We start from the raw sequence: 50,677 nt of genomic DNA, 5'->3' as shown, positions 1-50,677 counted from the left end.
CATCTGCTTATGGGCACTGCTGGAAAAGGGTCCTGAAATAATGGGTGTTTGGTCTGAATTAGCACCGCTGTCATTTGTCATTATGACCTAATTATTTATTGGCATTAAACTGTTAGTATGACAGGATTCAATAATAACTCAGTGATTCCTCATATTATGTTTAAAACAAACCCCATTTCATGAGAATGTTTATACAAACCATCATTTCGTTTGTAAAATACATGTGATGAGATGCATTCAGTTCAGTGAGCATAGCAAAACAAATAAATCACTCTCGTTTATCAAATACTTACAGAATTGAGGATTTGCATTGCAAATTATATTGTGGTCTTCCACAATCCAGTGGAGCTAACGTGGCTTCACCTCTTGTTACAATAATGGATAACAATGTTAGAAGTTACAAGTCTCCTTTCAAAATCACTAGAAAATGAAAATGTGAGACTTTGCTTCTTATCATAGAATCATAGAATGGCCTGGGTTGAAAAGGACCTTGAAGATCATTTTGTTTCAAATCCCCTGCCATGGACAGGGTCGCCAGCCACCAGACCAGGCTGCCCAGACCCACATCCAGCCTTATGTTCCTCCAGTGTGGATATTTTGGGAACTAATGAAATGAACAAGTGATGTTCCAATTTGGGAAGAAGGCTGATGGTGTCCTGGGCTGTATTAGGCTGAGGAGGTGATCCTGCCCCTCTGCTCATCACTGCTGAGACCACATCTGAGCACTGAGTCCCATTTTGGGCTTCCTGTACAAGAGAGACCTGGAAGGAAGGGGAGGCCAAGAGAGCTGCTGCTGCTCAGAGGGATCCCATCCATGTCTGCAAACCCCTGATGGGAGGTACAGAGAGGACGGAGCCAGGATGAGAGGCAGTGGGCACAAACTGGAGCGCAGGAGGCCCCATCTGACCAGCAGGAAGCACTTCCATGTTGGGCAGGTGCCAGAGTGCTGGCATTGGGATGAGAGAGGCTGTGATCCACCCTAGGGATCTACAGAAGCCGCCAGGATGTGGTGCTGAGCACTGGGTGGCCCTCCTGGAGCAAAGTGGGACCTGATGGCCTCCAGCAGCCTGTGATCCTGTGAGCGTTACAACCCAGTGCAGGGACTGGCCTTCCAGTGTTTACACTAGTCTGGATGTAGTGCTCAGCCAGTGTGTTACACTAACACGGCTGTGACACAAAATGTTTAATGATATTTCTCTTGACAGCCTGTCACCCTGCTGATAGCGTGGGAGAGAAATATGGCAGCTACAGAGGAAACACTGGCTGGAGACCAGGTCTTGTGCTACCTTGGTTTGTTAGATGTTATCAGAGGAGCACCGGGAGCCAAGATCTCGGGTAAAGTGACAAATCTCATAAATCACATTTTCAGTGAAGCTATAACGACTGGGTATGTATAAAATTGAGCGTGTTTAGGTTTTAATCCTACAAATCTTTCCCATTTCGCAAATAGTTCAGACTCACTATTTCGGTAGCTAAATATACAATAGCTTTTAGCTCCACTGTACACATGCACAAGATATATCCACGTAGCACAGATGAGCGGCTGTGAGGAGCACCAAAACTGCTATAGCCTTCTCTTTCAGATTAGGGTGTACCCTTCCTTGTAAGGAACTTCCTTGTAAGAACCGCATGCTATCAGCTGGGTAACTCACTTGTTTATCTTGGGACCAGCATGGTGGCTGTCTAAAAACAAGATTTGTGTCCAGTGCTCTTGCTCTGTTAGGAAGTATGGGTGAAGACGTTTGAACTCTGACAAGCTGTCATGTCTATTTTGTTTTTAACATCACAGCCAGATGCCAACTTGTTTTATGCAGAAATACGTCAAGGGCTTTGCATGTCAGATCTCTTAGTCAAAGTTTTAGTATTTGTCATGCACTTTGAAAACTGCTCTGATCTTTCCTCCCCAGTTGTAGCTAGGATCATTAAACCCTATGAAAATCTGGTAGACAAGCAATCTAATAAAGCAGTTCTTTGTTTTGTGGCTGATGTGATAATTCAAACAGAAGGTCAGGCAAAGAAAACCACTCTTCTCTGAATGCAGTGGAGAAACAAGTGGAGGAGTATCCTGCCTCCTTTTAACCACCATGTCACAGCAATAAGAAGCAAATTTGCATTTAGTGCACGAGATGAAAGTGTAAAAAACTCCTTCACTGAATTACCACCAGGTTATTTCCACAGCAAGGCCCTTCTCCTGAGGGCTGGCACTTCCATAGGTTCCTGGGGACTGCAGGCCTACCAGCTGATTTTGCATGACCACCCTTCCTGCCTGACCCTGAAGGTATCGTGGTGCAATACATGCTAACCCCAGCCCAGATCCCCAACTGGAAGAAAACCTTCAAATGCATTCCATGTGGCAGCTTTGTCACCTGCTATCAATGTGACAATGTGCAGTTTTCCATCAGCTCAAATTCAGTGTCAGGAAAGTGTCCTGGCTACACAGGAGCTGCTCTGGGTTCAGGCTATGCACTTTTGTGAGGTTGTTTGTATTTTTCTTCTTTCTTTCTTCCTTTCCAAAAAACAAAAAGTGGAAAAATGGAATAGTCTGAGTAGGAGTCAGTATTTTTCTGCCTGGTTTGTCTTTGCTAACCGTTTCTATCACTATCTCTCAGCAGATACATAAAAAGCTCTTCTGCAGCTGAAGTTTTCGTGGTGTCTAATGTCAAATGATTCTTCAAACACCAAAGTACTCACTGATGGATGGTTTTCTTTTTTGTTTTCCTAAATACTCAGTCTACACTTTTGTCTTTGACAGAGAATGTGCTGCTTCAAAATAGAAGCAAAGATTGGCTTCCATTGCCGGGCAAAGCTTCTCAGATACAGATCATCTCAGCTTATCTGGTTCAAGCCCGTCTGCACATAACACTGTTTTCTTTGGAAGTTCAACATCTTTGTTCTGTGTTTCATTGTTCTCATTTCTTATAGTTGGAGCTGTGGCAAAAGAAAAAATCAGCTTTTTGTTTCTTTTCTCTCCAGCACCAGAGGGTAAATTACTGCTGATGCAGTTGGAAACATTTTTTCTTCACTATTGTTTGGAGTCAGCCTTCAGACTTCTTGACTCAAATCCACTGAAAAGAGCAATGATGTTGGATAGTGGAAGCAGACTGGTCAAGCAACAGGAAAGGTATGGAGCATATGGTGGCCTGAGCAGCTTTACCGACTGAGCAGTGGCACAACAGTATTTTTGCTGGTTGGCCATCTCATTTTTTCTGAGAGTAGAAATGGGAAAGAACATCTGCAGCTCTGCCTACCTGAAATTGCAGAGGGTTGCCAGAAGGGACCCATGTTTACCAATCTTCACAGCCACTTCTGTGCTGCAGCTTTGTGTGGTCAGGAAGGTGGAGCCCCACAGAGAGCTGGCTGTCATTCATCGGGATGCTGCGAAGCAATGGTAACATAAGGAGTTCACTATTATTATTCACAGATCAACCCTCCAGTCTTCACAAAGGACAGGAAGCCAGCATTTTGTACTGCATTATGAGAAATGGGTAGCAGGAAGCTTTTCGTCTCTAAGTCAAGATGAGTGTGATCAATCATAATCTCTGCTGAGCAGTGCTAACCATCTGACACAGCTTCTGTCTGCTTATCCCTCCTGGGCCAGTAACAATGCAGTCACAGCTTGAGTAACAGCCGTGCACAGACCTCTGGCCACAGAACATGTTGAATACTGAATAGCTGGAAGAGTAAGAGAGAGAAGCGAAGGCTGTAGTCTCTACTGCTTTCAAAGGATGCCTGTCTTGGGATAGCAAATCCCACTCAGCCCGACTTCAGCCAGCTCCTCCAAAAGACTTGAGAAGCACACAGATTGCAACACCCTAAGGTCCTAAACTGGCTTCCCCCTGCCTTATAATAAAGTGCAGCTGCTGCTGATGGTGTGTAACAGCAATGGTACGTGCAGTTCTGCCCATCATAGAGAGAAGAACGATGGCTTCAGACTCAGCACCGCTCCCTTAACATACCTGGGAGCACAGATGCAGCAATGGAGCTGCCTGTTACATTGTGGACATGCATGGGTGGAGGTCATCAGCTTCCTAAGATAGAATCATGAAATCAGAGTATCACAGATTGGCTTAACAGAGGCCTAGAAACTTGGGAAAACAAATATCAAGCGATACAACTGTTTGTTTTGGTGGTGCTGTTTAACAGAGAGGTGTGTCGCTCCTCCTAGTGTGAATAAAATGGAGGTCAAAACTGCACTACAGGAAGGAGGCAAGCAGTTCCCTGCATGGATGAAAGTAACTCATGGAATCAAAGAATGGCTTAGATTGGAGGAGAACTTAAAGATGGGGAGGAGTGGCTGAAAGCTGCCTAAGGGAAAGGGACCTCGGTGTGCTGATGGGCATTTGGCTGAATATGAGCCAGCAGTGTGCTCAGGTGGCCAAGAAGGCCAATGGCATCCTGGTTTGGATCAGGAATGGAGTGGTGAGCAGGACCAGGGAAGTCATCCTGCCCTGTGCTTGGCACTGGTGAGGCCTCACCTCAAGTTCTGTGTTGGCACCTCAGTACAGAAAGGACATGGAGGTGCTGGAGCAGGTCCAAAGAAGGGCAACAAGGCTGAGGGGAGACCTTACTGCTGTCTTCCAATACCTGAAAGGTGATTGCAGCAGAGTGGGGCTGGTTGCTTCTCACTGGTGACAGGAGGAGAGGAAATGGCCTCAAGTTGCACCAGGGGAGGTTTAGGTTGGATAGCAGGAAAAACTTCTTCACAGAAGGGTTGTTAAGCACTGGAATAGGCTCCCCAGGGAGGTGGTTGAGTCACCATCCCTGGATGTGTTGAAAAACCATTTGGATGTGGTGCTCAGGGACATGGTTTAGCAGAGGGCTGTTAGAGTTAGGGCAGTATGGTCTGGTTGTTATTGGACATGATGGTCTTTAAGGCCTTTTCCAACCTGATCAATCCTTTGACTCTATGATTCCAAACCCCTGCCATACTGCCATGCCCTGTCTCGAACCATGCTAGGACACAGTGAGAGCTTTTTGTACCTTATTTCCCCCTTTGCCTGACCCCCTCCCCTGTTTGCCCATTGGCTGGGTTCTCCAGCTTCACAATCAAAGTTTCTATTTGTTAATTGGTGTCTCTTCAGGCGCTTGCTTGGGCATGCCATGACACCAATATCCCGTGCAGGATATTCTTGCAATATATATGATAAAATACACGCATATATACTGAGCATGAGTTCCTGGAGAAGGTTCATTTAGAGGATAAGTAATGCAAATTATCAGAGACCCCCCCCCAGGTAAAGTAGAAAGACTCCCAAAAAGAACTGTGACAGCAGAGACCATGAAATAACAAAATATTATCCAATTCTAATGCAGAAACAACATTTGATGCCACTGTCAAATAGCAACAACACCACCGGGACAACATCCTGCTCCATCCCCCAACTGCTTCATCCCCAGACATTTCCGTCCCCCAACAGCTCCATTCCCTCAATAGCCCCATTCCCCCAACAGCCCCATCTCCAGCTCCATTCCCCAAACAGCTCCATCCTCTAACAGCTCCAGCTCCAGCTTCAATCCCCTACAGCTCCATCCCAACATCTCCATTTCCAGCTCCATCCCCCAACAGCTCCATCCCATCTCCAGCTCCACTTCCATTCCTCCCCCTCCATCCCGGCATGCTCTGCGCGCGGCCGCTCTACCCGCTCTGCCGCCGCCTCTATGGGCGGGGCGGGCCGCTCCGTGGCGGCGCAGCAGGCCTGGGGCGGGGGAAGGTGAGCTGCGGCCCGCGGGGCGCTGTCCTGCTTCGTCGTCCTCCGTCCCGCGTTGGGGACTGGAGAAGTGTCTGAAGGGGGAGGGAGGGTTGTGAGGGTATATTGCGTCCCGAGGGGGGGTGGAGAGACCCTGTGGTGGAGGGGTGGAGTGTGTGAATGGGGTGGGAGGGCTGGAAGGAAAGTTTGAGGGTGCGAGGAGGGACGGTGTAAGGATCCGCGAGGGGAGGAGGTGAGGAAGGTGGGGTGGGAGGCGCTGGGACACGGGGGGGTGTGTGTGTGTGTTTGAGCCTGGTGGACGCGGCAGCAGCTGGAGAAGGTGATCCTGCCTCTGCTGCGGTGCTGTGCACAGTCCTGGGCCTCCAGTATCACAAAGAGCTGGGAGATGCCAGCAAGTGCTGCTGTGATGCTGCAGGCGCTGGGGCTGCTGTGCCGGGAGGAGAGGCTGAGAGCTGTGGCTGCTTAACACAGAGATTCAGATCCTGCTCATGTCCATGAATCCCTGATAGGAGGTGCAGAGAGCGTGGAGCCTGGCTGCTGTCAGTGGTGCCCTGTACCAGGACAGAAGGCATAAACTGAGGCACAGGAGGCTCCATCTGACCATCAGGAAGCACTTGTGTGCTGGAGCATTGCTACAGGGACCCTGAGATTGCGGGTGTCTTCCTTGGGGATCTTAAGAAGCCGCCTGAATGTGGTGCTGGGTGTCTCTGCTGGAGCAAGAGTTTGAGCAGATGGACACAGAGGTCCTTTCCAGCCTCAACTTGTCCTTTTGTGACTGTTTGTTTGCTTGCACTTCAGGTGGTTTATATTTTTGAGAGATTAATTAAGGGAAAGAGCTTCAGACTCTTAGAGAGATGTTAAGGTGTGGTTTAGGCAACATGGGGCAGGAGATTTCAGAAGGAGCTGAATGTTGGGGTTTGAGTTCCACGTAATGTGCATTATGTGTGATAGTTGATAGGAGTATGTCTGGACATAATTTGTGATGGAAGGTTTTATATCGGCTTCCCCTTGATTATGAGTACAAAGCTTATAGGCTTCATTGAGGCCTATAGGCTCTGGATATTTGCAAACCTTGTTTTAAAGGTTGGCATCCATTGCTTTCAGGTGGGGTTTTTTATTCAGTGCTAAATCTGGAGAGATGTAAGCTAAATCTGACTTCTTCAGGGGTCTCCTGGGCTATGGTCGTGTTTACCACAGCTGCAGTAGGAAGATCAGAAATTGACAGAATGGTTGCACATCTCAACTGGCCTTTGTTTAGAGAAAAGGGAAATGTGATTCTGAACAGGGAGAGAAAATGAGTGCTAAAGAGAGGTACTGGTGGCAAGATGTGACCCGTTCATGCTGTGCCATTCTTAAAAGGAAACTTCTGCTCATGAGGGTTAGTTAAAATAACTTCTTAAAGAATATTATTTTAAAAATAATCCCCCTCTCCATCAGCTAATTACTGGCATGTGTTTGCTTTCAGAGCCTTTCACGTGGATTCCAAGTATGAAAATTAAGGCAGGAGTTTCTTTAGAAATGTGATGCTAGTGAGTTGAATCTAATCTTCTACGGAGGAGCTTGCATAACAGTAAGAGATCTGATTTGAGCTGCCTTAATAATCCCTAGGTAGTCACTGGGGAGAGTGAGCTGCTGCTTAGGGAGTGAGGGATGGAGGAGCTGCCTTCTGGAGAAGTTCAGTTAGGTGCCTGCTGTGGGAACGGCCTGAGGAGTCCTGTTTGCTGGAGGGCTGCTAAATAATACTGCTTGGGGGAGTACTGAACAGTTTCCTGCTGAAGTGTAGGATGTGCAGGTGCTTCACATCAAGAAAATAACAAGCAGTGTTTACTTAAGTTACAAATTACAGCTTGTTCTTTACTAGCTTTGTGCCAGTAAAATTGCTGGGCTCCGCTGGTTGTTAGTGATTCATATTCCGGAAGATTTGATACGTGCTTAATCAAAAGGCACAAAGACGTTGTCAGAGTTCAGGAGCTGAGTTCAAAGGCCTGCCACGTAAAGTCCAGTGCAGATACTTTGGGCAGCTAATCGTAGGCAAACAGAGAGGGGCCAGAGGAGGAAGTTAAGTCAGACTGGAATGACAGGATCACAGATTGACTCGGTTCTGGGTACACCTTGATCAGGATGGTACGTTATGAAGGTGTTTTCTTCACGGGGAGAGTGGTGAGGCGCTGGAATGGGCTGCCCAGAGATGTGATAGAATCCCCGTCCCTGGAGGGATTGAGGGGAGGTGTGGACGTGGCAGTGAGTGATGGATGTGGTGCAGTGACAGGACTTGGTGGGTTGGATTGGTGGTTGGACCTGGTGATTCTGAAAGCCTCTTCTAACGTAGGTGATCAGAGGACTGGGAGCAGCTCTCCTCTGAGGAAAGGTTGAGGGAACTGAGCTTGTTGAGCTTGGAGAAGAGAAGGCTGGGGGGAGACCTCATAGTGGCCTTCAGTGCTTGAGGGGAGCAGATAAACAGGAGGGGGAATGGCTGTTTGTGAGGGTGGATGGTGATAGGACAAGAAGAATGGTTTTAAAGTGAGCCAGGGGAGGTTGAGGTTGGATCTGAGGAGGAAGTTTTTGAGCCAGAGGGTGGTGAGGCACTGGAACAGGTTGCCCAAGGAGGCTGTGGATGCCCCATCCCTGCAGGCATTCAAGGCCAGGCTGGATGTGGCTCTGGGCAGCCTGGGCTGCTGGTTGGTGACCTGCACACAGCAGGGGGTTGGAGCTGGATGAACACTGTGGTTGTTCTGGCTCTGCTGTTTCAGCTATGCCTCCGTTGCAAGTAAACCCCTGAATCACTGGAAATCCTGTGTGTTCTGTTTATTTGTAAGCCTCTCAGAAGTCTCTCAAAGTGATACCTGGGAGTGGCACACAGCTTTGGTGTGGAGCAGGGTGTTAGCTGAGCAAACATGCCTTCAGGCCATGGAATGGCTGCCCAGGGAGGTGGTGGAGTCCCGTCCCTGGCAGTGTTCAAGAAGTGTGTGGACGACGTGCTGCATGATGTGGTTTGGTGCTGGTGGTGGCAATGGTGATGAGATGGTTGGACTGGATGATCTTACAGGTTGTTTCCAACCTTGTGACTCTATGATTCTATGAATGGGAGGTGTGGAATCAGAGGAGGCATCTCCAGCCATTTTGCTCTCAGATGTTTTAAGGTTCGAGCCTCCATATCTGTGCTGGGGTTGGTAGATATAGAATCACTGCATGTACTTCATTTCCTTAGGCAGCAAAGCTAAAACATTTGCAGGCAAGTAGATTAAAAATAATAATAATCCAACCTGCTGGAAGAATACAGTGATGATAGAAAGTTACAGCAGCTGCTCTGTCCTCTGGGGGAGCCTTGGCTCCTTTCTCTGCAGCAGTCTGGCATTTAGTTTGGAGGAGTGCCTGATGGTGAACTGATAGATCTCACAGCAGATCATGGAATCCCTGATTGCCAGCTTCCTGAGCACCTTGCACCCTGCTGCATGAGGCCTTGTGCACCCTGGGGAGCTGTGCAGTTAACTACAGGTGATGTTATCTGTAGTGGTGGACATACAGGTATATTTTTAAGCTTAAACTCTGGCTGCTGATGATACAGTGAGTTGGAAGACACCTGTTTAATAAATGTGTTGTCTTTCTGTTTTGTTGGTCATCTCCTGGCTGTATCTGAAAGATAAATGAGAATGTTCAGTGCAGTCCCCACGTGGTGTTTGCCAGATGGGACATTGCTGAGCTGTACATTGCCAACCATTAATCAATGGCTTCAAGCTCAGGAGGGGTAGATTTAGATTGGATGTAAGGAAGAAGCTTTTTACAGTGAGAGTGCTGAGGCACTGGCACAGGTTGCCCAGAGATGGGTTGATCCCTCATCCCTGGAGACTTTCAAGGCAAGGTTGGACCAGGCCTTGGGCAGTCTGGTCTATTTGTGGTGTCCCTGTGCATTGCAGGGGGGTTGGAAGGGACCTTTAAAGGCCATTCAGTCCAACTCTAAGGATTCTGTGATTGTATAAATTATAAAGCAGCTCTGGTCTGTGAGACTGTACTTAAAAGTGACTGTTAACATTAATACTTCCAAGTTGGCAATTTCCTTTTGTGTTCTGTGCTAAAGCTGAAGCAGTTTTCTGCAGAGCTCCATCCATGCTATAGCCACACGCTGGATGTGAGGTCTTGAGTCGACGTGCAATCATTCTGATTGCTGTTGAAATTCATTCCGCTGCACACTGAAGTGAAGTTGGCAAGCTTAGTTTGATTTTACAACTAAGATGAGTGGTGGAAAAGAGAGCTCAGCTCTTAGGAGACGATAGGAGCACTGCAGGCAAGGGGTTATGAAGGGAACATGCTTTGCTCTTTACCTCCTGAGACAGCAAAACCTCTGGAGAGGTGCCTTGTAAAGACACTTGGAGCATTGGAAAGGATTTTTTGATACAGGCTGCTTAAAGTTGTCATTCCCCCTAACAAAAATTTGACTTTGCAGTGATATTTCTGTTTTGTTTTGTTTTGTTTTTTTCCATCTAATGCTTTATTTATTTAGTTTGCCTGAAGCAGAGCAAAGGCCTTTTTTTGTTTCTCATGTTGTTTGTGGTAATCTCTTGATGTCTGCAGATTTAGAGGTGCTTTGCAGCAAGCTGGGGTAGCTTGAAATCAGTGGTTGTGGTATCGAAAGTACTTTGCTTGTCGTTTCATGGTAGGGGGTGTCTCTGAATGCATCTAGGATGTGTTGGTGAAGAAAATGAGCTTTGTTTTCCTTAAGGCAAACTGCTTTCGAGGATGTGTTCACCCCCTGCACAGCAGGTTTTGCATATATGAGGGCTGATTAGTGGGTTATCTTAAATTCTGCCTGTGATTCTCTTTCAGAGGCAATGGGAGCTGCCCTGTTGGTCTTCCAGCATCTTGTGCTGAGTGCTCATGGCGTGTGCAAAGGACAGATCTCCTGTGTGATCTGAATGTACCAGGTAATTTCCAGTAATAGCTTACGGTGGGAGATCGTGACCTGAAAAAGAACAAGAAGCCAAGAGAGGGCAACGTTTGTTCCATATTTAGCTGTAATTGCTTCTCTCAAAAGAGGCTGTAGCCATTTTTACAAATGTGTTGCACTGGAAAGTCAGGCCTTGCTGCAGCACTAACACAACTGCAGGCCTAATGAAGCTGCAGTGTCCTTAGGAGTGAGCTGGTTTGTGTGAATACAAAGAAGAACTCAGCATTTCTGATGCTTTAGGTGAAGTAGGAGGGAGAACAGTGAACATTTTCACTATTTAATCCCCACCTCTCCTGTTTGAGAGAGGCAACAGATGGCCGCAGCTCTGACCTTTGGGAATACTTTGATTGCCTTTCGGCAGCAGAGCTGTTGAAAGAGGATTTGTTGGGAGCAATGGTAAATAGCTCTTTGAGATGTGTCTGTAAAGATCTGAGGAGGCATCCGCTGCTGTATCTTTAACCTAAATCACGATTTGTTTTCAGGTTGTCCTCATGAGTGCTCCAGTGGAGAATGTCCATGATCTTCTTTGCCTGTGTGGTGCGGGTGAGAGACGGTCTTCCCCTCTCAGCCTCCACAGACTTTCATTTCAACCAGGACTTTTTGGAATGCAGAAAGAAATTGAAGGCATTATCCTCAGTTCTGGCACGCTATCCAAGTCGAGGCACAGCAAAAGGACGTCAGCTGAGCATACAGTGAGTCCCTACCTCAGCTGCCTTGTTTTCTGACTTCAGTTTAAGATGGTTGTGCTGGAGATTAGTTGAACTTTAAGGATGAGGTGTGTTCTCTGAAACCCTATGGTGTGTGTCTGGGTTGTAACCTCCTAGCTGTATTTGGAAACTGAGTTTCACAGTGCCAGAGCCGTGCAGCTCCTACTCAGTTTCGTAAGCATATGTTAAGAGTTGCTTAGTTTGGTTGTCATTTTTTGTAGCAAACCCATTCTGCTTGATGGGTGATACTTGTCACTATTGGCAACTGCAGTGGATTGGACTTGTGAGTCTTGGTGCCTAGGAATTAACTAGCTTTGTCTGAAACTGAGCCCAAACCCCATTCTTTGCAGACAGTCAGATCTTCCTGATGCCTTCTCAGTAGATGATCTGCTATGATGTGATCTGCTTGACCTGGAAATCCGTGGGTTCCTCCAGTTCTTATCCTGACTTGTACAGATCTGCCTACAATGGCCTGGAGCTGTATGGAGAAATGAGAAATCTCAGCCTGCTTCTGTCAGAGAAGGATCTGCTAGTCTTTATTTCAAGAAATCAAGGTTCTATTCAGAGAAATTTTGTTTCCTATTCAGTTTAGTTTTAAAAATGAGTTTTAGTTTGTGATTGCAGGAAAACCTACAGTGATCCTCAGCTAGAACTGTGTCTCTTTCAGAGGGAGTTACTGGGGAAACCAGGTACATGAGCTTGAGCTGAGTGAATTAGGAAATCAGAGATTCTTTTTCATTCCTTTTCCTTCAGGTTGTGTTGATGCTCTTCAGTAGTAATGTGTTCTGCTGATAAACAAGAATGTGATGAAACAGGAGGGGAAATGACTGTGTATATGGGTGGATGGTGATAGGACAAGGGGGAATGGTTGTAAGCTGAGCCAGGGGAGGTTTAGGTTGGGTATGAGGAGGAAGTTTTTCCCCCAGAGGGTGGTGAGGCACCGGCACAGGTTGCCCAAGGAGGCTGTGGATGCCCCATCCCTGCAGGCATTCAAGGCCAGGCTGGATGTGGCTCTGGGCAGCCTGGGCTGCTGGTTGGTGACCTGCACACAGCAGGGGTTGGAGCTGGATGAGCACTGTGCTCCTTTGCAACCCAGGCCATTCTATGATTAGTTTGGGGATTGTGGAAGTTTAGCTGGCTGCCCTGAGTGCTGACACCTGAACAAGGTACCCTGACTCCCATGTTTTATGAAGTCTAGATGGGAGTAATTAATTACATGTCCTTAATTACACAGCTGTGCCTTGCTCACATGAAATGCCAGTTCAGTGTCCTAGTAGGTTTGGGGGCATCTGTAAGTGGAAACTTGGATACATAAACTTCTATTCACAGCATCACAGAATGCCTTGGGAAGGGGCCTCAAGGATCATGAAGCTCCAACCCCCTGCTGCATGCAGGGCCACCAGCCTCCCCATTTCACAGCAGCCCAGGCTGCCCAGGGCCCCATCCAACCTGGCCTCCAACACCTGCAGGGATGGACGGGGCATCACAGCCTCTCTGGGCAGCTGTTCCAGCACCTCACCACTCTCACAGTAAACAACTTCCCCTGACATCCAACCTCAGTCTTCCTCAATTTCAAGCCATTTCCCCTTGTCCTGCAGTTATCAACCCTTTCCAAGAGTTGATTTCCCTCCTGTTTGTATTCTGGCCAATTCTGGATGAGGATTTTTATTTTTCTTACAGGAGATCATCTTGCTTTGTTATAGATCACTTAGCATTAATAGCATTCTTGGTTTTATGCAAGTGAACCGAATACCTCTTAATATGAAGTCCCTGCATTCAGGGGGTAGGAGGAATCCACCTGCTTGCCCCTGGTGAGCAAGCTTCCTTGTTTCTGTCTGTGGAAAGCTACTGTGCTTTCTTTCTAAATCTTCCCCATGGTGTTTTCTGGACTGTCCCAGCACTGTCCAGACCAGTGCATCCCTCACACTCTGCTCCCTCACTCACTGCAGTCTGTACATTTTGTTTTGATAGAAAGCACAGCTGACTTCTCACGTTCTGAATGACCCTTCTGCCTTTCTATGTTGATAATCCTTTTTTTTTTATTTTAATATTTCAGTTTCCTGTCTTCTGGGGAGATTGCCTGCATGGCCATCTGTTCGAGCAGTTACTCGACCATCATGGCATTTTGCTTCCTGGAAGAGCTTCAATGGGAATTTGCTGCTTCCTATGACACAACAAGCATCAGTTTAGCTTCCAGACCGTATGCTTTTCTTGAATTTGGTTTGTAGCTTTGTTCTCTACTAAGAATTTATTGTCTGATACTTTAATAATGTTAAATAATGTCTCCTGGCCAAAGCTTGGTCATCAAAATGAGTCTGTCTGTGTGTGTGTGTGTCTTGGTATGCATGTGTAGGAGGAGGGGGAGACTTTATAAGTGCACTGAACTATTAGATGATTGTTCTTCCCTGGTAATAGATGAGTAGAATGTGGTGCTGCTTAATAAGTAAGCACAGAAGAACGAGAAATCCACATCTCACACACTTCATAATGTAGTCACAAGGAATCTGATGGGTGAAGACAGATGGGTACAAGGAAAGAGGAAGACGAAGTAGATTGTTAGGGACACGTTCACTTCTGGCATGACTTAGATTCATGTAGTGCTTCATAATGGGCTTGTGTAGCCTGGAGAAGAGAAGCTGTGGGGTGACCTCAGTGCAGTCTGCAGTACCTGAAGAGCCTACAAACAGGAGGGGAATCAACTCTTGGAAAAGGGAGATGACAGCAGGACAAGGGGAAATGGGTTGAAGTTGAGGGAGGGCAGATGGAGGTTGGATGTCGGGGGAAGTTGTGTGCTGTGAGAGCAGTGAGGGGCTGGAACAGCTGCCCAGAGAGGCTGTGATGCCCTGTCCATCCCTGGAGGTGTTGGAGGCCAGGTTGGATGGGGCCCTGGGCAGCCTGGGCTGCTGTGAAATGTGGAGGTTGGTGGCCCTGCATTGGTGGGGGGTTGGAGCTTCGTGATCCTTGAGGTCCCTTCCAACCCTGGCCATTCTGTGATTCTGTTATAATCATGCCTAGTGTTTCTTTTTTACCCTGATATAAATGATTTTCTTGCTAAGTAACAGATGTTCTACTGAACCTCACACCTTTGAAAACACATTCCTTTGCAGCAATAAACTATTCTGGGAGAGGATACAGCAGTGCAGTGGGTTCATACAGTTCTACCTGGATTTCCGTGGTATCACTGTGCTTAGAAAAATTGAGAAATCCGTAATGAGAGCACATTATACAGCCATCATATGTTTTGTCTGTATTGCCTCTTTAAGTTGTGAGGTCCAGTTGCTTCATTCAGGCCTTGTAGGAGTACAGAATGAAAAACAAATCCTCAAAGAACAGAATGTCATGATTTGATGATAACTCTTTGTGAGGGTGGGTAGTGATAGGACAAGGGGGAATGGTTGTAAGCTGAGCCAGGGGAGGTTTAAGTTGGATATGAGGAGGAAGTTTTTCCTCCAGAGGGTGGTGAGGCACTGGCACAGGTTGCCCAAGGAGGCTGTGGATGCCCCATCCCTGCAGGCATTCAAGGCCAGGCTGGATGTGGCTCTGGGCAGCCTGGGCTGCTGGTTGGTGACCTGCACACAGCAGGGGTTGGAGCTGGATGAGCACTGTGCTCCTTTGCAACCCAGGCCACTATGAAGAACTGACTCCAGTTGTGCAGAGCTAAATCCATGCGTGTTTTTATGTTTCAGATGATGCCATTCAGAAAGTAAAACACCGCTTCAATTACATGAGTGGCTCTGCAATGAAGGTCAGCTGGGAGAAGGTGGAGGAGGAGCTGAGGTTGCAGCCCCCTGTTCAGCTGAAGCTGGAGGATGCAGAGCTGATGAATGGGATGGCTAATGGTGGGCACACAGGAGTGCATGTGGAGGTTGGTAAGTTACTGCTGTGCACAGGTGACAGTAGACTTGCTGAACCTCACCCTGCAAGTGGCAGCAAAGCGTGCATGAAAGCATGCAGCAGCAGTTGCTCATTTGCACTGGGCAATAGATGTAATGTGCATGAAATGTAGGAGAAAAGCCTGCCTTTGTGCCATGGGGAAGAGCTCATGGCCTTTGGGGCAGGTATGTGCTCAGGGTAGTGCTTTTATTTTTTTCCCAGCCTTCAATAAACTTTTCCTTATGGGCGAGTGCTTATAATTGAGTCGGGCATTTTGTGTGTTCAAGCATCCTGCTTTTAAAGCAGTTAATTGCTGAATTGCATTTGGTTAAAGAAGCTCCTCTCTTCCGTTGGTCAGTGCAAATTCAGTTAGAAGATAGTAATTACCATCTCATTAGGTGACTTCAGCCCCAAGGAAGCCCAAGCTCTGGGCAGCCTGGTCTGGCGGCTGGTGACCCTGCACATAGCAGGGGGGTTAAAACTAGATGAGCACTGTGGTCCTTTTCAACCTAGGCCACTCTGATTCTATGAAGGAGAAGATTTAGGAGAATGTGTTTGAGCTGAGGGTGAAATGCTGCCCTCTGTCTCGTGATTATAAAGTTAGCGTCGTCTTGTTTGTGGTTCAGTTCTGTGATCAAAGTCCTGCTTATTTCCTCTGCAAAATAAAATGATCCTAATCCCATTAGCGTTACGGTTGAATGCAGCTAGGGTACCATGAGCTTTTATTTCCTCTTTTTTGTTGTTATTCTTGGCTTACAAAACGCTAATAACATTAAATTCCAATTGCCCAGTCTTCATGTTTCCGATGGATGAACTGGAATCTGATTTGATGCAGGCATTTGTCATGGATCTGTGAGCAGGAGGAATTAAAAGCAAATTAAAACATTTGCTTTAGGAGTCAGACTTGTGGGTGTGCCTCCAAACCGTGCTTGGAGGTGAAATACATTCATGATGTGGCAGGGCTTAGAATTTGCACCACTGTGAACAGCGTCAGTGCCAGTAAACACATGCTAGCTGATCTGTGTCCACAGAGCAGAAATTTGTTCTCAGTTCCTCCATATTAATTGTTTTCTTTTGTTTTCCATCTGCCTTGTCTTGCTGGCTTTTTCTCTGTGGCCTAACCCGAATGCTCAAATTGTTTTATCCTTATTTTAAGGCTCGTGTTGGTGATCATCTGTTTCCATCAGCTGCAGTCAGCTTTCCTGGTTTATTTCTTTCTCTCCTCTCAGTGCTGAATCCCACTTAGCAGCTCTAAGTTTAGCTGTGTGCATGGTGTCTGTTTCCTTATTAGTGTTATTTATATTCAGGTTCTGCTAGACAAGGGACTTATTGAGCCTACACCAAAGTGTCCTGGTTATAAAGGAGAGCAGTATTAAACATTCTATACTGAAGATGAATCCCAGACTGATGAGAACATTGGCTGTAGCTCCTGCCTTCCTTTCAGCTGTACGATCGCATCCTCTGGCTTTTCTTCATCTTAGCCTGAAAGGAGTCTGAAGAGTCAGGGCAGTTTTGTCTTTGTCACTGTATAGACAGAATACAAAGGGTTTTTTTTTTGTCATTTTCCCTTTGTTTTATTCATTCCTTTGTTAACTAAACCCAGCCTGCTTCCTTCTGGAAAGACTTAACCTTGTATTGTTGGTCAAACAAACATCTGCACGACCTCAGCTTTTGTTGCAGCAGTCTAACCTGTGTCTCTGTATAGGTGTAACTCATCCCACTTTGCAGACAGGGGGTGTGGCTATAAAGGCAATGTGAAATGTAAGTTTTTTGGTAAAAACATGATAAAATCTGCATTCTGAATTGTAGGAACCTTGCCCTGGCAGAACCCATTTCACTCATTTTGTGCAATTCACGTTTGTGGATTAAACCTCAGAAGGGCTTAAAGCCCCACAGCAATTTAAAGATCAGTTTGCACAGACTGGCATCTCTAATCTGTGATGGCACTTCTTTCTATCCTGCTGAGCAAAATGTAACTTGTGTATCATGTTGCATGTTCTTGTCTGCAGCCTGCAGAAGCAATACATTGCACTGCTCTTCTCTGAGGTCTGAGAACTCTTGACGTGTGTATCTGCAAGATCCTGTACGAAGAATGGCACTTGTGCTTGATGGAAGATGCAATCTGCCTCTAAAGCAAATCTTAGCAGCTCAGGGAAGAGATACAGTAGTCTTTTATCTGGAGATTTCCACAAGATAAATTCATAGCTGCAACATTATTTAATGTATGGAAAGTGAGAGGAAACAGTGCTGCAGTCAGTGTAAGAACAAAACATGCTGGTACAGCTTCTGTTTTGCTTGGACTTCACATTTCACTGCATAGCAAAACAGCAAAATTGCCTTTAAATGATTGGATTTCTTGCATCATTTATTTAGATGAAAATGTGTGTGACTGTAATACACAGTAATACTAAATAATGTGACATATTGCAAGCAAGATTAATACATTTTCTTCTGTAGCAGTTTTGGGGATAAAATTATGGAGGTATGAATGTGTGTCGCACAAATTAATTTGGTAGGCATTTATAAGAGATCATTTGTATCCTTGTGTTAATTTGGCACTGAGATTTTTACAATCCATCAATCAAAATCTCCCTTAAAGGAGAAGACAGAAGTGTTTTCTATAAGCCTTGCAGCAGGGCAGTGCTTCAGCAGTTGAAGTATTTCATCTGCCACTGAAGCAGAGCCGGAATCGATCTCTGCTTTGTGATGTAGTTTATCTACAGTAGTCAGGAGCTGCCTGCTTCTGGATAGAAGGCAGAAGATCCTGAGACAGGGGAGGCTTCTTGAAGGCTCCTTCATTCTGTCCTTTATCTCGTGGATGTTGGTGCAGGAGAGCCTCTGGATTTGATACTTGAGGTGCAGATTGCCCTTGTTATGCTTGAAGTGTTCTTGTGGTGATGCAGAGACAGAACATAGCAAGATGTGGGTGTAGCCTAATGTTGGACTGGCAAGGATAGCTAGGTTGGGAAATAGAAGAGTTTTTGGTCAAACACAGCCCTTAATTAGAAGTGCCACGTTCCACAATTAAGTGCAAATCAATAGTAATTGCTTTGACCTAAATTAGGTATGAAGCAATTAGGTCACCCTGAATAAATAGTATTGGGTGCATGGGTGTTAGAGAACATAATAGTAGTGGAGGAGGTGAGAAGGGAGAGAGAGATAGATGGCTGCTTCTGGAATGTAGGCCAGTTGGGAGAGAGGGAAAGAAAGGAAATGCAATGCAGTGTAAAATAAGCAGCAGATGCCAAAATCTGCAGCATCCAGTCTGGTTCCTAACCCCTTTTTGGCTGTGTTCTGTCAGCCTGCCCTGTGGACTGGCACTGACAGGAGCAGAGGCAGTATTGTCTGGAGAACTGCCACAGGAACTGTTGTAGCAGCAGAGCATCTGAGTCCTGGGCTTCAGCAGTTGCATGTTACATTCAGGTAGGTGCTCAACTAGGGCACCAAATTCCATATTGCATCCAGGTCTGGGCCCCCAGTGCAAGAAAGACAGGGAGCTGCTGGAGAGGGTCCAGGGGAGGCCACAAAGATGATCAGAGCCCTGGAGCACCTCCCTACAAAGACAGGCTGAGGGAGCTGGGCTTGCTTAGCTTGGAGAAGAGAAGGCTGTGGGGTGACCTGAGTGCAGCCTGCAGTGCCTAAAGGGAGCCTGCAGACAGGAGGGGAGTCAGCTCTTGGAAAGGGGAGATGGCAGCAGGACGAGGGAAATGGTTTGGAGCTGAGGGAGGGCAGCTGGAGGTTGGATGTGAGGGGAAGTTGTGTGCTGTGAGAGCGGTGAGGGGCTGGAACAGCTGCCCAGAGAGGCTGTGATGCCCCGTCCATGCGTGGAGGTGTTGGAGGCCAGGTTGGATGGGGCCCTGGGCAGCCTGGGCTGCTGTGAAATGGGGAGGTTGGTGGCCCTGCATTGGTGGGGGGTTGGAGCTTCGTGATCCTTGAGGTCCCTTCCAACACAAGGCATTCTGTGATTCCATAGAGAAACTGGATCCATCAGGATGCTGGACTGAAGCATCGTGCTGTCAGTGGGAAGAAGAATGTGAATGCTGGTTGGGGAGAGGATGAAATGCTCTCCTGCTATTATAGACATCAGAAATCTCTCTAACTTATCTATTGACCAGAGAAGAGCAGTCAGTATGTTAATGTGCTGTAATAAACAGTTCAGAAATACGTATATGTAGCACAAAAGAAATCAGTGCCAAATGGCTCAGGAGCAAATTCTGTTGCTCAATTCGTTCTAGAATTCCAGAGCTGACACTGATTTCTAGGTGTCCAAAGAACTGAGCAGGGCAGTGCGACAGAGAAGTTGTTCCTATCCATTATTGGTCTTCTCTGGAGCAAGCATGGAAGGTTTTGAAACGTCCATGAAAGCTCATTTGAGCTGCTTTCTGTTAACAGATTCAAAGCAGTGCTGCTGACTTTCACTGTCTCTCTTTTTATTCTCTTTTGATGTGTTCTTTTTTTATATATTTTTTTTAGCCCCTGCCTACAGAATGGAGCGTGTGACCCCCCTGGGCATTCTGTCACTTGTTCTGAACATCATGTGTGCAGCTCTGAATCTCATCCGAGGAGTTCACCTAGCAGAGCATTCCTTTCAGGTAAAACTGACTTGAAAGCTGTCGATGAGATGAAGAGGGAGAGTTACTGGGGTAACCAGGTTAAGGGTGGCTGTTCTGCTTTGTAGCAGAACATGTATCTCTCCATAGGAAGTGTTTTGTTTCTCCTCTCCTGCTGGAACTCAAGTATGTTGTTGTCTGTCCAGCATGCTGTGCTTTATTCCTTTCTGCTGAGACTGAAATTTGGAGGAGTATTTTAGTCTTTCAGAACTGGGTTTGTGATGATCGTTTTCCTTCTTTGTTTTGTTCTAGATGCTTCTTTGCAATTTTTATTACACAAATGTGAAACAGCTTTAAAAAAGACCAAAAGAAGTGTCCTGAAGGTAGAGATGCAGAGTTTAACTTGGCAGGTGTTACCACATAAGCCTCAGCTTTTAGTGCCTTGTTCAACCCTATTGATCTTGTTGCTGTTTGGTACTGCTACAGTCAATCAAGTTAAACTAGGCTGAGAGCTGCTTCATGAAGGATAATATTCTAAAATATGAGGTAGTGCTTGCTAACAACTGTAGCTGATGTAATTCCTTGTTTGTTGCTTCTTTATCCAAACAGGAGGACTATGAAGGAATTGGAAATGTGGTAGCATTTTTTCTACCTTTTCTAGCCTGTGTTTTTCAGGTATGTTAAACAAGCTGCTTTCTCATTTTTGACATTACAGTTTACAATGCAAAATGGTTTCCAGCTAAGCAGAGGCACAGCTTGGTTTCTAGCATCTCATCTAGTTGATTCCACAAAGGTATTCCAGTGAAGTGTATATAATAATAGATAGGCAGCTGAATGTCTTTCAGCCTTCTTACACCTCTGTTTATGGCAGAGCTTCAAAATGGAGGTAATATTCCGGATCTAAAAGTAGATGCAGATCAGTCTTTACAAAGGGAGGCTCTGTCCTCCATTTCTCCTGTTAAATCTGAAGCTAAAGAAGCTTAAAAATAAACAAGTTCACTCTCTCCCTGTCTGCAGAGGTCATCTTCACAAAATACTCGTGCATAAATGGAGCTGCAATGTGAAGTGCTTTCTACTTCATGATCTTTATTTGTGTCATTGGCACAGTTGGAAGCTGTGACCAGAAGTGTGAAAGCCTGATCTGTTGCTGTCTGAGTTTAAAGTCAATCATTTGTCTGCCAGCAGTGGGTGAGATTTTTAGTTTTCTCCTGTAAGGCTTGTTGCTCTTTGTCCATAATTAGCAAGTGGGTTCTACCTGATTTTTGAATTAAAAAAGGAAAAAAAAAAGCCCTGAACACTTTTTGAGCCGCATGTTGACAGAAATGATGGTCTTGCTACCGAGTCAGCTTAGAGGATGAAGCCCTTCACTTATCCCAAGAGCAAACACAGCAGCAACAGATCAAGTTTTGCTCATTTCCTGCTTCTAAGCCTTTGGCTTCCAAAAATCCTCGGTGGGTTTTGCAAGCTGGCTCTAACTTCAGACTCCTTTAGTTCCAGGTTGAGGTAGGTAGGAGGGATTGTGCTGACAGGCTCAGCCAGAGCTGTGGGCTGGGGCTGCTGCCCTGCTCTTGTGGGAGGAACTTCCAGCATGGGAGCTGAAAGGAAGCCCTGAGCTGCTTAGTGATCAGTGCAATAGTGGGTGCCTCCAGCTATGGCTCTTGTCTCTATGCACGTCCTTGAATGCTAACACTCTTGCTGTGTTTCTGTTGCAGTGTTATTTGTACCTGTTCTACAGCTCCATGAGGAAGGTGAAGACATTTGTACTCTTCTGCTCTGTTTGTTCATGCAATATTTACTTGTATGGATTACGGAATCTCTGGCAAATAGCCTTTCACATAGGAGTGGCATCTCTTTCCTCCTACCAGATACTGACAAGGCAACTTATGGAGAAACAGCCTGACTGTGGAGTATGAAAAAGACTTTGGGTTCGCAACGCTCTTTTTAAAATTATTTTTTTTTTTGTATTAAAATGGCCAAAAATAGTTTGAAGTATTTTTAAATACTTGTGACAATGGTTACTGCAAGGAGGATGTTCCAAAGCAACGTGGAATTATGACAGGATACTACTGTAGTTCATTCACACAGTGAAGAATTCAGCTGTGTTCCACATAATGTGTGCTAATGGTGCATGATAGATTTTGTCAGGTGTCATCAACGGGTTGAGGTTCTCCTACCATAAACAGGCTCTTACTCCTTGACTACCACCATCCAGACAGCATTTTGCCATCTGTCTTGCTGGCTTTGTGACAGTTTGGCAGCCCAATGTCTTGGCCTGCCAATGCTTCTAAAAATATTAAAAGCATTGTAGTGAAGTGAAGGTAAAGTGGTGGGTAATATTTTTGTCTGTAGAATTTATTAAGCGTTAAGATTCTTGGTAAATGTAAGGAAAGGAGTGGTTTGCCATAGTTGGTGTGTTATCAATGGGAGAAGGTGTTAGGATGAGATTCAGGGTATGTTTTTCCTGGGTTTTGAAGGAAAGGACAAGACTGGCTTCTTCAAAAACTCTAGAGGCTATAAGTATCTCCTGGCTGAGCAGCACACTGTCATTAACTGTGTACTTATTGTTTAATCCCAAATATGCTTAGGGCAGCATAAAGTGAACCAAGCGAACACAAGTGACCTTTCAGCTCAGGTGGCCTTTATTTCCTTAGTTAAGGTCACTGTCACTGTAAGGGCAATCCCATGTTTGCTTGGTCTGTACAGATAACAAACCTTCCAAGCCTCCTTATGACAGACCTTCACCTTTAGAGCAAAGAACAGCTGTTGAATTGAAAGCCATCTCCAGTAATGGAGAGCAAGAGCAGGTTCTCTTTTTTTAATCTGAAACACCTTTAGTTTTTGGTGTTGAGTTCTTACAGTAAGACGAATTTATGAGCGTGGAAGTTTGGATACTACTTAGCTCTACTACTTAGCAGCTGAGTTTCTTCACCTCTGCTGCACTGGGTGTTCCTGTATGTGATCAGGATCACAGAATGTGATGCAGTTTGGCACATAAATGAACATAACAAAGCATAACATACATGAACAAAGCATAGCATTTTGATGCTGCTGTCCCTGAAGGATTGAAGACTCAAACTGGAAAGATACAAGGAACTGTAAGCGTGTTATTGTCCAACTATGGGCATAGCTTTTCTTTTTTATTATTGTTGTTTTTCCCTACAAGCCTATTTCCTGGTGACCCCATTTCCATTTCCACCAAAGATATCCTTTTTTTCCTCTCACAGTCTCTACCTCTGGTGGTTGCAGGGAGATGAACACCATGCAGAGATGTCTTCCTGAGTTTGCAGGAACACATGAAAGAATAAGTTTCTTGCACATCTGTGAATTTCCCTGGAATCTCATCATGCCAACATTGCTGGTGTCAGTGGATTGCTAGACCAGAATTGTGTAGCACCTTGGAAGCACTTCTTTGATGCTTCTGACTTCAACCTGCAGCCCATTATAACCTGAATGGTTTCTGAGACAGCATGGTAGCACAGAAGCATTTCTCTTCCGTTCCATGCTAACCAGTTACTGTCACAATAAATAGTGAGTGCTTTAAAGTGCTTGGAAGTATGCAGTAGAAATGATGGAGGAAGATTTCAGCCAGCCAGTTAGGAGCACTGCTAAGGCCATGTGCTGTAAGGGGTGGGTTAACATTGGTTTTCTGTTGTATGCTCTGGCAGAAAACTGGAGCTGAATGGAAGATGAAGCCAGCATTGAGCCACTGTCCTTTTGGCACCTGGGGGTCCCCACAAACATGCAGGTTTTAGAGCTGCCAAGCTTTAGGTTTCCATGGTCAGTCCCAGTTTTACTTGGTGAGGTTGGTGAGGTGCTCTTTCAGTGTGATTGGAGGCTGCGGGGAACTAAGAAATGCAGCTGGATTACAACTAACTCAAGTAATTATAAAGCAAACCAACAAAAAACCCAACCAGCCCAACTCCTGACCTCCCTCTCTCCACTTTGTCCCCAGAAAGCTTAAAGGCATGTAAAAAAAAAATCTCTCCCTAGGAATGAATGCTTTGCTAACCCAGTCTGATGGGGGCAGCTGCACCCATGGGAGGGCATTGGAACTGGATGGCCTTTAAAGTTGCTTCTAACCCCAGCTGTGCTGTGAGTCTAAGGAAGATAGTGGATCTGACATGTTTTTGGTTGCCTAGGGCATGGACTGGCTATCAGCCTACTGGCTAACCGTGGGGAAAGAATAAAGCATTTCCTACTACAAAAACTTGGTGAAAGGGCCCTCTGCCATCCTCAAACTCCCCATTCCTCCTTTATTTCACCTCCAGTCAGGCTTGAGAATCCAAAAGAACTGCACTGGTTCTCCTTAGGGCTTCAGTAAAGCTGGTTTGCTATCACATAAGGCATGCAGATCACAGCCAGGGCACGGGGCCAGGGAACCATTATCTTCTTTGTGTTCCACGTCCCCCTGTTTAGCTGATGGGAAGAAACTGTAATATTCCTGATGGCTCCTGAGCATCTGTTTGCTTTATCATAAAACCAATGCATCCCTGTGCCAGGTGATGTGAGCAATAGCTCGCTTCGGTGAGGAAGGTAGAACGAGGTGTTAAGACAGCTCTTGTAATTAACCTAATTAGAGTTGATAGAGATTAAATTCAGCCTCCCCTTCGTGTTTTCTTTTCTTCCTGAGAATGCTTTGTCAAATAAAATCAGTTGGTGCAATTCTGCCTTCGTGGAAATGCTTTAGGGAATGGATAGAGGATGTGACTGGGTTTTTTCTGAACAGACAAAGCTTTGATTTGCTGTGAGGCTTAATCTCTTCACAACCTTTTAGTTTTTCCTTATTAAAGAATCTGTGTGCATTCACATGAGCACCGTATCTGTGCACTTTGCAGGTGTGGGTTTTGATTTGGGTACAAGAGCAAACATTTGACCCAATTTTTGTTTTGTGTTGTTATTTAGAATGGCTGCTGTATCCATATGGCATTGACACAGTTAAACCTTTTCCTCCAGCCAAACAGCAGGAGGAATAGCATAGCTTACATTGATTTCAGTGCTTTAAGATTTAATAAAAAAGAATGACTTGCAGTTTGAGTACATGAAATCTGACTCATAGCGTGGGATTATGGCTGTGTTAAATCCCCAAACAGGAATCCATCCCTTTTTGTTCAAGCTGTTGAACGCAGGTTGACTTGTATCTCCTTAATTCAGTTTGTGAGTCCCTGGGAGGTTCTTCTCCTCACCCAGCAGCACAGCGTGAGGAAGTTGGCACAGAGGAAACTTCATTAACTTAAGGGTTTGCAGAGCGTGGTCACTTTATGAACCCCATTTTCTGTTCTTTTTTTTCTCCTAAATACCTGTGAAGTTTATAGAAGGTGGGCTGGTACCTTTTTAGACGTTTTTGCACTCTATTAATAATTGAACCTGTGTAAATGTGTATAAAATCATTTTGCATGTGTATGTATAAATGTACATATCTAATAAATGGCTTTTGTTTGGTTTTGTAATGGCTGCCTTCCTTCATAGCTCTGAAGTAGCTGGCCATGCTGGAAGCAAGGTAGATGGGCTCTTTCAGTTTGGGATGCAGGAGTGTGGACATAACCAAAATGTCTCAAAGCTAAGCTCAGTGCAGTCTTTCTCTTTCACAAACAGAAATGGGTGGTTTTGAATGCTCTCACAAGGCCTGCTGCATCGTGTGCAGTCTCTGAGCAAAAAGCAGCTTTTGTGTTGGTTTGGGTAGCTGTTAGATGCAGTTATCCACACACTGGAGATTCATGAGTTGAACTGTATAAAAAACACATAGAGGAGCTCGCTTTTTCAAGCAGCAGGCTGTGATATCATCTGCCATTAACAATCTTGCTCTTTCTTTGCAGAGAACCACATCACAGAGGCTTTTCCTACCACCCTGCGTTCTGAAATACTGAATTATTTGAAGTCTGATGTAGCAAAGTCCTGTCAGTCCATTTCCAGCTGCTTGGCAGAGAAATGGAGGTTCTGCAGATAGCTGCTCAGTTTTAGCCTGCTCTGTGAATTGAACCACGTCCGTGAGCTCGTCCTACCTGTCAGCTAAGAGTTTGTGGATGTGTAAAATACAAAATAACAAAAGAAAATGCGGGTTTTTATTTCAGCCACCTTTGATAGAGGCTCCGAAAACAACCTCATCAGGCTTTTTGTTGATGACTGAGTGTGACAGGAAGGTCAGCATTCCCACTCTCTGCAGGCTCAGGTATCAGTGAGTTAGCTTTGGGAGAGAGTGGTGCTTTTGAATGGCATGACTCAGTGGGAATCCCTTTTGGGCCATCAGGAGCCAAAGGATCTCACAAAAGTCACAAAGCTGGAAGAAGCCAGGCTTGCACCCTTGTGCTGATGTCTCCCTATTCCTTCGCAGGCTCCGTGCCGAGATGGCAGCCAAGAAGGCAGCTGTAAGAAAAGCAGGAGAACTTCAGGTTCATTTTGGAGAGCTGCAGGTTCATTTTTGTTACTCCTCTGCTACAAAGGTACATCCCCCTCTTTGCATTGACTTGACTGTTCCCCTCAGAGCATGCTTGGATGCTGGCTCGAGGCGTTGACATGTCAGCAGTACATCTCAGGTGCTGCAGCACTGAAAATCATAGAATCATAGAATCATAGAAAAGAGGTGGAAGAGCCTGTGTGTGCCCCTGTAATGAGGGAAGAGGGCAGCACAGTGGGTTGTGCAGACAGTAGGTGGTAAAAAGCAAACGCTGACGGTGTGGCAGGGCAGAAGGAGCCTTATTCTCAACTGCTCTGCCCTTTGAGGGCTGGGAGGTGTTATTTCTGTTCTGTAAACAAGCAGTTGCTCAAAGCATCTTTCTTCTCCAGATGCCAGGGGAGAAGAATAGCAGCTTTACCCTTTATTTATTTTTTTTCTTTCTAAGGTGAAGGGAGAAAGCAATTATAACTCCCTTTTTCTTTGAAGATGCTGATAAAAGGAGGCGGGCGGATCAGAGGGTCCTCGTGCCAAAAAGGAGCAGCTCCTGAGGTGATGGAAATGCATGTTTTTTGTTTTAAACAGAGGAAATCAACTTCTGCCGTATGCCAGCATACAAATGTGACCCAATTGCATCCCAAAACTTTGAGGAGGGAGGGAAGATCAAGAAAAAGAATCAGAGAAAAAGATCGGCTCTGTCCTCACATGTGCTGCCTCTGTGCGAAGGTGCACCCCAGAATCCAGCAGTGGTTGGGTTGGAAGGGGCATCAGAGGTCATCCAGACCCAACCCCTGTTCTGGGCTGGTTGTTCCCACCTGGCCAGGCTGCCCAGAGCCCATACAGCCTGGCCTGAGGCACCTCCTGGGGTAGGAATGGGTACCTCTGAGTTGTCTGCCAATAAATGAGAATTAGAATGAGAATGAATGATTTCTGCCGACGTTTGCCATGCTGTGAGTGTAGCATCATTCACTTGTATCCATCAGCCACTATGGGGAGACCTGATGGCTGCTGCTCTGTGGCTGCTGCTCTCTCCTGACCCACACCAGTAATGCAGCAGCTTTTCTTTGAATTCTTGGTGAACACCAGCATGAATTTGCACTTCTGTGTCTTTAACAATTAGCTTAAACCAACTGATCAGTCTAATAGGAGGGGTGATTCCCCATCCCCAAAGCTGCAGGTCTTTCCCTTGAGTGATTTCTAGCTGCTTTTTCTAGCTAGAAATACTAATTTTTACTACTACAGAACCACTTTTAAGGTTGTTAAATGGTAACAGAAAATGAGCTCTTAAGAGTCTTTTCTTTCCATTCCTATATAAGCTATGAGATTAGCCAAGCACAGAAGCACATTGAATTCCCTTTGGTGGAGTAAGCCTTGTTCATATCAGAACGATAAGGCCTGAAATAAAGACCATTAAAAGGTAAAGCACTGGTTGGTACAGCATGATGTACAGCCATGGAGGCCCGAGGTTTACTCTTTCATTATGCAAGAAAAGACATGAATTTAGAAATTCCCTCATTTCCTGGGCTCTTTTAGGGAAACACTAAAAAGCAATTGTGTGGAAAGTTCAGCTCTGAAATACATTAGTGCTCATTGGTATGCAAAGCACAACAGAGGCCTTCCAGGAGGTGCTGCCTCCTCCTGCATGCTTTGGCTGAGCACTGAGGGCGCAGATCTGGTGCAATGAGCTCCAAACTATCTGTATTTGCCTTTTGGATGGCAACCTTAGCCTGGAGAGCATGGTTCTGAGGGCAGGGGTTGCAGTGGCTCTGCCTCATGTTGGTTTTTGCTGTCTCAGGTGTGATTTGAACTTAGGTGCAACATGAGGCACGTGTGAGTTGAACAAGGTTGGGCATCTGCCTCAGGCATAGCCTGGAACTGGAGCATCCTTCCCAAATGTGGGACTCCTCCCAAGGTAACACTTTCTACTTTCACATGTTTAATACACATGGGAAACTCCCAGCTCACAGAACAGAAACCCCTGGAGCTTGAGACATCTTGGCAGCATGGTCAAACTGTGCTGGATTGCAAGCCAAGGCTCCCCCAGTGTGTCCTGCACCACTGCTCTGCATCCAGCCCATATGCTCTCAAGTCACAGCGTCGTTTTTCTCCCCTTGCCTTGAAGCTTCTTGCTGAGACTGGTTTGCAAATGCTGGGGTTGGAGGGAGCAGCTCTGTGCTCTGGTAGTTGATAGCTGAACTGAATAGAGAGAAGCTCAGTGCAGGCTCTGTTCCAGGACTTTCATGTCCTGGCTATGTTCCTCATGCTCACACAGGATCTCCTGATTCTCCCCCCCCTCCTCCATACACGAGCAGGAATGCAGCGAGAAGAAATTGGAACTGAAATGAAAAATAAAATAAAATAAAGTAAAATAAAATAAAGGAAAGTAAAATAAAATAAAATAGAATAAAATAAAATAGAAAAAATAAAATAAAATAAAATAAAATAAAATAAAATAAAATAAAATAAAATAAAATAAAATAAAATGAAACGACTTCAGTGCGACTCCTCGAGCTCTCTGCTGCTCTCTCTCGCAGGCACTGGGAGGCAGCAGAACACAGGCTAAGACTGTGCGCCCAGGCTGGGATTGAGGCCAGGGAACCTGCTCAATTTTCTACCTGCTCGTATGAACGCTACGGTTCTCCCGGTAGCTTTTGCAAAACAGAGATAAAACACCCTGGAGACAGCAGGGGATGCAAATCCACTTACCTAGCGAGGCTGGAACCAATTTGTCAAAAGCGAAGTCATCTTGTTTTCTTTTTTTGCCTCGCTCATCCTTAAGGTGCAAAGCGTGATGCTTTGTGCTGAGCACTGGCTCTGCTGTTCTGAGCTTCGGGGCTTTGTTCTCAGACTGAAGGGTTTTGGAAGGAACCAGAGGTTTTAGGAGAGGAGAATCCAGTGGCTTAATTAGCGACAAGTCTGGAGGCAGGCATGCATGCATACACTGCTGGTGCTTAATCCACCTGCTCGGAAAGTTAAGTTGGAAAGAAAGGCATTTGAGGCCAAGCCTCGTTTCTGAAGCTTTGCTAATAAGTGGGAAATGGTGATGCTATGAGCTTTTCTTCCTCTTGTCTTTTTGCTGGCAGCAGTGCTGATCACAGTGTTCCCCCCCTTGTGATTGCTGGGGAGCTCAGATGGGTGTGAGAAAGCAGCATGGGGCCATAAATGGACAACAAAGAGGCAGGGAAGGACAGGAATTGGGACACGCAAAACCTGGTTCTATCTGCTCCATCACCATCCCACATCCAAGATGCCCAAGTTCCCTGGGGGTTCATGGAGGCAGAGCTGACATTGGACACTTCTTCCTGGAGAAACACGTGTGCTTGCAAAACGAGATGGCACTGCTCACTGCCAGGGCTGGGCTGGGAAAGCAGGATGGATTTTGCTGGTGGTAAATCTGCTGCAGTGGAGCTGCCTGGCTGGGGAGGAAAGCCTTGGTGGAAGCTGCAACTCACTACCACCCCAGTGCAAAGGGGTCAGCTGAAGTTTCTAGGCTTGCTAGACAAATCCTGGGCCCCCACGTGCACTCATGCACTGTGTAGATCATATACACTCATCCACCAATGCCTTGCTCTGAAACCACTCTCTTGTTGCTCACAGGGTCTCGTGGCCATAATCAGGGATTGCTGGGTCATTGCTGCAGAGTCATTGCTCCTGCCTGGCTAAGGAATGATGAAGGCATCTGAGTTTCCCATGGGAATGATTCCCTTTGGGAATGGCTCCCTCTGTGAGCCAAGAAAGCCAGCTCATGACCCAGCGTCCACTGCAGTAGCTCAGATGTGAGCCTAGAACTGAACTCCTGGTCAGTGACCTGATGGGAACATTCTCTATTGTGACAGCTCCCAGCTGTCTGCTCACCAGGTTTAAGCAGAAGCAATCCAACCTGGAATTGCCAGCTGATGTGTGGATGACAACTGAGCTCCAGAGGAAAGTTATAATCTGAAATGAAGGTCGTCTGTGCTGCCTGCTCCTGAAGGCAATTCATAGAGGGATGCTTCTCAGGAGGAGTGAGTCGGATGGAGGGTTGGATTTTTAAGCTCTTCCTCACTGACCTCACTGCATTATTTAGCTGTGATAAGCCTTTTTTTTCTTCACAGTAGAGATTTGTGCAGTGCTCCCTGCAAGTGGACTGACAGGACGTGGTCATCTCGAGCAGTGTGTGTTCGGCTCCTGCTCTGCACCTCTGCGTGGTGCTGGTGAGATTGCACCTCCGTGGCTGAGTCCACATGGGGCTCTCCAATCCAAAATGAATGTGGAGAAACTGGAGAGAATCCTCTGAAAGAACACGGAATCATACAATATCCTGAGTTTGAAGGCAGCCATAAAGATCACAGAGTCCAAATCCTCGCTCCACGCAGCACCTCCCTAAAATCAGACCATAAATCATGATGGCTGTGGGCAAAGGCATGCGGTCTATGAGGATGGAGCAGCTCTGCAGCTTGGATGCAGATAGAATCCCATTGGAAGGAAAGTTCTGGAATTGGTCACATAAGTTGGAGGTTCTCTTTCCCTAGAGGCTGTGACATCCCGGCTGGGCAAAGCCATGACCAAAGTGAACCAGTGCTGGTGGTGGTCCTGTGTTGAGCAGAAAGTTGGACTGCGTGTTCCTTCCAGTGAGTGCCTCTGTGATGCTCTAGGGCAGACTGGTTTAGGATTCTGCATGCTGCTTAGATACTTTAGCATAACATAAAAAATATCCCAAACAGCAACCCAAATCAAATCGATCATCCCAAGGACTGTCTCACTCTAAAACAGCTTTTAATGTTATTTGGAAACAGCATGAAGGCTCCAGAGAGCGATCTGAAGCCCCTCACTGTTATCACTCAGTGTGCACATCGTATGGCTCTCCTGGCAGGGAGATGTCTGTCTTTTACACGTGCAAACAGCCATCCTACAGCAAATTAACCTTGGCTGGGGACAGCAGTGACGTTCAGCACAGCAGATTTATGGCTGATGATGCAATCTGGGGGGATTGCTTTTGCTTGAATGATCCCAATTCCTGCTTGGAAAGCTGACCTTAGGGACTGGTGGTAATGAAGAAGCATCATTACACATAGTTGCTATTTAAAGTTGTCTCAGTTGTTTTCTAGAACACACCCTTTTTTATTTTCCTTGGGTATTATATCCTTACATCATTTTTTCCAGTCATTAAGATATCATAGAACGGCTTGTGTTAGAAAAGGTCTTAAAAATCATGGAGCTCTATGTGGGCTGTGGGCTGGGTGCCCAGGGCCCCGTGCATGGCTTTGAACACAACATCCTGAAGATGAAGCAGTTCTTTCAATGTGGGACGGTTTTTTTTTCCCCAGGAGGCACAGAAAGCTGTGATTGAAAAGTTTAATCACATAAGGGTTTTAAAGATGGGGACATACTGGTCTCTGCAGCTGTTCTGATAGTCTCAAGTAGGTAAAATTCAGTGTTGAGCCTTGTTCAGACCTTGCTACCTTTTAGGGTCGAAATGCTTAGTAAAAGAATGGTTAAGCTTGAATTAATTCGATACTGGCTGATCAGCTGTACAGTGCCCAAATCCACTGATGTACTGAGTGATTACGGGCTTCAGGTGGTTAACTGTGGGACCTGGTGTTGATTTGGACATTCCTGGGTATGCGATCGCAGGAATAAAAGCACTTTGAGAGTTTTTCAGATCCAGCTTCAAAAGCAACACTTCTTCCCAGGTCGTATCCATGCACCCAGCTCTGCCTGGGGAGAAAACCATTCATTCCCGTACCAATGAGAGTATTCAGGAATGCGAATGGTCCTGGTACACAGTGTGGTGGAGTCTCAAAGGAACAGTGGGCAATGGTTGAATGAGTCTGGCTTTAGAAGCAACGGTAACTTTGGCCTGCAAAATATTTGCACTGAGGTTCAGTAAACATTGCTTTATGTGAGCGTGGAGAGGTGACAAAATGGGTCCTGGCCTCGTATGGCTGCTGCACCACGAGGAGATGTGGTGCTGAGGGACACGATCAGCGGGATGTGGGGATGGGCTGGGCTTGGACTTGGTGATCTTAGTGGTCATTTCCAACCTTGGTGATTCCGAGAGACCTGAGGGTTTAAGTGTAGTGAAGATGAAAGAAAAGACAAAACCTAAAAAGAAAACCTTGTGCCAGATCGTGAGATGCATATTCAAGTACCTGAGCAGCAGGACTCATTTCAAAGTACCTTTGACAAACCAGTCCCTTGCGTTAGTTGAGTTTGGGGCCAGATTTTCCAGGTGAAAGCAGCTGACAACGTTTGCATTTCAATTGGAGTAAATGTTTTTCTAACTTTTGAGGGTTCCCACTTTGGACTGACCAGCGTACGTCTCAACAGAGTCCTGTAGGCCGAGGAGATGGATGGGCTTTGACACAGTTGTGAAGAACCTGTGCACAATTCTTCCTCCCTACGGATCCTGCATGATGGGGGGCAGGCCACCCATGGCTCAGGCTTGGTCAGGTGGGCATAGAAATCAGCCATCATGGTTAGCAGAGTGTCTAAGCTCAAGAAAGTGATGAGAGCATCTGTTCTCCAAGCTCAGGTCCCCTTGAGATCAGAAGATCTGTTGTCAATGCAAGAGTCTTTTGCAGTACATAAGACCTCTTGCTCTCACTGTTCTTGGTTTCCTCTTGCATCAAGCAGCTGCAGAGGTTTTTTTTAAGGCTATTGAAGAACAGTTCCATGGAAATCAGCCTGTTGTGATGAGATTTCTCATGAAAATACCCCACAGAGCATTCTGAAACGTTGAAACAATTCCCTCCTCTTCCAGTTTGGCACTTGAAGAAAAAAGAAGCAAGCATCTTGCTCCAACCTTCAGTTCTATTGCTGTGGGAGCATGTGAAGGAGCCCAAAAAGGAGCCCCTTCACCAAACAACAAGAATAAAACAAAAAAAGCCCTAGCTTTTTCTGCATCTGTTGCAGTGGCTTTTGGAGGCATGCTTAAAGAGAAAGAAATAACGGGGCTCCACGCAGCTGTTCTCTTCTCTTTGTTTCTCCTTTAGTTAAGCACTGCATTTTCACGAGTGCCTTTGACCTGCATGAACGTCGGTCGGGAACGTTTTTATTGCATCCGTCTTATTTGCTCAGAGGGAGGCCGCGCTTTATGGCTGCCGTCTGCGATCTGGGAGGCACGGCTGAGAGAGGAGCTGGGCATAGTTTCAGTGCCTGAATGCTTGAGGGCAAAATCCAAGCCGTGGTGCCAGCAGATGTGTGCACACAGCCGGACCCCTCTCCCAGCTGAGCTTGCAGCTGCTGCTGCGTTAAATCACTCTTGTTTCCACCAGAGGGTTTTTTTCCCCTAAAAGCCATCAGGGTGGCTGTGGAGCGTAGAGATCCAAAGGAAGACATGCTGCTCACAGTTTAAAGTGATTTCCACCTGGTTAGGATCTGAACACCGGTTTCCTTTGGCTCCTGAGAGCCGAGTTAAGCTGGGGTTTCTTGAGAAAAGCCTCCTTGTTTGATTTCTTCCCTTTCTTTTTATTGTTGCGTATAAAATGTTGCTGGGCTGCGTTTGCCACAAGCCTCCCCAGCAGTGGAGTAATCACATTTATTGGAAGTGCTTTCTGATCACATATTCATTTAGCAGCTGCTAAAGTTAAATGAACTGGGCAAAGTGCCACCGGAGAGTTGGATGCATACGCTGGAGAAAGTAAATGAAAGAACTGCTCAGTGTGCAGTTGCTTTCCCTCTCCAGCATTCATTATCCTCCTGTTCAGCTGATTTAGGGACTTGAAAAGCAGTCAGGATGGCAGCGTGAGATGCTTCTTAGCATCAGCATACCCGTGGGTTTGCTAAATTTTCCTTACACTGCACTGTAAGGGGCCCAAGAAATACCCTAGCTTTATTTTTTTATGTGTGGGACATAACAAATAATAACGGTAACAAAACCCCTTGTTCCTATCTCTTGGTTACTCTCTGTCGCTCTCGTTAGCGCTGAGTTGTCACTGACTGGTTTTCATCCTCCCTGCCATCCTGCTCCCTCCCAAAATCCTCTTTCTGGACACCACAATCCGTGGTAAACAATCAGCTCCAAATCACCACGTACAGAAGCCCAAACCCACTGGAGCACTGTGAAGTAGTGCTGAGACTTCATGACCCACAGGGGCTGCCCTGGGGAGGTGCCCCATCCCTGGAGGTGTTGAGGGCAGGCAGGATGGGGCTGAGCTGCTGGGGGTTGGCACTGGATGGGCCTTGATGGATGGGCCCATCCAACCCAAACCAGTGTATCAATCTAGGATTCATTGCACAGAGAGCACCGAGGGGAACACTCCTCTAGTTGGCCAAAGAAGCTCCACTCAGCTGCTGTCTTGGGAAAGAGCTCTCACCTTCCAAATGGCCTGCCTGAATAGGTGCATCCTAAAAAAGGATTTAATTGAATGATCATCCTGAAAGATGTCCCCAGATGTCCCCCTCCGTGCTGGCTCAGCTTACAGTCTTCAGTAAAGGCTCTGGAGCCCAACAGAGATGAGGAACCAAAGGCAAAACTCACCTGTGCTTATCAACAAGCACTGTCAGAAATACACCAAGAACTGCCCAAATCCACCAAGCCCTGCACCAGAATGGGGTGTACTTCATCCAGGGTGCCAACTACCCCAGATGCCCTCTGTGCATGAATAAAAGCAGCCAGGCAAGTGAGTACAAGCAGCAGCACCGCAATGCCTGCAGGAGGATATTTTTCATCTCCAATCACTCAGTCTCCATCACCAATGAAGACCCATAAAATCTGTTTGAAACTTGGGCCCATCAAGCCAAATATATAAATCTCCTTGACGTGAAAAATCAATAGAGACATTGATTTTATGGTAAATTACATTTCCCCCCATACTGCATCTCATTGCCCCAGCAGTGGCAGGCAATAAATAAGTAAATAAATAATTCTATCCCTGCTCTCTCCCTTGCCATCCCATTGTTTTGAGTCTTGTGTAGCCATAGCTGTGAGGCCCATAGGTGCTAACTATGCACTGCTTGTGTGAACGTTAAATGTAATCATACTTGGAGCCTTTCAGCTTACCCTGTGTTTTGTTTCTATTCTTCTGGTTTGATTTCAGTCCAAGGAAAGGGCAGTGCATTCAGAAAATCCTCTTTGTTTTCGGATAGGACGGTTGGTGTAATGAAAGGTTTGATCTCCTCCTCTGTGGCGCTGGTTAACACAAGAAAGGAAGGAGCTGGATGGTGTATCTCTAAAGCCTACAGGAGGCTGTTCTTTTTTCACACTGAAATGCTGCTCGGTGGTCTTCCCATCCCCTTGCACCTCGGGTGCTTTTAGGCAATGTGGGTGCATTGTGTTCTATCCCAAAATTCAGTATGGAGATAGCAGGTTAGGCTGATTTGGCTCTGGTGGAGCACACACCAGATGAGCAGGCGCTGATGCTGGGCTGACAGAGGCTGGAATTACTTGGAGAGAGCTTAGCATAATTGCTGGTTTTCTTCTGCAAGTAGGTTTGTACAGAGCGTGTACAAGCAGCTCTTAAAAAGAAATGATTAGTGGTATAAGTGGTGCGATAAACATCTGAATATTAATGGAGTTCTGCTAATAAGACATGCAAATTAGTGTCTTTGAGTCTTTTTGTTCCCCTAACTCAGGCAGACTGGGATTCGGTTGTCTGAATATCGGCGTCTGATGCCTTTTGAGGAGCCCTTGTGTTTCCCCAGAGCAGACTGCATTGGGGCACGGGGTGACACAAAGCCACACGTGCACACACGTGTAGGTGTGCAAATGTCTGTGGGGAGTGCATTTGTGTAGCCGTGAGGAAGAGGAACTTGTGTCTATCCCTCTGTCACAAGCCCACCAGTGGGAGCGAGAGCCAAGCTGAAGTCTTGCAGTCCCTGCTTGCTTTGCCCTTGCCTACAGCTGCTGTTCTCTGGGGCAAGCATCTGAGTTCAAGTGGGAAGGCTGTGTTCCCAGCTGGGATAAAGCAGCTTCAGGCAGGGACTCCCACCTGTGGCTCTGCTGAAGCTCACCTCTCTGTCACAAAACTTTGCTATATTGACTCTACTGCCCGCGTTTCCTCCTTCCTTTAGGACCACAGCCAAAACCTGCGTGGATTTCCCAGAATAACTCCTGCTTTTAGTGCCATCATCTCCTGGAACATTTCCTCAAACCAAAGCCAAGCTCTCTGTCCCCGTGCCAAGCTGAGCTGATGCAAGGCCAACTGTGAAAGGCTGCTGTGTATGAAGATGCTTTCTTTTCTCACAGCCAGTGCTCAGGTCAGGGTGCTTAGGGAAGGACAAACTGCTGTGCCAAGCCAAAACTATGCTGTAGTGTCTGGTTGTGATGATAGCGATGTTATTAACCAGGTAGGGCTGCTATGTGCCAGTAGAAGTGCCCCTGTCCTTCACAGGTAAATGACAGTGAGTGTCTTGCAGGGCTTTGGTTCCCCCCAGTTTTATAGAGTTAGCTTAGAAGTGGTTCCCCATTCTGTTTGTTCCTGAGTGTGAGTGCCTTTGCTGCTCCATCTTCACTGTGGCTGTAATGGTGTGGAAAAACCACATAGTTCATGGCCTTTTGTTGGCTCATCCTCATATATTGTTTGTCTGCATGACTCTGGCACTATGAGGTTTTTTTTGCTGAGAAACTTAGAAAAGCAATTAGTTAATGCTGAGAGGACATGACTAATAAGAGAGCTCATCAGTCAACAGATAAAGGACCTCAAACAGCTATTTTTAAAAGAAAATAATCTAAAAGAAATCACTCTCTGGCTCATGCAGATACATCGGCTATGGATGGTGTTGGGGCTGGCAGTTTATGTGCCCTGTGGGATGCTGAGGACGTGGGCATCAGGAGATCAGCCGGTGATTCACTCATTTCTCAGATTGCTGGATGCAAGAATGCATCTTGCTCACGGCTTGCCCTCTATAAATGAAGCTGTTCTTTGCTGTCTCCTGTTGCTGCTGTTGGACGTTGTTACACTGATCATAGAATCGTTACGGCTGGAAAACATCTCTAAGATCATTGAGTCCAAACATCAACTCACTCCCACCGTGCCCACTGACCAAGTCCCTCAGTGCCACGTCTCCATGGTTCTTAACCACCTCCAGGGACTGATATCCAACCTGGACTTCCCCAGTGCAACTTGAGACCATTCCCTCTGATCCTAGGTCAGGTTACCACTCTGTAAGACAGGACACTTGAAGCAGTGGCAGCCTGTTCAGAATGGCAGAGCTGTGCAGCACAGGGACCCCTCCTGATGCCATCAGTTGTCCCAGACAGAAATCCCAGCAGGAGGTGAAGCTTGGATGGCTGCAGCCTGCTGGGTTTGCATTGACTTGCATTCTCATGAGACTTCAAGTTCTGAAGCTGTAAAACTACAACAACATCCACACGGTTTTATGACAAGGCCAACAGGTATTTATGAACTGGCAGTGATGTGAAGATGCATTTCACGACATGGCGCACCTTTTCATCTCTGGATTCGTGTAGGGAGGTGTTGCAACATCACAGCCTGGTTGGCAGAACTTCTGGGTGCATCTGGTCCAACCTCACTCCAGCAGGACCACCTGAAGCAGGGCATCCCTGTCCATGTTCTCTTTAATCAAGTGGTGTTTCCCTCAGGACTGCACCTTTTGCCTATACATTTTGGGCAAATCCTTTAAAAATGGTGATAAAATAATCTAGGTTTCTGAAGAGAGTTTTGCCAAGGGCCTTCTTACATCATCTTTCACACAGGACATTTGCTTGTTTGTTTTGGTCTAAGTTGTATCTGTTATCTTTTCCAGGGACTGCAACTTCGCTGTAGGAACCGAAGCAGACACTCGTGTTGTAATGAAATATGTTATGCTCTGCAGAGTTTGTGTTCACTCAGAGGTATTCTTCTCATCTAGGATGTATTACTTTGAGGGGAGAACACTTAATGGAATTGCTGAGTAGTTCCGTTCTGCTCAACCAGCATGAATCCAGAGCGAGCCCTTAGAAGTCAATGAAGTCGCATCGACTCAAAAGTGGTGCAAATAAATGAGTTCATGAATGAGAACATGGTGTAGAAAGCTAAACAACGGCAGTCTGATCAAACTGGGAAGCTAACAAAAGAAATGGTCCTGGAGATTCTGGTTGTGTTGGGTGCTTGGGCATATGTTTGCTCGGGTGCGTTTGCTTGCTGCCTATGGAAGCTCTATGGGGCAGCTGTGTGTGATAGCCTTGTGCAAATACCTGTGTGCCTGTGCGTGTGGAAACACAGGAGGGAGAAGAAGGAATGGTGAGATGAGCTGATAAGAAACAAACTTTCCATTGTGGTAAATTTAATGGCACATTCCATGGCGCGGAATGAAAGGGCCAGGGGTTGAGTTCAGGGGTTCAGTCCTTTCTTCTGAACTTCTTGCTCGCTTGTGTGATGTTTTTGACACCTGCTGCTATACCTTGCCAAGACTGCAGGTGTGATTTTGGGAATCACAGAACCATAGGATCACTGAGGTTGGAGAAGACCACCACGGTCATCCAGTCCAACCATCCACCTACCACCAATATTTCCCCACTGTGTCCATCAGTGCAACATCTAAACACTCCTTGAGCACCTCCAGGGATGGTGTCTCAGCTCCTGCAGAGGCTGTTTCCCACCAGTGAGTCGATCCTGCAGTGCTACTCCTACTCGTTAATGGCACGGACAAGTTTCAGTGCTCAAAAGCTCTTCCCATTGCTGTTTTACTCGCATGGTGTAGCTCTAGAAGTCCCTCAGAGGTGATGAAAAGCAGTCTCACAAACTGGCTTTGAGGGTTACCTCTCATCATGTGAAAAATGGCAAACCTGGCAGTAAATCACTCCGTTCTGATCCCTGAACTGGGTAGATCTGTATTATAAACACAACTGAATCCAATGTTCTCCTCCATTGTGAAATAGCTCTTTCAGGGATACTGCTGGTGGTGGCTGAGAAAAAAAAGCAGGTGGTGTTTGAAACCTATGGCAGAGGTCTCTCTTTTTGTTCCATGGCTTCAGCATGGAGAAGGGTGCTGTGCATCCAGAGGAGCAGCCAGGAGTTGGAATCGATGATCCTTGTGGGTTCCTTGTGGGATAACCTTTGATTCTATGACTCACGTTATTAGAGCAGATATTTAAGGGCTGGGGAGACAAGGAAAGATACTCAGAAGGAGGCCAAACTGGGTGAAGGACAGTTTCTGAGATCTGTTGGAAAAGAAATGTCAGAACAGCTTATAACCTATTGCCATATGGGATAAATGCATTCAGCGTTGGGGAAAAGAGCAGAGGAGATGCTAATAGTTTTCAGAAAAATGATACATAGCAACTGAAGGGAATAAACTGTTTTCCATATCTGAAGGGAAAAGGATAAGAATTGTAGGTTTATGCTACAACAGGGGAGTTTTAGTTAAATGCTAGGAAAAGGTTTTAAAGGTAAGGGTAGAACAAAGCATGAAGGGATGTTGGGGAAGAACATATATTCCTGCAGAAAGAAGGTTGGAAACACATCATCAGGGCAGTTTAGGTGAAACTAACGAAGCCTTGAAGCAGAAGGTAGACAAGTGTCTTCCTGATGTCCTTTCCCATCATGTTTTCCGTCATTTCTGCAGTGCTCAGGGCAATGAGTACATCTGTGGCTGTGCACCACTGAGTCCTGCACCCGTCCTTCCCTCTAACATCAAAGACTGCTCCAAACAACTCTAGGGAAAGCAAGCCAGTAGGAAAGGCTGATTAAAGCAGCGGCAGAGCCAGCACCACCTCCCTCCGGCTCCCTGAGTGGCCTTCTGCTGGGAGTTCCCTGTTGGCTCGAGGCTCTGTGTCTCTTCAAGGAGGAAGCTGCTCAAGTCAGACATCTCCATCCACGTCTCAGCCCTTTGCTCAGAGCAGAAGAGCTCAGCAGACAGCAGGATGCTGTAATCTGCTGATGCTTGGTGCCTGGAGTTGAGTTTTCCTCTTTGCTTTGCGCTGGAAATTTGGGGCAGGGCTCTGACAGAACCTCCCATAATTGAAATTATCCAGTATATCTTCCAGTTGGGATGAAGTCCCCAGCAGCAGACACCAGCACTGCCCAGGGCCCCATCCAGCCTGGCCCTGAGCACCTCTGGGGATGAAGATTTCACAACATCTCTGGGCAGTCTGTGCTGGCACCTCATCTCCCTCTCAGTGAAAAACTTCTCCCTGACTCCTCTTTGTAGTTTAAAACCATTCCCCTCTGTTTTATCACTATCTACCTGTCTAAACAGTTGTTTCCTCTCCTGCTTCTAAGCTTCCTCTACATATTGGAAGGCCACAATGAGGTCTCCCCAGAGCCTTCTTCTCTCCCAGCGAAATAAACCCAGCTCATACCATCTTTGTAGGAGAGCTGCTGCAGCCCTCTGAGCATCCTTGTGGCTCTTCTCAGGACCCAGCTGAGAAAGCTTGGTTTGGATGTGCATGGGGATGTGTCTGCATGCGAGCTCGAGGCAGATTCCACTGCTAAGTGTTTGCTGCCAGAGCTGTTGGAGATGGATGTCCCAAAGCTGCCTCCAGGTCTTTGTCCCAAAGGGAAGGAAAAAGAACGTGGCAGATCGTGACCTAGCCAAGGCTAAAGGTGACCTCTGGGTCCAATTGTGAACATTAGGAGGGTTGTTTATGAAGATGATAGCAGTAAAAACAGGGAAAATGAAAATGCTGCTGGATGGGAACTGAACTTCTGCATGGGAAATCTATTACTGAGTTTTATTACTTGGGAACTGAGAGCTTGTGTTCAAGTTGTGTTCTAGCAAGTGTGCTCTCTCTGGCTGTTAGCAGCAATTGCCATAAATAGTTATCCCAGCAATAAAAGCAGTGCCTTTGCCCCTCAGGACTGAATAAGAACGAGCAGCAAGGAGACTTGAGAGGAGCACCTTCTGCATGCCCACAGATGTTGTGTTTAGGAAAAGACAGCCTGAACAGGTTCAGGAGGTGCATGTGGAGTGCCTTAGGGTTTCCCTGCTGGTTACACCTACATGGTGTGAGCACAGAAGGCAGCAGGGTGCTGGTGCTTTTCCTTCTCATTGCTCTGTAGGGCCAGGCTGATTTTTAAGTGACCAAGATAAAAGTGCTGCTTGTTTTCCTTCTGCATTCTGGCAAGCAAGGAGCAAACACCCATGTCAGGCATAACCGAACAGGGGAAGTCTGCTCCTGCTCTGCCTGCAGAGTGCAGCCACTTGTTATTCAAAGTCTGTGTGAAAAGGCAATAGAGCTGAGAAATAGGATGTTAGAAGAAAGCAAATTTAGCCCTATATGTGGGAGGTGGAACAGACCCCTCTGCATTCACCAAGCATGATGCCAAAGCAGCGTGCATGTCTGTAATGAACAAACAAGAGAAGATTGCTGCTGCTGAAGATAGACTTAACAAGCACGTGCCTTTCCTTGAGGAGTGTTGAATGGATCCAAATGCCTGCAGACACTGCTGTTGTCTTCCTCCCATAGCATCTTCATGCTCAGCCAAGGGACCCTGCCAAAAGCAGTGTGGTGATGGAGGGGAAATGTGTTGCCCTGTTGCCCACATGCTAAGGGAATGTGTTGCCCTGTGTCACTTCCATCAGGAGTTTTCTGCAGCCATGACCAACACCGTGTATTTCAAACAGGGGAAACTGAGGCACAGACAAGATGCACGCTTGGAGGTTTGTGTGGTAGAGGGGAAGGAAAAAAAGAGAGTCAGCACCTTTATTGGGCAGCCCTGTGAGCTACATTGCAGCCCAAATTTCCCCAGGCTGCCTTTAGTCCCCTTTTACAGAATCATACAATCATAGAACCATTGCAGTTGGAAAAGCCCTCTGAGATCCTCAAGTCCATCCTCACCCCCACCGTGCCCACAGGTAATGTCCCCAAGTGCCACATCTCCACACCTCCATGGACAGTGACCCCAGCACTTCCCTGCACACTTCCAATGCATCATCACTCTTTTGGAGAAGCTTTTCCTAACATCTGACCTGAATTTAGGGCCAGGCAGGGAATCTCACTGGGAAATCTGGGAAACTGAGGAGCGTGTTCAGTCAAACAGCCACCAAAGTCACTTGGGAGGCGTGGGACAAAGCCAGGTGCTGGTGCTGCTCTCCTGTGTCCCCATGCTGTGGTCTTCCTGGTGGCCCATGCTACGGCGGTGTCTGCAGAGAGCTCAGGCTCCTGCTGGTGCTGTGGCTTAGCTGAAGCAAAGCAAGCTCTCTCTTTGCTTTGCCCTTCAAGAGACAAGACATCCTTGACACGCCACAGACACTGGCTTTTTTTCTGTACGTTGCCAGCAGCTTTCAGCTCTGGCAGACCTGTCAAGGTCTCTTTTTATTGTGCCTGTCAGTGCCAAACGACACTTTTATTCCTAATCCAGAGGAATGCTTGAGCCTGGGTGATCTCCAGAGGGCAGATGCTCTAATTAAAGGCTGTGCAGGGTGAGGAGGAAGATGAGTGCTTCGTAACCTCTTGAAAGAGCGAAGCTGAGCTGCCCATCAGCCAGGCACAGCTGCCAGAGGACAGCTTCTGCTTGGCAAGAAGGACAGGCCAGATGGATGGGGCCAATTGTTTTGGGTTCAATACCTCCACAACCTGTGCATTTCTACAGGTTTGGGGCAGAGCATCTGGAAAGATGCATGGAGGGAGTTGGGTCACACCTGCCTTTGCCTTAAGTTTCATTGCTAAAAAGACACATTCTTTGGCTTTTCTGGGGAGCAGAAAGAGGCAAGGCTTTGTATTTCTCCATGGCATCCATCCCCTCTGTTGGTAAAACCCACAGTGTCACTTCTTGATGTGAATTTCATTGCTAATCTAGGCACGTTCACATTCACTTATGTGTTCCATTAAAAAGCAGACTTGGAGCAAACACATCCTGGCACCAAAACTTCCTGCTGAAAATAGAATGTATTGATACAGTGCATGTTGAGACAGCATCACACCTATCCACAGGAATGCATCAGGAGAACTGCACTGAATGTTTCTTATGCTAAACATTTAAATTGGGGCTGGAAGGAGTACAAAAGGGAGGAATATCTGGGGAGAAAAAAAGACCCAGCAGCTCAAGATTAGAAGTCTTGCTGTGAGGTCAGTGAGGGGAGATCCTCATTTACACATGATCATCCCATCCTGTGTGATCCTCATCTGCACCTGATCATCCCCAGAGGTGTAAGCTGAAGACCTGCTTAAGAAGAGGTCTGTATGGCAGGTGGCTTAGTTGTGGTTGTAAGATGGAGCCAGCAGGTCCCTGCCTGGTGCCATTAAACCTACACATCCATCTGGAAGAGCGTGGCCATGGCCAGCAGCCCTGGAGCAACACTCAAGCAAACCTGTGATGGCAGAGCTGTGCACCACGTCCCCTGGAAGCACCAGTTACACACAGATTATCTGGATACAGCTGCTGTTTCCTTGCATGCCATTAGGTGGTGTTGGAGGAAATGAGACGAACACAACATTTCCAGTGGGAAAAAAAATCCTTAAACTCATGGACTGAAAGCTGATAGGGGATGGAGATGCCTGAGCACCCTTTTTGCCACTAACTTCAGTGCATCGATTAATATCTGTGTTACTTTTCATTATTGTTTTTGTATTTCTTCTCTGTCTATCTGGGTTACATTTCGCTGTCTTGCTAAAAGAAATCTGTAAGGGTGGTTTGCAGAGATGTGCAAGGATTAGGAGCTCTGCTCCTGCAAAACCCCACTGTCAGGTAGCAGCTTTGGAGCCAAGCTGGTGCTGGATGCTGTCACTGCAGTGGTGGGACCAAGTCAGGGTAAGGAACCTCTGCAGCCAGGCTTGCTGTAGCACATCCTATGGCTTTGCCTGAGCCTTTAGCAACTAGAAATGGAATCAAAGTCAAAAAGAGGGGAGTCAACTCGTTGAAAGGGTAGATAATAGCAGGACAAGGGGAAATGGTTTGAAGTTGAAAGAGTGCAGATTGAGGTTGGATGTCAGGGGGAAATTCTGTGCTGTGAGAGTGGTGAGGTGCTGGAACAGCTGCCCAGAGAGGCTGTGATGCCCCGTCCATCCCTGGAGGTGTTCAAGGCCAGGTTGGATGGGGCCCTGGGCAGCCTGGGCTGCTATTAGATATGGAGGTTGGTGGCCCTGCATGCAGTGAGGGGTTGGAGCTTCGTGATCCTTGAGGTCCCTTCCAATCCAGGCAATGCTATGATTCTGTGATTCTGTGAAGTGTTCAAAGCTTCTGGTGCTCTAGAAGAGATTTCAGGAAGGAACCATCCTGCCCATCTGGAGCTGGCTGTTGGCTTAACCCCGAGGCTTCCTATGACGTGTTTGTGGTGCCCTCAGTGCTGGCAGGCTGTGTTCTTTCCTTTCTTTCCTCATTCCAGGTTCCAGAACAGGAGAAGTTGTTGCTTTTGGCTAGTGCAAACCATGAAATGACCATATTGTTTCCTTCAGCTTTGTCTGCTCAAATTGCAGCCCTCTTGTATCAAACCTGGCTTTCCAGAGGCATGGATGTTTTTTCTTTGACCCCTGGGTCATTCTTAGGGCTGTAAAACACTGCACCTGGGCTGCTCTGCAGAGATGGGTGGCAGGAGGAAGCCCAGACACTGCAAGTTTAATGGGTGCCACTGGGTTGCTTGGGATCAAGTCTAAGCTGTGTTGGGCTTTGAACAACCTGGTGGGAGGTGTCCCTGCCTACAGCAGGGGGGTTGGATCTTAAGGGTGATCTTAAAGGTCCCTTCCAACCCAAACCATTCTATGATTCTATGACTCCGTGATTTGTTTGCATTGGGAATGCCAGGACTGCTTTCTGTTGCTTCCCCCTGGAGAAAGTACATGAGGACATGGGGCACTCGGTGTAATTGCTGCCAGGTTTCTTCTTTTTTCTGTCGGTAGGCAATCTCTGCAGCATGACATAAGACATGATTGACCTGGTTTCTCTTGGAAGGAATGAAATAGGAATGCAGGCTACCTGGAATTGTTAAAAAGATGATCTGATGTTGTTATAGCATTGGCAATGCTGCTCTGGCCCAATTGGCATCCTAATAGAGATGTTCTTCACGATCAGGAACGAAACTGCTTCTCCTAAGGGTAGGCTGTTTAAAGAAGAATAAGTGCTCAGATGCTCAAGTGATGACACCCAGATAAATATTTGGACAGACAGAAGCCTCCCGTTGCAGGGGGACTATGTGGAGAATGCTGAAGACTCAGTGAAGGATATAAATGGATGGCAGAGCAGCTCACCGGGTTATTCCTCATGTAAACACAGAAATGTGTTTGTAACACAGCGACTCTGAAAGGATTTTCAGTGTTTCAGAGGACTTTGATCCCAGTGCATCCCAACCAAAACAGGTCTGGTGCATTGTGACATTTGGACTCTGTAGAGCAGTTGCTGCATTTCACTTTGTTCCTGCTCCAGTTGTATTGAGCTCACCCCTGACCCAGCGTGTTGTCTCAGAAGTCACTTCTCTGTACCTGCAGCCGTCACTGGTGCAAATCCTGTGCTGTCCAATCCTTACAGTACGTTCCAATCAAATCTTTGCTTTTTTAGTCCCACTTGAAAGAGAAAAGATTTTCACCTTTTTCTTGTTAACTATTTCCACAAACCAAATGGAAGCAATTACTCCCCTTGGTGCCCTTTGGACCTCTTTCCCTCCTCTATACATCCAGCAATGCAAAGAACTGCGAGAGGGATGAAGAGGATGAGTACTGAGAGTCCTGATTTTTGCATTGTTTGAATTGTTGATAACTGCTGGCTATGTTCCACTTACACAGCATGCTTTATCCCAAGGTGCATTACAAATTCCATAAGTAAATGCAATACTGCGCTAATGAGGTCTTAGATCTGTCAAGAATGCAGCCCAGGGCTGTGTAACTAACTGTAGGTATTCCTCATCAAAGCCACTTTGGGTCTTTCTCTGACCTTCATCCTATATCCAGGCACTCACAAGGCTGTGTGGGCAAAGATGGCCAACAGAAGGGATGGCCACAGTGCCCTTGGGATGTGGATGTACTGACCCCAGAGATAGAGAACAGGACCCAGCAGGCTCTCCTAGGACACAGTGTTCATCCTGTACACGAGTACCTGTAGACATAAAGTCATCTGGAATGTGGACGTTTCCCTTCCTTGCTGTGCTACCATAAGGATTAGTGCACCTTGACCTATGGGCTGTCACAATCCTCAGCGTTGGGACCACCTCTGCGTTGCCATGAGGTAAGAGATAACATGGCAAAGGAAAAGGGAGAGGTTGTGGTCTATCTCTGAGAGGTTCTCATTTGAAATAATGGTGGATTTGAAACTGAAATGTTATTACTGCCATAAAATCAACGGAGATCATACGATTCCCTTGCAGTTCACTTTCTCCATTTAGAGATGCTTTCACTTACATTCATAGAGGATGTAGCTGTATTAGCAGCTGCTTTTCAGTTATTAGGAGCTCTCAGAAGGATCTTTGTGTGCCAAGCGAACATGCTTCTTATTAGCATTGATGGTATCTGTCAGTGGTTGGCTTCTCTTTATGCTGGCATTAACAAGCATTGGGAGGAAGTTGTGTTGTCAAGAGCAAGTCAAGCAGGGATAATGGTACTTGAAACTGTTCTCTGCATCCATGAAGTGATGATGTTTCTGGTCTTTAGCATCTATTTTATGTGTTTGTGACAGTGAAAATCTTTCCTTATGACTTTAATTTCATCTTCTGTAGAAATGTTTTGTTTCTGGGGTTAGGAGCTGGTTATGAGAAGCCTTCACCACCTTTCTGGATGCAGTCTGTTTTCCAACATGCAAAAATCTGGCTTCTAAGTCACAGCAGAGTGCTTGAGGTTCAGAATCAGAGGTACCTGAGCAGCCACAAAATGCTCTGAGGGTTTCCCTGGGCATCCTCCTGAGTGCCAGGTCACCATCAGTCTGTATTGAGAGGCAAGATGAGGCTCTGAAGAAATGTCCTGCTGGGCTCACAGACTTTATGGTCTGGATGTGGCAATGCCTCTATTTGCCTTGCTGAAGGATTCATTGCACACAAATGCTGGAAATTCACACAGTCAGCTTCTTGCCCTAAGGAATAATCCAAGAAGCACATCATTTTAATTCTTTTAATTTATCTTGATGCCTTAATTAACCTGAAAGACAAAGATGCATCCAAAGCTCTCCGTAGTTATTCGACCCTTTCCATTATTCTCTGGAGAGTGCATACTGATATGTTCCTCAATTCAGTTAGTAGAATCATAGAATCATAGAATCATAGAATCATAGAATGGCCTGGGTTGCAGAGGACCACAATGCTCATCTAGTTTCAAACCCCTGCTGTGTGCAGGGTCGCCAACCACCAGACCAGGCTGCCCAGAGCCACATCCAGCCTGGCCTTGAATTCCTCCAGGAACAGTTCTGAATACACATTGGAAATCTATCATAAGAGAGATCTGCTGCCCATTTTCCTTTCTTCCTCAACTGACTGCCTGTGCAAACTCCTAAACAATGTGTGTCTCTTAATGCATTTCCTTGATAAGTTTGAAAAACCTCAGTGTAATTGAGTTTTCCCTGATAATGTTAGTCCAGAGAATCAGAGCTCCCACCCATCCTGCCAAACAAGGAGGGTTTATGGTCTGCCTCACCCAAGCTCAGTGCCATACAAGCCCTCCCAGCTGCTAGGAGCACCTAGGTCAGCATAGGACAGTTGAGACAGAACTTTATAGCAGTGCAGTTTGTTCCACTTCCTCTACTGAAACAGGTCCCAGCCCCAGGAACTAAGACACATATGCTTCTGTAACCAGAGCTGTGGTTTGGTGCCATGGGTTGTCCCGTGGCACCACGTGTCGGTTGACCCTCTAAGATGTAAGTGTGGAGTGACATTCAGGTTAAGGCTGATGGGTTTGACATGATTCATCTCAGTGATGCTACCGTGCTTACAGGAATGAGCTGACTGGCCCTAAGGGTGTTAAATACCACAACTGCAGTGATTTGAAGCATCACAACCTTTGTGCAGGGACAAGTTACCCTAACCCTAACACACGGACAAGTTGCCAGCTATCAGCTGAGCAAAGGTCACAGGAGGGTTTTCAGTGGGAAGCAAACATCAAGCAAGGAAAGATAACAAGACAACGTGCATTGGCAGAACCCAAGAATGCATTGATTAACTGGGGAGTTGAGAGAGTGGTTCATTCTCTTATGATGTATCTGTGGCAGCTGGTGGCGTACAGCTGTACCTTTTATGTCCTTCAGATAAGATTTAGAGGTTGGACTCACGGGCTGCGCATGTCTCACAGGTCCCTGGCCAGGTGCCCTCCATGCCTTATCATTTAGATCACTGCTATCCAGAGCAGCAATAACTGCCTTGCCCCTCTGTTCCCCAGATTGCTGGTTTGGTTCCTTCCTTCACCAGTTGTGAGGATGTGTGTCACCCATACCCTGCTAAAATGTGCTCTGATGTATGGCATGAGTTCATTCTTCTGACTTCGCCTCACAAATCTCTGTTTGTCTTGTTCATTAGCATAATTACTTCCCCGCATTAGCTGACGACTGTAATAAATGTCTCAGTTCCTCCTGTTGGAAGCAGTAGAGGTTGATAGCACGGTAATAAAAGCCAACAGCACGGGTGACTAAACAAATGACTTTCCCTTCAACTATTTGGCTGTTTGGCAGAGCTCCCTGCTCCCGTGCCCTTGGCATCAGCGGATGCAGGAGTTCACATGCTACCTATTTCTCTCAGCGTAGGAGACATGAGAAATTCCCATAGAAAACTCACCTTGGCTGTTTACCCCATGAGAGCTAAGAGCAGGTGTGGGGTGAGAGGAGACTTGCATTGTACAGAGCAGGATTCATTCCTGAGCGTGTGAATGGCATTCTGTGCTGGCAGTTCTGCTGTGAAGGAGCAGAAATTGGTCTTTAAAAAGTCTTTATTGTACGTATGCAGTTCTGAGCCCTGTGAATGATGTGCATTGACTGAGAATTAATTCTTTTAAAGAGCCATTTTCCATTCAAAGATTATTTTTTGCCCTACGCCGCCTATTGCTGCTGCCCCTGGAAATGATTTCAGAGCTGGGAAATAGATCTTACAGCGAGATCTCACAAACACCATCTACCCCTCTGCAGTCAATAGGGGGATTGATTGCAGTCTTTAGAAGTACATCACCCAGAGGAAAATGTTGGATGGTAATGGGCTCTTTAATCTCGACAAGAACACAACGCAGCAAGGAGAGATGTGTTAATGGGGAGGGTGGTTCACTTACTGGAGCAGGCTCCTAGGAGAGCACTGTTTTCTTCTCTTAAAGTTTGTGATCAGCTCTATTCAGTTGACAGAATGTATGTGTTTAGTGACTTTTCATGGGATCTGGGGTATCTGAGAGGTCTGTGTGGGGCTGGCAGCACCTACAAGGGACTCAGGTCTCCTGAAATGGCAGCTGGATGTGAAGTGGGAGAGCCCCGTGAGTCTCAAACGAGTCTAGAAATCTGCTTTCAGGCAGATAAATTACGCCTCTGGGCTCTGATTAAGGGCTTAGGGGAGAAGCTGGTGCTTTTAAAGAGTGAAGATGTTTGACATATACATAGGATGAGGTGAATTGCCCACTTGAGTGACTTCACATGGAACAAGGAGCTCAGAGAGAGGCAGCTGTGCCTACTGAGATGGATGCTACAGAAAGCCTGGGGGAGGAAATGGAATTGAACCCTGACTTTGATCATAGAATCATAGAATCCTAGAATGGCCCGGGTTGCAAAAGAGCACAGTGCTCATCCAGGTCCAACCCCCTGCTGTGTGCAGGTCACCAACCAGCAGCCCAGGCTGCCCAGAGCCACATCCAGCCTGGCCTTGAATGCCTGCAGGGATGGGGCATCCACAGCCTCCTTTCATGTCCCTTCCTCTCTGACATGATGAACTTGTAAACTAAAAATGCACACTCCTTCTGCCCTGGTTGGAACGTTGTGGTGAACCGTGTGCCTCAGCTATGGCACCTATAGCTATGGCAAAAGAACTGTTTGCTACCTCGTGCTCTGAGCAGGCAAGTTGCCCTCCCCCTGTAATTAGAACAATTAGATTAAGCGATGTTTTGAGCTGCTGGCAACTAAGAATAAAACATTTCAATTGAATCAAAGTGCTCTGATCAAAGTTTGAGCTCTGAGGTAACAATGGAGCAATTAAGGAAAATTTGAAAAGTGAAAAGCTTGCGTGGGTGGAAATAGTTTCTTTCAAAAATGTCATCAAAACACCTGAACTTCTAAAGAATGCTCCTTCTCCTTTTGTTTTAGAATTGCTCATTTGGAAGAACAACACGGCAGCACGGATGTGTCAGAGGTTGGTATCACCCGTTCTCCTCCTGTTTGTTGCCCCGTTTCCCAGCATGGTTTGTGTGCTGACATGGACAGGTCTGTGTCCCCCATGTGGGTCTGAAGCCAAGATCTGCTGAATTTCCCACCAGCCTGCATAGAGAAATCATAGCATCCTTAGATTTGGAAGGGACCTCTGAAGGTGACCTGGTCCGACTCCCTGCGATGCACAGGGACACCCACAGCTCCATCAGTGCTCACAGCCCCATCCCCTGGCCTTGGGTGTCTGTAGGGATGGGGCACCACCACCTCTCTGAGCAACCTGTGCCTCACTGCCCTTATCATAAAGAACTTTACCCTTACACCACATACAGGGACAAGCTCAAACAAAAAGTTGTCCAGCAAAGGTTATGCTGTTGGGCCCTCATTCCTTTCTGAATTAAAAAGAAG

General features: G+C 46.5%; 1 protein-coding gene across 6 annotated transcripts; it reads left to right on the top strand.

Moving 5' to 3' along the window:
• The first annotated feature begins 5,610 nt into the window (after positions 1 to 5,610).
• On the top strand, positions 5,611 to 25,212 carry SEC22C (SEC22 homolog C, vesicle trafficking protein). 6 transcript variants are annotated; one of them, XM_048951655.1, is made up of 9 exons: positions 5,969 to 7,086; positions 7,174 to 9,233; positions 10,530 to 10,627; positions 11,133 to 11,342; positions 13,414 to 13,577; positions 15,044 to 15,226; positions 19,704 to 19,822; positions 20,390 to 20,455; positions 21,493 to 25,212. In XM_048951655.1, exons 4-9 carry the CDS (start codon positions 11,161 to 11,163, stop codon positions 21,691 to 21,693), a joined length of 915 nt encoding a protein of 304 aa, XP_048807612.1. In that variant the 5' UTR covers positions 5,969 to 7,086; positions 7,174 to 9,233; positions 10,530 to 10,627; positions 11,133 to 11,160; the 3' UTR covers positions 21,694 to 25,212. The 6 variants fall into 6 exon arrangements, with proteins under 6 accessions (XP_048807610.1, XP_048807614.1, XP_048807612.1 ...); XM_048951653.1 differs by lacking the exons at positions 5,969 to 7,086; positions 7,174 to 9,233 and adding an exon at positions 5,611 to 5,711; XM_048951657.1 differs by lacking the exons at positions 5,969 to 7,086; positions 7,174 to 9,233 and adding an exon at positions 5,790 to 5,808.
• Positions 25,213 to 50,677: the final 25,465 nt, after the last annotated feature.

This window comes from Lagopus muta, chromosome 7 (assembly GCF_023343835.1).
Source record: "Lagopus muta isolate bLagMut1 chromosome 7, bLagMut1 primary, whole genome shotgun sequence".
Classification (NCBI taxonomy): Eukaryota; Metazoa; Chordata; class Aves; order Galliformes; family Phasianidae; genus Lagopus; species Lagopus muta.
This window is presented reverse-complemented; position numbering and strand designations above follow the sequence as displayed.

Bases quoted from the DNA above. Each gene is read 5' to 3' on its own strand.
- SEC22C (XM_048951653.1), top strand. From the start codon at position 11,161: ATGTCCATGATCTTCTTTGCCTGTGTGGTGCGGGTGAGAGACGGTCTT. The intron at 11,343-13,413 runs GTGAGTCCCTAC...TTAATATTTCAG, and splicing joins GGACGTCAGCTGAGCATACA to TTTCCTGTCTTCTGGGGAGA. The intron at 19,823-20,389 runs GTAAAACTGACT...TTATCCAAACAG, and splicing joins TAGCAGAGCATTCCTTTCAG to GAGGACTATGAAGGAATTGG.